At 29.9% G+C, this 72,089-nt stretch overlaps 1 protein-coding gene across 1 annotated transcript; it reads right to left on the bottom strand.

The window, feature by feature from the left end:
• Positions 1 to 35,067: 35,067 nt before the first annotated feature.
• On the bottom strand, positions 35,068 to 36,669 carry LOC139426550 (uncharacterized). Its single transcript, XM_071185815.2, has one exon. It carries the CDS (start codon positions 36,667 to 36,669, stop codon positions 35,068 to 35,070), a length of 1,602 nt encoding a protein of 533 aa, XP_071041916.2.
• Positions 36,670 to 72,089: the final 35,420 nt, after the last annotated feature.

The raw sequence follows: 72,089 nt of genomic DNA, 5'->3' as shown, positions 1-72,089 counted from the left end.
AACAAACTTTGAAACAAATTCGTGGCCCAGATGCGCAGTTCCAGAGCACTAACAAGACTATGATTTTGAATGTTAAAAGAAATATGGTAGAAATATTGCTAATTTTATTCTCTTATAATTTGTTCTTGTTTTTTATAGGCCACCAATTTTACATTTATCTACTCTGGCATCGCTGCTTTAACGCATACATTTTCCTACCACTGAAAGAAAATTTTCAACAAAGCGTTTAAATTTGATAGCCCTGCTTTCCCAGTAATAGGCGAGTCAGGAGTTAAGGCAGAGTAGTAGTACCAACGAATTAGCCTTCAAAATCTTCGCCATGAAGGAACTAGGACAAAGTGACGTTTTATAATAACTTATGATTAGTTATGGTGGTGGTGAAAAAAAAAGTCCAAAGCAAATTAATTGAACAAAGTATTAAACATTAAAACATTAAAATCTCAACTTTACTACCCCTAAAAGAAATTTTCCCACCAAACGTAGAAAGTTTCCAGCTCTACCACTGTCTTAGTTGAGCTTGCATAACTACATGTACGGCGCACAGGGCTCCCAAAGGTTCACCAAAGTTTTTAAAGTGGTAGCAAAACTTCTACTATAAAATGTAGCCCTTGTTTTTAAAAATTAATCTTCAAAGTTTTCTTGATCATTAAACAAAGATTTGAAAACTTATTGATTATATACAAGTCTGATACATGATAGATGAATATTATCGAAATTGAAGTGGTTGTTAAATTACGAAAATTTCAAATTGCTTTGACGTGCAGTTAGCTAGCAGTTCAATATTTTTGGCGAACCTTTGAGAGCCCTGAGGTTATATAATATTTAACCCCTTGGGGACGGGTGATTCAGAAAAGCATTCGTACAAAATCAGAATCAAGTTGCAATTAAATAAAAAACGGTAACTTAAATGTAGTCGTTACTAATTTGACAGATTTACTTTGCTTTTATTTTAATTATTATTAGTTTAATCATATATATAATCAATGTTAATTCAAAGTATAACTAAATAGTTTTATTTTGAACAAAGTAATGGTGAATTAAATAAATCAAAAAATTATAACTCCGCCCGCAAATAAACTGCTAAAGAAATACTTTGATTACCAGTTTTATCTTCTTACCCTGATTGATACGGTTTTTTGCTGTCACGTATTTGTGACAGTCGGCGCGAAAGGGTTAATGAACACACGAAATTTTAAATTGCATTGCTTAGAAAAGTGTTGCTATTAAAAGATTGGTTATAAAATAATACTTTATTTGATATTTTCGTATAGTAGTCACTCAAGTTTTCAAAAAATCACAAATCCTTGATTCCAGAAACATGTTAGAAATTTCATGTTATTGATTTAAGAAGGCGAAAAGAATTTTTTTCTTTTGTTTTTCTAAATTAGAAACATTTATATTGAAATTATGGTACTACTTTTCAATATTTCTTTAGAAAATATTTCTTTGTTCTTTTATAAAAATAAAATATTTCTTTATTCTTTTTTAAAAATGAAATATTTCTTTACTCTTTTTTAAAAATAAAATATTTTTTTTAAAAAAATACTTTATTTTTGTAAAAGAATCTATAATTTTTTTTTAAAAAATAAATTTATTTTTCTTTAAATTGAAATATTTTTTGATATAATATTTTTTAAAGCAAAAATAAAATAATTTAATAAGAAATAAAGTATTTTTTTAAAATATAATATTCAATAAATATTCCTTTAAATATCTATAACCTCTTCTTTCATCCTATTATTATTTTTATCAAGTGGTAACTAATCTCCATTAGTCTGAAATCAAAAAACAGTTGATAAAACTAAGAAATAATTTCCAAAAAAAGTAGTTAGACAAGTTAAAAAATACATTGTTAAAACCTAAAAGTACAATATCAGAATAATTTAATCAAATTGATTCATCTATGGTAAATACATTTTTTTCCTTGATCAAAAATAAATCTCATCTCTTAAATTAAATAGTTTTTACTTTTATTTTTTTTGTGTCTACATAAATTGAAGATCAGTTACTGTCTTCTCAATCAAGATAATTGTTTTATCTGTCATTTAGTAAGCAAAAATACATTGTTAGACAAATACATATCAACCTTAACCTGAAACAATAAAAAAGTAACTTTCCAACACATTCAATTTAAATTCTCTAGCAATTCTTTCTTTAGATTAATGATAGAAAATTCTTTATTTTTAATTTTTCCAGGGACAACGGTTGTTTCGCTTTGATTAATGTTAAAAAATATAATAATGGAATAAAAATTAATAAACTTAAGAATTGATTTGAAGCATTTGGATAGAAAAATATGAATTACAATTTATCTCAATCATATTAAGTGAATGTCGAAAGTAAACAAAATAAAGCGATCAAAACACCATCATTCACAATTTTTCATTACTACTCTATCCCCCCTCCTATTTTCCTTTAATGGATCCAGCGACGCTTCTGATTTAGGGCATTAGGCGATAACAGAGAATATAAATTGTCAAAACAAAGGAATATCGCCAAGTTAACAAATTGAGTCAGCATAGCCTATTAAGGTGAGAATACTTCTTTAACATAGAGTAACATTCATCTTCGCCAAATGATTTATGAGTAAAACTGTTACCTTAGCAAGAGGCGAAGCCGTGTAAGGAATTTCTGCCGATATTTTAGGCTTTAAGTGTTGGACGATACGCATTATTAATGAATATAAATTGGCTATCACCATTTTCCATTCATCGTTGCGTCACGATTTTTTTAATAAATGATTTTAAGTTAGCTTGTTTTATCTTTTCTTATAATCCGTTGGAGGATAATATTTGTCACATTTGACAAGGTGTCTAAGAATTTTCACTCATAAATTACGCTTCTTTCTTTAAAATAAGATGCTTAAAATGTTAAGATATAGCTACCGTGCTTTAACAGGTGAATAAAAGGTTTTAACAAAAGGTTTTGGATGATAATTTGAGAACATTTCTTATTCTTGTCTTTTTTGTTTGAAAAATTATCTGCCTTTTTTTTCCTTTAAGAAGTTCCAAATCTTAAATGGATGTCCCCTTTTTATAGTAGGAAGCATATTAAAAAATAAATAGTTATTTCGATAAAAAAAAATCGAAATTTGTAATATAAATAAAACCATCTCGGATAAAAAAAAATCGAAATTCGTAATATAAATAAAACCATCTCGGATAAAAAAAAACCGATAGCAAAAAATTTAAAACTCAAGGTTGATTGTCATTTGGAAAAGAAAAAAATAGTAGTATTTTGTATATGTTACTATAAAGGACTGAAATCAAGAGAATGTCGACTTTGACCGATGAATGTCAACAATCATATAGTCGGTATGGTGAATGGCCTGAATATTTGTTATATCCAATTTGATATTAATTTATTCGTTAATATTATTATATTTATTCAATATTTTAACCCTTTGACGGTTATGAACGAGTTCAACTCGCAATCGAATCGTGCCTCATAATGCTCGCAAACGAGTTCCGCTCGGGAGCAAGATTTCGACCGTAATGGTTAGTAACGAGCACTACTCTCGTAGTGAAATTTTTCCCCAATGCGCGCTGACGAGCTGAGCTCGTTCGCCATTATTATTCTGCATTGACTATGTTAAAAACGAAAAGTACGTAAAAACTGTTATTTATGTACTACGAATGCTTTAAGAAATTTTTAAAACGCGTGAGGTGAGCTATCTACCGCATCCAGAGATGCCAACTTGCTCCGCTTTGTAAAATAGTATTTCTTAGTGATGGCGAACGTCAAGTTACTTTCAGTTTAGTATTTTTCCTTTTAAGTAATTTTTTCACCACTAAATATCCCAAATTACAAGTATCATATAAAATGCAACGTTAAAGCAACAGTCTACTGGTTACTCTATTAAAAAGTAGGCGTAACTGCTATTCTCCAGCGAAATTTACTACATAATTAACTACCACTTTATTATAACAATTCCAGAAAGCGGAGCAGTTGGCATCGCCAGAGAAGGGTGACATTTTCGGAAGAACGGCGGTGGGAAACAGCTGCCACTTTCGACTACTGTTTGCTCGTAATACTGCGTGAATTAAGGAAACGAAAACTGCTCATTTCCCTGACCGTCAAAGGTTTAATATCTGCTGAGGATAGATTATGAGAAATACCAGTGTTGGGAGTACCGATTAAATATATACTAGGCAGTGGCACTTGACCGTAAAAAAACATTGATGCAGGGCATACCAGGAAAATGTATACCGGTCAGGGGAACTAAACCTTAAAAAAATATTGATGTAGGGCATACCGGGAAAATGTATACCGGACAGTGGCATTTAACTGGACCTAGTATATATTTCGGACATTTACCAAAGCTAATACGTGATTGTCAACATTCACCTGGGGAAGTCAAAAAGCACCAATTTCGGTCATTCACAGTAGCATATATATTGGGTCCTCTGGGAAGTTCGTGCCGATTTTTGATAAGTGGAGCTCCCTGTCAAGTGGTAGCCAAACATATACTATAAAGTTCATTTCTTGCTTTTTTTTTCTTTTTAAATAGATTATTAAGTTTTCTTGATCACCACAAAGATTTGGAACCCTATAGCATTCATAGAAATCTGAAACATGAGAGATAACTATACTCGAAAATGAGGTGGTTGCAAAATTAGGAAAATCTCGGATTGCTTTGATGTTAGCTACCCTTCTTAGGCTGATCTACGAGAGCTCCACCTGTCAAAAATCGTCACAAACTTACAAGACGACCCAATATATAAAAATATAAAAGCAATCAACCACACTGCGAAGTTCGTCTGCACCAGTATAATACTATAGTACTGGTATAAAAAGGAGACGCTTCACCCTTATTGATATTTTTAAGTAGATCACAATATTAAATCAAAATATATGTGAAATTAATTGAAATGAATAAGGATTGTACGTTTCTCGTTAATATATGCCATTTTAAGAATAAAATACTGAAATAGTTGTAATTTACATAATAACTCTGGACAGTGTTTATATTCTTTTTTAACACGTTCACGCCGGGAAAAGTGAAAATACTGGTACGGGAAAAGAGAAAATACTGGTAGAAAAACTATTTCAATATTAGATAATATTAGGGAGGAGTTAATCTTTTCTCAACAATAACAATTCACTGTAAGGAAATTTATCACGGCCATACCTGCCAACTTTTACGCATTTGGCGTAAAATTTTATTTTTATATTTAAAGTGGCAGTAAATATATACTATTTTTTTCTTTCATAAACTAAATTTTTAAATGATTTTCATCACCACGATTCTTAAAAAATTTAAGCATATATATTAATATGTGTTACTATCATGGTAGGCAGCTTAAGCTTTTTCAAATACAACGTATTTTTTTGCTTAAAATTGAAATTTTTATTCCATTTTAATACCACTAGGAAAAATCATAATGGAAGAGATTAAAAGTTGGCAGGTATGATCACGGCGAAGAAGCAATTCATTTTAAAAATTTCATCCGTTAAAAACAATTGGTAGTTATGGATTTTTATTATTCCCGAAAAAAAACGAAAAAATGAAATTTATTGTTACGAGTTTTTACTCCGGTGCGCTGCCAAGATGAGACAATCTAGCGTGACCCACCGGTGGGTCACCCCGGCGTGAACGTGTTAATCAAAGAATCACGAATAAGTTTGTTCATAATTCTGTTTCTAAGAGTACTAACGTATTTGTCACCACCACCACAATATCAACAATCTACAGGGGCCGGGATAGCCTGGTCGGTAGGGCGCTGGGCCCATATCCAAGAGGTCGTGGGTTCGATCCCCGCCGGCCGAAGACTCCCCGTGTAGTAAATGGTGACTGATGCACGTTAAATCTGTCGAGTCTCAAAGTCCTCCATGTTCCCACAACAAATCAATACCTCTGGGGGTACTGATCCAGGAGTTTCCTTGTCTTCTGGATTGGTTCAAAATTACAAGGCTACGGAGTTGAACGTAAGTAGTCGTAAACCCATGAAATTGGGTCGGCTGTTCAACGACGGTTATAAAATAAAATAAAATATCAATCTACAAATCTACTCAATACCCTAGGGAGTGGTCTCGCCGCTTCGTCTAACGCTTTGTAGAGGTAGCGGGTTCAAATCCTTCCTCACAAGTGTTATTTTTTCCAATTTTGTGCAGTTTTTCAACTTAACACGGGCTTATAATCCATACTATGTACTGAGCTACAATTCTTCTAGTGTATTTGTAATAATAATCCATATTTAACTTTACAAATGAAATAAAAGCTAATTTAACCGCTTACCTGCCTGCCTCTTATTTGCAGTAATGGGAAAAGTGACTTTTGAAAAAATGTAATACCAGGTTTAAGTATAAATAACACAGATATTTCATTCAATTAACTATTTCCGAAAACTATTTTCGTTGCTGTCACCTTTTAATAAACAAGCAGCATCTGGAAATCTCAATGAATAATAAAGGAGTAACAGGACCATCTAATCTTAATCTAGGAGGTCCTGGAAGTAATCAAAATCACGAGTAAAAAAAATTGAGAAATATCGATTACTTACCGTTATTCGAGTATATATTGCGCCGTCATTTGGAGATCGGAGTTTGTTGAATAATTCTTTCAAAATTTCTTTTCAAAGGATTAATATATTCATTAATCTTATTTCTCTTGTTTGAAAATTATATATACTTTTTTGGAAAAGGGTTGCAAGAGGTGGTTTATTTTGGAATTAGAGTACGTGGTTTTATTCCCATTTCTTTTTTTGGATTTTAGTCTTGCTCAGATCTCCACGTATGTTATTTAGCAAAAAAAAACTACTTCTTACGTGTGTAATACTATATGCTTAGAGCGGAAATTAAAATATTTTAAGGAAGCGGATAGAAAAATAACATCAAGATAAAAAATTGCCAAATTTTTAAAAATACTGAAAAGCGCTTTGTTTACAAAAGCTAAAAATCGAGAATTCTAAAAGCTGAGGAACTAATTGTTTTAATTTTATGACAACATTCTCGAGAAGTAAAAATTCCAAGATCTATATTGAAAAAAGCTTTTTTAGACTAGCTAACGTTTAAACACAATATTAAAAGATATAATTAAAATAATTTAAATGTACTTTTAACCTTTAATATACTATATAAAACTATACTTGTACTTAATTGACAAAAAAAAAATTCCGTGTTTTTCAGTATCATATATCTATCTCAAATGTAGTGTGTTATTGAAAAAATAAAATCGTAATTTATTAATTGAAAGTAAATATTTGCGCTAATTTTATGTACAGTTTATCTAAAGTAATAACTCTCCTAGCCATTCGTCTGGACTCGAAGTGGTGACTATGGTAACAAGGTATAACCATTTCAAGTAGGGTCTCTGTTTAGGACAGGTTTTGACTCGGGTCGACGAGAGAATGGGAATCTTTTTCTCCGGTCTATTGTATCAGCCCTTGAGCGAAGAGAAGCTACCCTCCCTGAAATTTTACCCCCCCCCTATTTTTGGTTCTATAGCAGCAGACTGTCTCAGACTTTATGACGGGGGGAGTTCCTACCGTAGATAAAGTATAGTCACGATATAGTGACCTCACTTCCGCTTAATTGCTTGGACCAACGGGATCGTTAGATCGAGTGTCGAATTTACTCAGTTTTAAAATTAAGCGATTGAAGCATTTTAAATAAGGCGATATTAATAATAGAAATAATCAATTAAATTTTTTTATTTCATTCTTCTTCTCAAAAAGCTTATTTTTTCATCACTGTTAAGAGTAACGCAAACGCAACGTCTGCGAGGAATGTGTTTTTCAAACTTACATTAGCAAGAACAAATAATTATTGATTTCGAAAGTTAAGAGTTGATTAAGAATTTAAAAAAATAAATAAATGAAGCCTAAACGCTTATTTTATTTTGTATTTGTTTTTCAAAAATAAGACTTTCAATTATTGTTTAGACTTCGACTTAAGAAAGTAAAAATAATAAACATTGCTTTATGAACTTCTTTTAATCATATTAAGTTTTGTTTTGTTATTTAGTAAACTCCTTGCAAATCGAAGGAAAACTGTAACAAACGAAAATGCAGTTTCCTTTGAAAATTAGTTCTTTCTTTGATATAGAACATTTTCTTAATTAATGCAAATTGTTATTAAGATAGAAGCGAGCATCACGAAAGAAACCAGAGCCCTTAGTTGTAATTAAATTTTACTCTAAAAGTTCTAATATATCTTATTTTTCCTTCTGCGCAAATTAAAAGCCATAACAAAATTGAATCATAACTCTTTCTTTGATCAGTCGAGTGTAAATTTCTAGAGTTATAAAAAAACAATAAAATGAATGAGGATATTTCTTAAGAATCATCCGATAATAAACAAAAAAAAAGCGATTAAGACATTCTCGAATTGAACAGATTTATTCCTACTAAATAAACAAAAAATAACGATCCCATTATTTATATTACACGCTTTTCCACATTTATAGAAATATATTTTCTCTTTATACCATTTAATTACATAACTTAATTACAAAACGAACTTCTATGTTTGGAAGTAACATTAAATGGACGATCAAGTTACCTGATTTCTAAAGTATCTTATAAATGAAACGAAGTAATTTTTTCTTTGTATATATTATGCTAGTAGATCGTAAAATACTCCATTAATTCTCTTAAAATTCGATAAACTAAGCTAATAATTTTTAACATCCTTCTTGTATGGTTGAAGTAGTTTCTTGATCAAGTCCGGTAATTGAATCATCTCTAAAGATAAAATTAATTCGTTTTGCTTTTAATGTGCAAGCATAGTTTCAAGAAGATAAAATAGATTTTTTTCCCCTTTTTAATTTCATTTTCTTGAATTATATGAAATATACGAGGGTAATATCACTCTAGATTATATAAGTCGTATTTTTTTTATAAAACTGTAGCGAATGTTATTGACTTACAATCCCTGTAAAGAGTTCCAAGAGGAATAATTTGAAGAAAATTGAGAAAGCTCAAAGTTCTCGTTTAAGAATATTGAGAGCATTTGGGCCTTTTTTTAAATTACTGTCATGACTACTGTATTTTAAAAAAATTAGCTAGTAAATAATAAATATTATTATTGTTGAAAAATAATTAATTTATTTTATGCTTGAAATTTACAAGAATGGTTAAGAACTGAAGTTTATCGCTAAACATTAACCCGTTTTGTCCCGAATTTATAAATCGAAATGATACAAAAAGTGGTTGTATGGAAAAAGTGATTTAATATATTATCGACATTAATTGGTTTTTCCACTGTTATGGCATTCAAAAAGTCTTTGATAGATCAAAAAGTACTTGCATACCTGCCAACTCTTCCGGATTTTCCGGAAGATTTTATTTTCATATTTAAAGTGGTAGTAAATATATACTATTTTTTCTTTTATAAACTTAATTTTTAAATGATTTTGATCACCACTATTCTTACAAAAATGAAGCACATATATTAATATGCGTTACTATCATGGTTGTCAACTTAAGTTTTTTCAAATGCAACGTATTTGCTTGCTTAAAATTGAAGTTTTAATTCCATTTTAATACCACTGGGAAAAATGATAATGGAAGGGATTAAAAGTTGGCAGGTATGTACTTGTTCCTTACAATTCTAGATCTAATCAGAAATAACTAAATCATTGTGGTATTTGAGAATCTTTTAATTCACCCAGATAAATGAAAATGCTGAAAAAAGTTTCCCACCACAATGAATGTCTTTGAAAAAAGGAACTGTCCTAAATATATGACGCTGGGCGTTAACCAGTTAATTAGACACGCTTTGTGAGTCACTAAGTATGCGTACCGAACTTGCTACGCTAGCTGGGCACCTGGGCCGCAAAGCGGCCCCTATCCCATCCATAGTGAATTATTTAGAATTGTGTGAGTTCTTTGTGGTCAGCAGGCTGGCAGTGTGGTAGCTATGAGGAGTATGTGTACACTAAATTCACATTTTGAGCTATATCTGAGATAATAACGTCTTCTAGCGGTGGCAGTTGACGTTTGTTTCATCATCTCCTACATCAGAAAGCCCCCACATGGTATTCATAAGTAGTCTGCGCAGAGTATTTAAAAAGTGAACCAGTTGTGCGCATAATCCCAAATTCTATTTTAAAAGTGCTTGAGAGAAATTTATCATATATATTTGAGAATTGAATCTGTAGTGGTTGACAAGTAAATAAGACAAACCTATCATATTCATAAATTAAGCAAAGTTTTAGACATATATTTTTGCTACCACTTTCTAATTTTCGATAGATTTTCTATTAAATGGCTCTTTTGTAAATTGGTTTACCTTCATAGTGTTCTGATCTGACAACCTATACTAATCCGGGTGGAAGCTTTCAGTAATAGGAGGTATTGTTTGTGCACGCAGCATTATGTAAATTTTATTCATATTGACATTTTGTATAATTTTTATGTAAACACTTCATATTTTTCGTAGTGGTAGATAAAATAAGTTTCCATCAAAATTACTAAACTAAGCATTTTCTTCTAACCATTTTACTAACCATTTTGCTAACCATTTACCTATGGAATGTGTTGAAAATGCGTAAATTAACAACTGCGTAGTTAAAAAGATGAACACTTTTACAGTTTTAGTGGCTTATATTGTAGTAAAAAACTATTTTACCCAACTCTTTTGAAAGGACTAAAAGGTCGCTAGGCCCAGATAGGTTAAACCATTTTATTATTTTAACACACTGACTAACTTTTATTATTTTAACTCACTTAAGCCATTTTATTATTTTAACACTTCTCTAAAAATATATTTATTCATTTTTAAAGCTTATTCTCAAAAATATGCTAAGTACTTGATAAATAAATTATTTTAACCAAGTGCATACATTACATAAATAATTTGATAAGAAAAAAATTATACTATGATTGTTAACTTAACAAAATGGTGTAAAATACCATTTTAATTTCACAACATTTCCTAAACAATATTCTAGGCAAAGATAGGATTTATTTATTTTAACATACTAAAATAGGAATAAAGTTCTAAAAACCTAAATCCACAACTAAATATTTTTTTTATGAAATTTATTCTCTCAAATATTCTGAGTACTTGAAAAATAAATTATTTCAGCTAAGTGCATATATTACATAAATAATTTTATTAGAAAAAAATATTTTATACGATGATTGTTAACATAAAAAAATTGTGTAAAACACTATTTTATTTTTCAAACATTTCCCAAACAATATTTAAGCCCTTTATGAAATAAAAGTTGATTTAATGTTATCTATTTACTGCCTATAAAAGTCCACTTTCCCTGATTTAAGCTTGCAAAGTCCAATAAAGTGCTTACATCAAAATCCTAGATACATGGAGCATGACTTCTTTAACTGTTATAAGAGTTTCTTTTTATCTCTTAGTGTTTCTTTTCTTCTTCAAATACAACTAACAATAATCTTGGTATAGTCTAGTAAATATTGAGGCATATTTTTACCCATTCAATGTATTTATGTCGTGAAAAACGGTATAAGACATTTTCATTGCCGTATGGGAAACTAAAACATTCGCCATGGTAATTTACGTCACCATATTTGCAGAATAAAGTACACGATTTTTCTCTTAGATGTCACTTTAACTTTTTTTTTCTTTTAGGTTTAGCATCTATTACAGATAAATACGTTGCAAATAGAACAAACTATGCAACTAACAATACGATAAAATTATTGTACAATATCTTTCAGATAAATTAATTTGCTCCCTTAGATCGGACAATGTGTTTGGTCCCTTTTTTTGTTAGAAGCGAAAAAGTTATCTGCAATAATTATCATGTAAACTATGTAGCTAACTATATACTGAAAATATTGAAACTATTCATTCAGATGGAAGGTTTCCATGGGCGACTAAAATACAAAAAGTGATGAAGAATAAAATTCAATCTTTTTTATAAAAAGAGATCAAAATTAGAAACTTTTTAAAGCATTTTTTTCAGTATACTATTAGAGTGAATGCAAATATAGTTTTTGTTTTAAATATGAATAATTTGAAATGTCCTAGTGGTAGTTACGATTGACTAATTCTAGAGATATTAAATAAATAAAAATGGTTTGGGTTTCTAAATTTTTTTTACATTTTTAGTCGCCAATGACATCTCTGCAGATAATTAAATTTTCTCTTTTGAATTGTCCACCGTATTTGGTTTCTTTTTGTTGTACTTCTTTATGGTAAAAGTGAAAATGTTATCTGAAGCAAATATTATAAGAAAAATGAAAAAAATAGTTGATTAACGTAGATTTAATGCTATATATTTGTTATGACATATTTTGCATACCTGTCAACTTTTGTTGCCAAATCTGCCGCTTCAAATACTTTATTTCCCAGTGGTAGTGAAATAGTTATTGAAGTGATATAACAGGCGGCAAATACTTAATTCCTCTTCTGTCATCTCTTAAAATACAATAAGAAAACTAGTTAGTCCTCGCTACTTTTCTTTAAACTATTTAAATGTGGTGATATATTATAATATATTATATCAAATTTTTCATAACAGGAATCAAGCATAAATGCTAAGAAAGTTTGAAGCCGTATTATGTTTCGGAAAATCTGAGAGAGTTGACAGGTACGATTTTAATATATGATTTTAAAAAGTAGAAATTGCTTTAATATATAGTAAAGTTTTGTTTCAAAGCCATTTTTAAAAGACTCATCCGGGAATTAGAAATTAATCCGTATGGCCTTATTAGGGAGAAATTTAAAAAAAAAAGTTGTGCCAAATGTTTTATAAAGAGAGAGAGTTTTGTTTGGAATTTTAAAGGTATTAATTTAGCTTTAGGGATTTATTTGGACAGTTTTAAAATTTAGGTACATTTCATTTAATTTTTTAGTATATTTTGGTTGATAAAAATATAAAAAATGAAATTTTCTGGAATGTCTGGTAGAGTTGGCTGCCATGGTTTTGAAACAGGATTTTATAAAGCAGAAAATGCATCAATAAATAGAAGAGTATTTTCACAAAGCCATTTCTAAGAGACTCCTCAAGAAATTAGAAGTTAATCCTGCGTGGTAATAACAGGGAGAAATTTTATACGTGGTGACAAATGTTTGATGAAACTACTGGGAATTTTAAATGTTTTAATTTAGCTTTAGTTATAAGGATTAAGTTGAGCAGTTTTGAAAGCTAGATAGATTTATTATTTAATTTGTAAATATATTTTGGTAGGTGGAAATTAATCAAAACAGTTTGTTCCTGCAATTTTTCTTTACTTTTTTAAAAATAATTTCCTATTCTGGCCTTTCAGTTAACCCATTTTCTTCTAAGAAAGAGAAAGATTGATATGTTGTCAAGACAAGAAATCTACGTTTTTAACGCTTTCATTGCTACAAAAGTACGCATTTGTCTCACCTTGAAGTGAAAAAAAACTCACATTTCCTTAAAACTTTTCCTTTAACTTTAAAAAATAATAATCAATTGCAATCAGTTACAATTCTCAGTTTGTGTTTACAGACAAAAATAATAAAGTGAAAATAATAGTCTATACTAAGCATTGATAAATATATCGCTGGAAACGCATCTATAATATTGAAAATCTTTGTGAAAGGACGAGTTATTTCGTCTCTAGCCCCCAATAAATATTCCTGGAAGACGAGTTATTTCGCCTTTCGCGATGAAAGATTTTTTAAAAAAAGTTAGTGCATATTTTAGCTTTTTATCATAGCCATATTGGATCAGACATTAGACATTTTAGCTGACCGAGTTGCTTGTACAGAAGCAGTTGTTAAGTTTGTTACAGAAAATGGTATCATTTTCTAAAAAAAAAAAAAAAAAAAAAAAAAAAAAATGGATTAATAACTGGCAGGGGCTTCATTGGTCACTCTATGGTAAACTAATATATTTTATTTCTAAAAAAAAACAAAAGTTGCGAATGAAATTATTGAATTACCAGTCTTTATTAAGGGAGGTAGTGCTCCGAAAATGGGAACATTACTAGTTACTTCAAGACAGCTGGCTAAGAAGAATGCAAAATACTGAATAGGGTAGTAAATAATCAAAACAATTATCAAAATCCTTCTAATATTTGAAAATTTAGTTGGTAGTTATTTACCGTGGCCAGATGGGCAAGTCATGTAAAATTAGCGTGGCGCTCAACGCGTTAAAGTCCGAATAAATTTATTAATCTTTCTGCAAAAAGTGGAGCAGTTGGCAAAATTAGCGAGAATCTGCATAGCTGATTTTGCAGTTTTCTATCGCTTTCTAGAGTATTTCCTGGAGTCCTAGTCCTAGTGTTTTGATTTTATTGGGCACCTGGGCCGCGAAGCGGCCCCTATCCCATTCATCTGGAATTTTATAACAGTTTTGGTTGAGCAATGAGGTGAGCAGGCAATGGAGTTGCTTTTATGAATGTTTGAAGCTCTTTGCTTGAATAACTAAAAAGGAATCAAAAATAAATTGAGCAGCTTGCTCTAAACTGTGTTTGTTTGATTTTGGAGTTGTTCAGAATTGTATCAGCATGAGTAAACGTTATTTTCAGAAAAGTTGATATTTCCTGGAATCTGTAGCTCGGCTTTTAATATAAGCGTTTGAATAATTCAAACATAGTGGTATGAAAAATAATTTAAAATCAAATTTACTAAATAAAAAATCATATATTAAAACAGAAAGTATGCTATCACTAGAAGAAATTTTCCTAGAAAGCGTAGAAAGTTAGCAACGCTGCTAAGACTAAATTAAAATATTCAGTATACTAGTAAAATATATTACTATCGTAATATCTCTGTCTTGGGATAAAGATGATTTTCAGTTAATGTGTTTTTTAATGGCATCGTATAGTACAAATATATTGAAAAAAACCATGCTATTGTTCTCATTATTATTCTCTGCAATGCAATAAAATTTTCCCTTTGTCGTTCAGTGCATAATAATGCCTGATAATCAGTGCACTTACTACCTGAAAATAACAAAATAGATAAAAAATATATTCTAAATTCCCGAATTCCCGTTTTATCACGGATGCATTATATTCAAGTGCTGAAAACATCTCCGCAGACCGCTAATGCATATTCTATACACAAAAATATCAAGAAAACAAAATCCAATATTCATATGACCTATTGTTTTATTTCAGGAACGAAGTAAATAAAAAAATAAATATGAATAATATTTTTAAACTTTAGCATAAATCTCGAAAATTCTTTCTTTTCGTTATCATTCTGGAAAAAAGGGATGGTCTATATTTTGTTACGAGAACAAACTTTCGTCGTAGCTGAACGGATGAAATATGCAACGCTTGGAAAAGTATTACGGATTCGTTTGAGCAATTTTGTTTTTGAAAGATCTGCATATGTAATGCCGTTTAGCGACCAAAAAATCGATGCTTTTGCTTCTGTTTTGTTCCGCCTTGTGTCCTTTTTTTTGTTTTAGTACCCATATTTTTATAGAACCTTCCGTTCTCTTTTAGATTGAAGTAAAGAAAAGAATGTAGTATATTGAGTACATCGGTTGGCAGAAGTTTTAAGGCTTTAAAATGTCTTGGCTAGAGCTCCTCTACTAAGTAAAGGCATTACTTGTATTCAATAGGCATTTTTTCAGGTGACTGCTGGTTTCAAGTTGTATGAAAGGTTTTTTTACGTCGTTGTAGTCTCTATCGGTTTGGGAAATATATTTTATCAATAATACAGTTTTAATATTTCATAAATGTTATTCTCAGAAAAAAATAGCCATTTTTTTTCCAGTTCCACAGCTATGACTGTAAGGTTGAAAATGACGCGATCGACAATTTTGATTCTGTTTTGTTACGGGTAAATATTTTTTGTTTTAAATTGAAGTAAAGAAAATAATGTAACATATTGAGTACATGGATATTCTGATGCTTTGAGGTTTTAAAATGCGTCTTCGATGCTAGGTAACGTCATTGCTTGTGTCCAGTAGGCGCTTTTTCAGGTAAATGCTCATTCCAAATGGAATGTAAGGTTTTTTTTACGTCGTACAGTACGGAAAAAACAAATTGTGAAGCTTTTCTTTTTCGGCATTTCTTTTGCAAAACAGTTTATTTTTAATAAAAAAGGTGTAAAACAGAATATAATTTAATAATGGCAAATTGCAAAATGATGAAAAATAAGAAGAGCATAAAGAATCTGAAAATAAATTTGCTTCTTGTAATGTTCCTTCATTTGGTTTATATTTTCAAACAGATCTTACTTAACACGTTGAGCTCCGCGTTAACCGTCGGTGGCTGACACTGGACTTTCCATTTAGGCCGCATCAATCACCGGTGGCTGACACTGAAATTACATTTATGCTGCGTCTGCCACCGCTTGCTGACACTAACCTTTCACATAGGCTGCGAAAAACATCTGGCTGACAGCGTATAACATGATATAGAACTATAAAATTTACACTGTCTTATGGAATTGCAGAAAATTTATTCAAAATTTACTTAATTATAGTGATTCTTGGTTTAATAAATTCAAGTTAGTAGATTTTTATCCACCACTATTTTTAAACAATTGGTAGGCATATATAATTCACCACTTTTTTCAGATATGTCATGCTAAACCTTTTATAAACTAACAAAATCTGTCTATATTTGCAAATTTAGTTTGTAGTTATTTACCGTGTTGCCAGACGAGCAAGCCATGTAAAATTAGCGTGTTATACAACGTGTAAAAAAACACGTTTCGCATTAGCTGTATACAATTTTTCTTTCATGCAATATGTTTCATTGAAAGAGTTTTTTCTTCTTTTTTTACTTTACTTAATTATTTTACAATCAGTTTCATTTTTTTATTTCGTATATGGTTTCATAATATTTAATACATATGATTACCAAGAGAGAAAGAATGTATTTTTTAACTGTGCATTAAGCATAAATAGTGAATTGAAAGTGGTGCTTATGGTTAAATGCCGTACTTTATGAGGTGAAAAAAGGTTAAAGAAAAAATAGATTTTAGAAGACTATATTAGTAGGAAAGGTCATGAAAAAGTTGAAAATTTTGTTCATGAAAATAAGAATCGCCAGCTTGTTTTCTTCTCCAGTTTTAAGCCACTTTTTCTGCTGTGATTAGCTGAATTTAGTCTTTAATTATTCATGAGAAATGATTTCACTTTTATTATTATCTTAAACATAAAACTAAGCAAAAAAATTGATTTTAAGTGAAAAAATAGCAATATCAAATAAAACGCGTAGCAGTATCAAGAATTGATACCATTTAAGGAGTTGGTGAATAAATATATATTAAGATATATGTGAATTGATTATGAGTTAGTTACGCATGGTGCTCAAAAATTATATTTTAGATAATTTCTAAATTAGCTGTTAAAATCTTTCAACTTTGAATAAAAATCTATAAGCCTGATGCATAGCATCTTTCAGCTATTAAAATATCCATACACAGTGAAACATCTTTTTTCCTTTTAATTGTCTCACAGATTTTTTTTTTTTGAACATTGAATGAAAACAACTTTTGGTTGTTCAGTCCCTTTAGATTTAATTGCATCTAGTTTTTTATTATAGACTGAAAATTATTGTTTATTACTTAATGATAGATCGGCTATTAGTTAAATAAAAATTAATTCTACATTTTAAACTAAATTTATTGCAACAATTTAAAGTAAAGCTTAAAGTGCATTTGGAAAATATTCTTGAATATGTTTTTATTTTGTATTTTTCCAATGGCTTATATACTATTCTGGCGTTTTAAGGTACTCAACAAAATTGATTTAAAACGTAGAAGATATTTTATTGCAAACTATAAATTACTTGTAAGCCTATTTTCTCCACCATAAACATGCTATCAATCAAACTTTAAACCATTTGCGAAACTATTATAGTTAAATATTTCATCTAGCAATCTATAGGAAATTTTAAAGATATTATAGCTTGTTGACAATCGCGCGATGCAATTTATTGAGCAATAAAATTCACGAGTATTATCCTTACGCCAGATGATAACGATTACACTGGCATATTTCCTGCAGTATTACATCTAGATATTGGTTTGATATCTCGAAATAATTACTAAATCCTGTTTCGACAAGATTTTAGAACAATAGGCAGCCTGTGTAACGTGACATACATGTGAATGATGTCATTCATTAGATAATAGTAACATTCTGGATGCAACCACTATTCTAGCTTATTGATCAGTTTAAATTTAGATACCATCTAATTCTTATTCGAATTGTCGCTGTTACCACAAATTGGGATAATCGAGTCAATGATGTTTTTGTCCTCATTTGAAAGCAAAATAATTTTAGATTAGATTTTGTATGGGGTAATTTATAAAAAAATATTATTGTTTATGAGTTAAATTATTTGTTTTAGTTTGTAAGTCAAAGATGTAAGCTTTGTATCTAACTTCAAATAATTCAGTTTATTACTACATGGGATTTATTTTCCAAAACCAATTAGACTTACCAAATATTTTAATGACTTATTTGTATTTGGGGTTAATGAAGCTTTTGTCTTCGCCTGCAAGAAAAATAGTTTGAAATTAAAATACATGGGATTAGTTGAGTTAACGATGCAAGTTATCTATTTGAATTAAAATAATTTAGTTTATAATTGTGGTTGTTTTGCACTTGACTTCAATTAATTCAATTACTTACTGCACGGAATTTACTTTTTAAATCAATTAGGTTAATTAAAGACTGTATGGGCTTATTGATTGAAAAATAAAACTTTTTATAGCTTAAAAATATTTGTTCTACTTAGTTTTTGAGTCAACAATGTAAGCTTTGTTTTTTGACTTCAAATTATTTAGTAATTTACAATATCCGATTTATTTGCTAAAACTAATTAAGCTTAATAAATATTTTAGTCATTTATTTGTATTATGGTTCATTAATGTTTTTATCCTCATCCTGATGCAAAAGTTTCTTAACTAAATTTATAACTGAACTAAAATAAACTAAAATAACTAAATTTTGTAAAATTTTTTTTGTTTAAAAATTCAGTGCAGTTATAACTTAAATGATGTCTATGATTTTTGATGCGTGATCACTGATGCGTGTTTCGCACTTGACTTCGATGAATTAATTTAATTACTACGTAGAATTTGTTTTCCAAAGCCAACTAAGCCAATCATAAATTTTAACTATTTACTGGTATCTTGATGTTTTTATTCTCATTTGTTTGCAAAAAATTTATGAATTAAATTCTACTGAAAAACAATTATCAATCAAACTATTAAGAAAATACGTTTTTTTATACGTAAAATTATTGTTTTAACTCAAGGGTCAATTATATGTGTTTTGCATTTGACTTCTATTTATTACTATATGGAATTACAAATTTTTCTGTTTATTAATTGTAATTTGGGTCATTATATGTATATAAGTTTTTTATTTCATTGAGAATATTATTTAATTTAATTTTGGATAGTTTTTCTAAAGAGTCAGAGAAAGGTCAAATTGTATCTATGAGCTATGGTGCTAATGTCATCTGTGTACGTTTCACTTTATTGATATATATATATATATACACTGGTTATCATAAATTAAGGAAAAATCACAAAAATAGCGATAACTCTTTCAAAAGTAAGCCAAACCGTGCAAAATTTGCATATGTTGTCCACTAAGAGTAGCTGAGTAAAATTGCAATATGCAAATTAGTGGCGCTGCACTCGGCTTACGTCATCTGCCTGGAGCATAAAAGTCCAAGTTTGAGAGAAAGCACACAAATTTTACTGTGATTGCGACATTGAAAATCTGAGATAGCCAATTCGTAATAATGACCTCTAGGCATCATTTGCCTGAAGAACTACGATGGAGAGCCATCGGGAGACTAGAGGCAGGGCAGAGTCAATCAGAAGTGGCCAGATGGCTAAATGTGAGTCCATCTGTGGTTCATAGACTTTGGAGGCAATTTCAAACCACAGATTCGGCATCTAGGAGGTTCAGTCAAGGACGGCCAACTGTTACGACCAGTGCCGATGACCGATATTTGACATTAAGTGCACGCAGGAATAGAACCGCTACTCCGACACATCTTAGATCCTCTCTTGCTGCAGCCACCGGAAGGTTGGTGTCAACGTCAACTGTGCGCAGAAGGCTCCACGAAGGTGGTCTGTATGCGAGACGACCAGCCATTTGCGTGCCGCTCACATCACGCCATAGGAGAGACCGTTTGCAGTGGGCCCGACAACATGTCCACTGGACGTCAGATCAATGGAGGCCTGTTCTCTTTACGGATGAGTCCAGGTTTAGTCTAGAAAGTGACAGTAGACGTTATTTGATATGGAGAGAACCTGGGACCCGTTATCATCCATCAAACATCCGTGAAAGAGATGCATACGGAAGAGGCAGTGTCTGTGTTTGGGGAGGCATATCCTTAGGAGGGCGCACATACCTCCATGTCTTTCCAAGGGGAACCGTGAATGCTCAGGTTTATCGAGACAACATCCTTGATGCTTATGTGCGCCCATATGCCGGGGCAATTGGTGATTGCTTCCTGTTACAGGACGATAATGCAAGACCACACAGAGCTCGCATTGTTGATGATTATCTTCAACAGGAAACAATTACTCGCATGGAGTGGCCAGCTCGATCCCCGGACTTGAATCCTATCGAGCACGTTTGGGATGCTCTAGGGAGGCGTGTATCTGCCATCAATCCGCCCCCTCAGACCCTTGCCACGCTTGCAACTGCTTTACAAGAGCAATGGCTCTCACTTCCTATTGAACTGATAGACCGCATAATTGAAAGCATCACACATCGCTGTTTGTGCTGTATTGCTTCTAGAGGCAATCATATTCCATATTAAAGGTACTTTTTCTATTGCAAACCGATACTTCCAATTTGTTTATTTTATACATGTGCTAATTTCTATACTACTATTAATGTCTGATAATTTCTTTTTATGTTGTTTAATACCTTACTATGTGTTGTATATTGTGGGTAAGTTTCATAAAATTCCATGTGTAATTTCTTGAGTTATCACGATTTTTGTGAATTTTCCTTAATTTATGATAACCAGTGTATATATATATATATATATATATATATATATATATATATATATATATATATATATATATATATATATATATATATATATATATATATATATATATATATATATATATATATATATATATATATATATATATATATATATATATATATATATATATATATATATATATATATATATATATATATATATATATATATATATATATATATATATATGAAAGGGTAGCAGTCATGGTGAGTGTTGATGATGCAGTCGGACCGAGCAGAAAAACAGACACAGGATTTTAATTAAATCAGAGTAACTTTTATTAGCTCATTCTTAGTTGAGTGGGAGCAAAAAAGTGATGTTTACTCCATCAGCAAACAGTCTTTCTGGTAGGGAAAATCTTGCAAAAAATCCTAAAATGTCTCTATTTAGGGAAAAGAGGGAAATCTCAGAAATTACTATTGGTTAATTAAGTAGATCGAGCGTTTCCCACACAGAGCAAAGGGAAATATGTCCTGCTCTTAATTAAATGCATAATTGAGCCAAAAATAGATTTAAGAACAGGATGTGGCTTTTAAAAGTGTGAGAAAGAATTTCGAATAGAATAATTAATTAGTAATAAAGTAGGAGTTGTTTTATAGCAAAGAAACTAACATAAAAAGATTAATAGAAGCTTTTAATGTTACATCCCCCCTCGCCGAAAAATTTTAACTAGCATCAAAAATTTTTTTTAAAATTATCCCTTTGCAAAACTTTCCTTATGATGACACAATTAAAATAATAATAATATTCGTAATATCAACAAGATATAAAGTAACATGAATTATAAAAAAAAAAAACACATTTGCACACTATGTAAAAAAATTTTCATACAATGTTAGAGGAAGAAAAAAATTTTGAAGTAGCACTACTATCAAAATGAAGTGTTAGATCTCCATCTTCAATAATTTTTTGTGATTAAGTTTTTTCAGCCCTTCTTGATAATCACAGTAAATAAAGTTATTCCTCATACTAACACAATTAAAATAAACTTTTCACTTAAGACAAGAAAATCTATAAAATTTTTCTAAAAGATGTAAATATTCATATTCAACAACATGAAAGATAAAAAAAGTATGAATCTTTTCTTTAACTATTTCATTTTGTTTATTAATATTTGATTTAACATTTTTTCTTTTATTTCTACTTTCCTTCTTATCTTTATTCTCATTATTGGTATTTTCATTGCAATCATTAACCTGGTTTTCAGGAGAAATGTGTAAAAACAAGTTGCTATTATAATCCGAAAAAGTGATCAGTTTTCTCTGATTTTGCATTACAACTCGTTCAACACAATCTATCACAAATTTAAACCCGTTACATTCCTTTAAACCCAATATGGCATAAGGTAGATCAGTATTTAAAATATAAAATTCCACTGACCTAGCTATTCTTCCAATTTTTAAATTTAAAGTACAAGTGTGGTTAAGTTGCAAAATACCTTTTGTTTGTTTTACATTAACAAAGTTTTTCCTTTCTTTCTGGACATTAAGTTTTTCAAAAAGTTTAGTTGGGATAATATTTAAAGTACTACCTGTATCAATATTTAACAGGATAGTTTTATTTGTCAAAATATCGGGTATTTGTCACTTTTATAGTTGTCATAATTATTTTGTATGTATCCGGATACTGTTAATTGTCAATTTCGTGGTTGGTCACTTTCTTGTTTATGCTGAGTTTGATTCTCAGTCATAAAAGAATTAGGTTTGTTTATACAGTTTTGGCCCCAATGATAAGCATTGGTTATATCAAGCTTATCACAGTATTTACATGGCTTAGGAGGCAACTCCTGGGAAGCCTGGGCGAAATGACTAGTTTTTTGTTTATTTTTATGAAACTTTTCATTTTCAATTATAGGTCTAAATTGGGATTGTTGGTTATAACTTTGACTTGGCCGGGAAAAATTTTGATTTTGTCGAGGATTATAATTTGGATTACCCGAGTTGTTAAAGAATGGCCGCTTTGGTATCCAGCCTTGATATTGTGGCCTATACCCATTAAATTTGGATTCTGGTAATTTTTTAGTTTCAGTTTGGGGTAAGACCGTGGGTACATCATGTATTATTTTTGAAACAATTGTGAGCCATTCAATTGGGGTTTTGGGTTCTTTTAAAACCAAAAGTGTTTTAATTTTGGGAGGCAAACCTATTGATAGACCCTCAATTATATGATCATTACTTAAATTTATTTTTCGACCTAACTCTATCTTTTCAGTAAAATATGAATTTAGGTCTTTAACTTGCCCAGAAAATTTTAAATTTTGAAAATCGTTGAAGCCAAAGGGAGGTGAAAAATAATGTTCTTGAAAAATTTCAACTATTCCTTGATATGTCTTACAATTAAGGCAGTTATTAATATACAATTTCAAAGCTGAACCTTTAATGAATTTTTGAAAATTTTTAAATTTCCAATCGTCATTTAATTTAGCATCGATAGTTAGTTTTTCGAAATGTTTGAGCCAGGCTGTGAATTGAATACCAATGTCAGGCTCAAAGATTAGTATGTCTGGTTTATCCTGTACATTTTGATCTTTACTTAATTTTTGTAAATTATCATTTACTTCATTTACAGAATTTTCTGCATTGCTTTTAGCGTTTTCATCCATGTTAAATTTGTAGTTTTTGCCACTCCGTAAGGGCATTCAAATAACCAAAATAAATTTCATTAACTAAATATAACATTTAGAAGGAAAAAAATTTATATTTATGAATAGCACATATTTTGCTTTTTTTAACACCATAGTAAAATAAAAATTTAAATTTTACTTCTACAATCAATATAATATACACTGTGATATATAATGCAATATAAAAAGTGATTCCTTAAATAATAATTAAAACTATAATCATACTGAATCATAAGTGGAAAAAAAATATGTGATAGCACTAAATTTTAATATCATTATTTAATTTAAACAAATAATATTATAAACCATTGAAAAATAGCATCAATAAATGGAACTATTATTAAAATATAAATATCAATAGATAAATATAAAATTACTAGAATAAATATTTGGAACAATAAACATAAAATTATATGTTCCTATTTCGAGATATGAGCGTAAATGATTCAAAAGTATTCACGTTTAAAAACTTAAACTGGTATAGAAAATTTTGAGAGTAAATACCAATCACATCTGTATTTAATCACCAATAAATCACTTCATTTGATGAATCACGCGCACACGCAAGCGGAATCATATCCACCACTTGAGATCACATTTTTGGTCATCTTCCGTTCAAGGAAACACAGAACACTCGAGAAAATCGCCGAAAAACGAAATCAATTCATATGCTGAACCTTTATCAACCCTCAATGAGACCGACAAGCAGCAAGCAAGTAGGGCATCTAATATTTGATGAATCACGCGCACACGCAAGCGGAATCATATCCACCACTTGAGATCACATTTTTGGTCATCTTCCGTTCAAGAAAACACAGAACACTCGAGAAAATCGCCGAAAAACGAAATCAATTCATATGCTGAACCTTTATCAACCCTCAATGAGACCGACAAGCAGCAAGCAAGTAGGGCATCTAATATTTGATGAATCACGCGCACACGCAAGCGGAATCATATCCACCACTTGAGATCACATTTTTGGTCATCTTCCGCTCAAGGAAACACAGAACACTCGAGAAAATCGCCGAAAAACGAAATCAATTCATATGCTGAACCTTTATCAACCCTCAATGAGACCGACAAGCAGCAAGCAAGTAGGGCAATACAGCAAGCACCTGCTGTAAATCCGCAAGAGGCTATTTGTTGATGGTAACACACGGTAGGCGAAAACGAAACCAAAACAGCAAAGACATCAGTTCTTTAACGGCGATTCCGGTACAACGATTGAAGCAACGTCTGGATTATTATAAAGGAAAGTCCCAAAATTCTCTTCTTATAATTTTATGGCATCATATTCTTTTAGTCAGGATATCTGTTTCACGAGCAGCGCCAGCATCTCCCAAAACTTCATTCGATTGTTTTCTTCTTTCCTTTTGAATTTATATATTTTTTTCTACTTATTTGAAAAAAGCATTTTTAAAAAGGAACCAGTGAAAAAAAAAAGTGCCTTACCAACTGCAAAATTTATCCTGCAAGGCTCGAAAGGGTAGCAGTCATGGTGAGTGTTGTTAGGCCACGCAGATAGCAGTTGGAAGGCAAAAAATATTTTATTAGCTTCACATAGTATATTTAAGACATTATCTATCAAAGGCGGAGCTCAAATTCGCACTCAAAAACTGTGTGCTTAAGTTTTTATCTTAGGGAAAGAAGCAAAGGAATTTCCCTCTATTTTGTTATATTTGAGGGGAAAAGGGAAGTCCCAAGGATTACTATTGGTTTATGAAAGAGATCGAGCGTTTCCCACACAGAGCAAAGGGAAATATGTTCTGCTCTCAATTAAATGCATAGTTGAGCCAAAAATAGATTTAAGAACAGGATGTGACTTATAAAAGTGTGAGAAAGAATTTCGAATAGAATAATTAATTAGTAATAAAGTAGGAGTTGTTTTATAGCAAAGAAACTAATATATATATATATATGCGCGTGCGTGTGTGTAAAATAGAATGACTCATACGAGTCCTTCTATATTAAATCATAACCTTAATCTCTTATTAATAAGATTTCTCTTATTAATTTTAAGACGTAGAAAGTTATTCTTTCACATAGAGCCTTAAAAACTTAACATGCTTATAAAGAGATTGTTTCAGGAAGTTAATGGACAATAATTCGTAGGAATATACTCATTAATAAAGTCCCGAAAATTCCCCATAGTTTGAATGGTTTTTGAACAAATCAAGATCTCTAAATTTTACCGTTTGAATAACATTCGGTTACGTTAAGGATATATTTTATATATATATATATATATATATATATATATATATATATATATATATATATATATATATATATATATATATATATATATATATATATATATATATATAACAGTTTGACTGACAAAAAGCTGTTTCCCCTCGACCTTTGAGAGCTATGTAAAAAAATCTTTGATGTTAATTGAAGTTTTAGAGAAATTGAGAAAGATTTTTCCCCATTAGTGATATTTTATCACTAAATGGATTGTTTTTTATACCTTAGTTTTCAAAGACATTCTCTAAAAAAGTATTTGGCTGGCAAGAAGCAGTTAAAAATCGGCTTTTGAGAGACATGTAAGAAAATCAGGGCTATTGGATGAAGTGTAAGCTTTAGGTGTATAGTTCTATTTAATTAGTGAGAAATTAATTTATAAAATATTTGTTGAGCATGTTGATTCCCTTTAGCAACTTTTCTTCAAGAAGCCTATAGTAATATCTAGTGCGTTTTGCATATTATTTCTATTTGCGCTATATATAATAACAACTGGAGGGTTATGATTGTAGAATTTTTGAACTTTAACTTACATATAAAATTCTAAATTCGGCAATATTACTGCATGATCCATAGGAAATCAGTGTTATATTACTACCTTAGCAGATTATAACAAAAACTAGCATACGATGCAGAATTAAGCAGTGAGCAGTTTCTTCTCATGGTGCAACCATCTCTGGTAAAAAAGTGCAATGGAAATGAAAAAAAAAATTAAAAATGATGAGGGATCCCCAAATTTATTACAAAGGCAGTTTTCAATAAAAAAAAAAGAAGAAGAAATCAGAAGAAGAACAAAGTTATCCCGATCGTAGAGTAATCTTTGGTTACCATTGTTGCGAATTTTATTCTAACAAAAAGATATGAAAATGCTTTTAAACACCAGGGATGAAAGCGAGACGGAAAAGAGGTAAGGTTGGTAGTAATACCTTTTCAGTTATAGCTAGTATTTGGGAGGAGTTTACTTATTCTTTCATTAAACTATTAAACAATATCTACTTTATATTGGCACTGATAGTTACAGATATTTTATTTTTTTCGAAAAAAATACTGGAATGAAATGTCTTACGTCTTTTTTCCGTCTTGCCATATAAGGGCGTTCAGCCATGTTAAGCGCTCACAGCCCGGCTACCGGGGGGAGGCGAGGGAGTGCACAGGGAGTCTTTCCCGTTTTGTAAATATTTTTTCTTTATCTTCAATTGTTCCCTTTATTATGTATCAACTTGCGATTTATTTTTATGTATGACCCAGATTTGATTTTATCAATTATTATTCATTCTGAGATTTAACTTAATGTTAACGCAGCACCTCCCTTCCCTTCCATCACATATTTTTCGATTTAGATGAAAGAGCAGATATCCATTCATGGATAGGTACTCTGAAAAACTTGATTAGTTAGTTAGTTAGTTAAACACTCACAATATATCAATTAAGTCAAAATCAACAAAAAAAATTTGCGATATAAATATATAATATATATTAAGTAAAACTTTAAAACCTTACTAGAAGTGTAAAATTGATTAAAATAGCCAACAAGTGATTCTCTTTTCGAAATAATTATTACAATTTTTCATAGTCAGCCCATACGTATTCATAACACAATTTAAAAATATTAGTTACTAGCAAATAAATAAAGTACTGTTATTCAAAAATGCAATTATAGCTTAAGATTAGTTGACTAGCTGAATATATAGTCATTTATTTCATTTGAATACGACATTGAACTGTCAACTATTTAATTTAACGTGAGAGGGTAAACAAGTAAATTAAATTAATCAAGCTTCGATTCCCGGATTGATAAATATTTTGAGTCATTGCACTGTTTAGGTCAAATCATTAACTTTCCATGACCATTTCACTGGAATTAGAATTGTCGGTCAGTTTAAATAAGTGACTATAATTCAAATTGAGTTTCTGGAGTTGTTATAAGAGTTAAGAATAAATGTCTGTTGGAAATTATAAATTTATATCTATATTAAAATAAAACTTCAAATTACAATTTATTCTTAATTATATTTATTTTACATATTTTGTCAATAATAATAGCAGTAACAGTTTTTAAAGTAATATAATTAGGGATCTAATGGGCCTTGATGGATAGGTGTTTTTTAAACGGGATAATAATCAAACTAATGTCGATATTTAAATAGACTTGTGGCATGAACAACAAATTATTTCTTTAAAACTATTTTCCTAAATTATTTAGAATTTTTTCTGCAAATAAATTTCTAAGTTCTTCTAAGTAATAAATTTAAAGTTCTAAGCATGAGAGTGGTATTCATTTTTCAAAAATGTAATATAAACCTACAAACTTCTCCGACTTTTGGTTGGGGATTTTTCAAAGAAATACTTAAAAAGTTTGCTACATTTCTGTTTTAATATTTAATTCAAAAAGATTTTGACCACAATATATTAATAATTAAATTAACCAAGAAATATTGTCTTTTAGTGATGCCGAAATTTCAACAACCTTTGCTTACTTGATTATGAAAGGATTGCCACAATCGACTAAATAGCAAAATATGGTGCCAAATAAAATTCAATATTTTATTAAAATAGATTAAAATTAATTACTTTTTCTAGCCTATTGTTTCAGTTTACTATTGAAAAGGAAAGCGAAAATTTTTTTTGTCTTAATTATGCATAATTGATCCACGAAGTAAAATAAATAGATTGAGTGCAAGTGGTAATTACGATTGAATAATTAACCCTTTTGAAGGCCGTGGTAAGTATACTTACTACCACGTTTTACCACTTTTAATTTAGGTTTCCCTTTTTCAATAACTGCAGCTTTCTTGAAGTGAGTTTGAATAAAATTGGTAACCACTTTTCACTTTTAAAAAACATATAAAAGTTATAAAATACATAATTCCTTTTGAAGTTTGCAGCATTTAAGGAATTTATTTTATAAATAAAAAAAATAAAAGTCAGTAAGTTCCTAATAGGTCATGTTAAATATATTTACCACCGAAAAAATGGCGTTTTTATAAACTAAATGAGTTTTTTTTTATAGCAATTACTGTTCTTAAGACAATTTCAATTCCAAAAATACTTTAACTTACCTTTACTAGAAATAAAGGGCCCATTAAAGGGTTGAAAAGTATCGACCACTTCTAACAATTATAGTTACCTGGGACATCCTTGTAATTATTTAACTTTCATTTTTAAATAAAGTCGACAGCTGAAACTTCCAATTCGGAAGCTTTTTTAAAATGTTTTCATCATTAGCATTTATCCGGAAGAAATAATGGGTACATTTTTCATCAGACCTAAGGATCACAAAATAAAGTGGTTGCTAAATATTAAGATACAAAAGTTTTAGCATTCAGAGTGGTAATTTTCTTATAGTTGTTAGTGGATGTCTCGACACATCAAATTTATAAACTATATCAAATTTCAGACGTTGATTGGATTTTTTATATTTCATTTTTTTCAAGCATAAATTTAAAAAATTTTGTTTCAAAATTTTGATCATTTAAAAATTTAATCATTCTTAATATCTTTAAAAAAGTATGTATCAAATTTGTGTCATTTTAGTGTCAATTTTCCTAGCAAGAATTTTATATTTAAGAATTTTTAACGATGGTATGACATAAGAAATTTTTAACTAGCTCAGTTTATACTAAATTATCCCTTTTCTTCTTATTAAGTCTCCCTCCTGTTTGGAGTTTTTTAATTATTTGTCAAAGCAAATATTATTTTGCAATTCTTTAAAGCTTTTTCCGAGCTCCAAAATTATCTAAAACCTTCTTCTTCTTTCACGAAAAAAAAATATTGATCATCTAAAACGATTCTTATTTTCTAATTTACGTCCCGTCTAATAGGAAAAAATCTTAAAAAAAACAGCTAGAAGACTGAATGGGCTCTTGAACAATTTGAGACATTCTTATGAAAGTAGATAGAAAAAATTCTAACGCACACAAACTCTAGGTGTGAACCTCTATGATAGGATCTCTCGACTTTTTACTTTCCAAAGAAGATTCAACTGTAAAGAAGTTGCTTTTGAGAATAGATTTGCATGTCGTTAAAGTGCTTCAAGAGTTTGAAAGAGAAAAAAAAAGCAGAGGTGCTCTAACTGCGAAGAAACGCTACCATTGTCTTCATACCTTTTTTATCTAAAGTTTTTCAATAGATGTGTGATTTGGAGCGTGTAAAATCTAAGCGAAGACTCGGATCCAAGTCATCGTAGGTCTTATATTTCACTATTATAGAGCATCAAACGACCACCAAAAACTAACACTTTTTTTTTCTTTGAAGTAAATAATATACACATAGCTAGATAAAATATATTGAAACGTAGAATCTTGAATGATTTTAGAAACATAAAGGCGTGTATGTTTACTTTCTTTAATACGGTTTTTCTTTACAATCTTCCTTAGATCCTGAAGGTTTTATTTAAATTTTATTTATCTAAAAATGAAAGTCTCATTTTACTTTGTAATGCTTGTTTATACAAGGTGCTTTACAATAACGGTAGTATAAATGTATGCCTTAAGTTAAAAATAGTATCACGATTCACTTCCTTATAATTTCGTTGCAATTATTTTACAACATAAGTGATATCTGCAATAGATGTGTGATTTGGAGTGTGTAAAATCTAAATGAAGAACTATGATCCAAATCAGTGCAGGTCTTATATTTAACTATCATGGAAAACCAAACTACCACCAAAAGCTCTATTTTTTCCTTAAAGTAAATAATATTCAGATATTTGGATGAAATACATTGAAATGCAAAGTTTTGAATGATTTTTAGAAATATAAAGGCGCGTATGTTTATTTTCTTTAATACGGTTTCATTTTGCATTCGTCTTCAAGTCGTTTTTATATCCTGAATTCCTTATTTAAATTTTATTTATCTTGAAATGAAAGACTCATTTTACTTTGTAATATTTGTTTATACAAGGTGCTTTACAATAACGGTTGTATAAATGTATGACTTAAGTTGGAAATAGTAGTACGATTTACTTCCTCATAATTTCGTTGCAATCATTTTATAACATGAGTGGTATCTTCATCTTCAGTCACACAGCACACTGCAATAAATGTGTGATTTGGTGCGTGTAAAATCTAAATGAAGACTATGATCCAAGTCAGCGTAGGTCTTATATTTAACTATTATAGAGAATCAAACGACTACCCAAAACTAACTCTGTTTTTTCTTTAAAGTAAATTTTATTCAAATAGTTGGATAAAATACATTGAAACGTAAAGTTTTGAATGAATCTGTAGTGAACATGTAATAAGATGTAATAAAAAATTATTTTTATAACTGTCATGACAAATAAATAAGGCTACATTAAAAACTTAAGAACATTAGAGAGTTGGCTTTGCTGGACAAACCTATTTACTCAGACACCGCGAATTAATCAGCAACGAAACGCTGATGTGATAGTTCTTTCATGTCGGCGAATAAAGTGTAAATCAGAGTTTTTCCACTAGGAAACGGAATTAATTTAGGCACCATCGAAGAGCCCGGTTTCACATCACTCTCCCCTGTGTACTATTTTTGGCAACAAAACCTTTAGTTTGTGATTTTAAATGATTTTATTGTAGCCCGAATCTAGGATGTCGCATTTCTTGTTATCTCTTCCTCGCCCTCTTCACAAACTGTCATAATTTCATAAGCCTCTAACTCCCTTTAAACTTTACATCAGTTATGAACGGTTCCAAGGATATTTTCTTGTTTGATTTGTGGGTTTACTACTTGCAGCGCCATCCGTTAACAATAATTATAACTAAAACAAGAAACTCTGGGAGTAAACTTTTATGCTTTGTCACACAAATTTGCTGCAAGAAATTTTAGCTTCAAGCTAATTTTTTGTGTCATTTCTTTCATAAACAGTCAGTCTAGTTTAGAACACTATGTTTTTATGTGGATAAAATTTTTATTGCGAGGGAATAAGCGACTAAATGTGACACATTTGTTTTAAAATGTGGTAAGTTTCGGCGTAATTGAATGGAGTAGTTTTTTGTTTTATCTATATTTTCAATCTTTAAAATAATTCAAGGATATTGGTTGACAGATAAATAAAAACATCAAACATTTTAGCGGGTTTTCTGTTTTTTCAGAAAGCATTTGTTTTTAAATACGGTAAATTTCGGCGTAAATGTCCAGAGTAGCTTCTTGTTTTAGTTATCTTTTCAATATTTAATTTAATTCAAGGATATTGGTTTACATATAAGAAAAAATCAAACATTTTAGCATTGCAAAATATTCAATAATCTAATACCTATCAGGGTATCCTATAATTAACGAAGACTTGATTGGAATATATAATTAAAAAAAATTAAAAACAAGCAATATCTTAATTCATTAGCGAATTAAGTTTCCAATAAAGCAATTTTTAAAAATGACGTAGCACGTTATAACTTTAACAATAAAAATTAACCTAAGAACCTTAAATAATTAACCCTATTACAAACAAGAAATTTTAAAAGGAATACTCTTTCATTAAAACATTAAATACAAGTTTTAAGCCCACATGTTTCAAAATTCCAAACAAAGAACAGCTATAACAATATATAATTACAAATTACATCTATTTAAATGTAATGATACACCTCTCTTTTTTAAACAAAAGGGAAAATAAATGAGAAATAACAAAAGTAATACTAAATAAAGTAAAGGACAAATTAATGTAATAATATTCGAAAGAAGTCATTTGTAAAAATTAAATTACTAAATTGAGTTTGAGAAAACACTAAGGGAATAAAAAATTAATTAATAAATAACTCAGCATGGAATCCTTATCTATTCTTGTAAGTTTAATTTTTGGAATGCATAATTGGTTTTCCAAAACCTTGTCTACAGCAATAATGATATTTATCTTTAATGAAAACCGAGTTAAAGGCATTCCCTAATGAGAAAGCTTTTAAAAGAAATGTCGTGGTTTTTCAGAAAGCATTAAAAATTTGCCTGTTCGATGACAGTGTTTATTTTTTCAGGAACAACCCCCCATTCTAATTACTCCTTTCTTGACATGAGACGATTATCTTTTCCCTTTCAAAGAATTTTATTAAAACTTTTCAAACCAACTAATCTTGAAGTTGTGACCATGTTTTCAATTTTTTTTAAAAAATGTCATAATTATTTTTCTTATTAAATACTTGCTTAAAATGTTGGTTGATGTTCTTTTCGTTTTTTTTTTTCAAAAAAAATAGTTATTCAATTTTTTATTATTAATTTTCTGTTTATTCTATTGTTCTTTGTTTTGTGTTTTCTATTATTACTGCGTTATTTCCAAATGTATTTACAATTTATGCTACTTTGTTTTAAAAGGATTTTGTTTTTTTTTAAACTTAAAAAATCTTTTAAAAAATTTATGATACATTTCCTTTTAATTACGATACAATTAAATAAATATTTTTTTTTAATTAAATTAATTAGTTTGCTTTTAATATTCGGGTAAAATCTTTAATTTTTGGCCTGATAAATTACTAATGCTTCGCTAAACTAATAAAAATGGTAGTGAAATTTATGTTAAAAATTTGTTAATAATTATCATATGAAATTTTTAAACATCACAATGACTTTTTTTACTCAACTACAAATGGAAAAAAACCTAGAATTAAATAGGTTAAATTTTTTTATTTTCAGTGGGACTATGTGCTCCTCCTATCTTCATTTATAAGTCACCCGGTCAATAACTTCGCAGCCTGAATGAGATTTTCCCATAAACAGGCTCTTAACGCCCCGCTTTCCTTTTCGGCATTTTCTTAAATGAATAAATAAAAAAACCTCATATTTGATTTTTTCTTCGATCAGGTTAATAATTTTAAAAGAAATAAAAGTTTGTGACCAATTACAGTCAGCAGCAAAAATTAAAAAAAAAAAAAACAAAAAACAGAATTAGTCGTTAAAGGCCGCTTATTTACAGCCGAAACCATCCGTGCTGTATATTATTAGCCCGGATGGTTGAAAGATTACATCATTTTGCCAAAATAGCCGTACATTCTAATTTGTTTATAATGCGGAATTCAAAATTTTGTCACTGTAACTATTCTAAAAAACTTGAACTGCCAGATTAGAAAGTCTTCTCTTTTTCCAGCATTTTAAAAATTATACAATATAGCGGTCAATTCTTCCGGATTTTCGGGAAGATATACTTTTGATGTAATATATATATATATATTATATATATATATATATATATATATATATATATATATATATATATATATATATATATATATATATATATATATATATATATATATATATATATATATATATATATATATATATATATATATATATATAGATATAGATATATATAGATAGATAGATAGATAGATAGATATACATACAGGATGAGCACAAAATAATGGAAACACTTATGTACTGATTTTGTGATTCTGTACATTTTTTCATACTTCATATTTCTCTTGTAAAGAATCATTTTTACCTTGAGAAGTGTTTAGATCATGCATTTTCTTATACTTATAAATAAAGTTTAAAGCTTTTAATGATTCGAGGGACCAACAATAAATTACAAACGGAAAATAGTGTTTTTGAGAAGCATTTGGCAAAAAGTAAAGTAATAAATTTGAAACTTGCAGCAAGTACTTTGATTGTTGTGTGCAAAAATTGCAGAAAGTTTCGTAAGATTATCTTAAATATTTATGAATACATTAATATTTTTATATAAAAACTATTTTTTTTTTGTTTTACGTTTTAAAACTTAAAAAATATTCAGTAAAATGAAACAAACTTTTTAGGGCATTTAAAAATTAGTTAGAAAATCATTGCTTTAAAATTTGAGAAAAGCTCGTTTAAAATAGCGTAAGATATGATCAGAAACGCTTAACCCCGTCCCGCCCTCTGTCGGGGGCATCCGGGGAGCAATTTTATTGATCAACTAAAAATACAAAAACAATTCCCAGTTGTAAAAACAAAGAGAAGATGAGTATTTACAATGAGGAATAGAAAGGGTGACTGGAATTCAAAATATAGATAGCAAAACAGATGAAAAGATGACTCCATCAACACAGTAACGAAGAATGTAAAAATGCAAGATATGTAAAAAGCAGATATTTGAACATATGAAAAGTTAACTCGGTGTACAAAGTTGTTAATTTTAACAAATGGAAAGCTGATCCAGTCCATGTATCAAACAAGTTTAAATATGAAAGTAGGTACAGGTGAAATGTTAATTCCATACACAAAGTGTCCTATATTTAAATTATAAAACTCAGGGTAGGTGGAAAGGGAACTTTCTACCTTTACAACAAATCGAACAGTTTGATGGGGTTTGGATAAGTCTGAATTTCAGTGCGTAATGTCAATGTTCTGAGTTCGTTATTATGACGTGTCTGGTGGCAAGCCAGCTATAAAGTGGCTTTCGATGATTCGTTCTATGCCCTTTTGCATAGCTGGTATCCTCCAGTGCTGTTTGAGGGAGCTATAGGTCAGTATTACCGGGAAATTTGCCTTTCTTATGTTATCAAATAGAGGGCAGTGAATCAGTATATGTTCCAGGTCATCTGTAACTTTGCAGTTATTGCATAGGGGAGATTTATAGTGAAACTTGGATTGGTATGTACCCTGGGTTCCGTGGTTTGTGATAAATTGGTTCAAGTAGAAATTTCCATAAATTTTACGGTAATTTACCCTCGGGATTAGATGGTGGGTATGCCTGCCCTGGTTTTGATCATCATCCCACATATTTTGCCAAAGATTTATATTTCGTTTGAACATCGATAACTTTACTGAACTTTTTGGCTTCTGGTCAAAGAGATCAATTTCGGGTCTTTGGCAGGCCAATTTCGCCTGACTGTCAGCCTCCTCGTTGCCGTGATGTCCGACGTGAGCCTTAATCCAATGGATTATCATGTTTGATTTATATTGGTCTTTTATCAGTTTAATTAAGCAATCGTTTTCCTCGGAGTTTGCCAGTGATTGTAATCCCGAAAGGGAATCGGAAAAAATATGAACATCTCTATTTAATTTGTTCTTAATTATCCAGTACATTGCCTGAAGAATCGCCCATAATTCTGCTTGAAAAACGGATGAGTAGTTATTAAGTCTATATCTATAACAATCTATTTGAATATCCCCATCGCACACCACGAAGGCGCATCCCACGCGGAATTCGTTATTATAAATTAATCTCGATCCATCTGTGTAGATCTCTATATCATTGCCTATTGGTGGATCAAAATTATAAGGAATAGAGATGAGCCCTGCAGGGTGTCTGGGCGTGATTTCCGGTTTTGTTATAACGTTATCGTTATGTAAATAAAGATTAGCCATATCAGAATTTGTCTGAATAATCAGCTCCAACGGAACCGTCCCAGTCAACACCTGAAGTGCCGATGTTGAGGTGGTTCTATAAGCCCTAGTGATGTTCAATAAGGGTATTCTTTCGATCTTTTTAAGTTTATTAATGATTCTGACCTGATTTTTGAACCATACTTCAGACCCGTAAGAAATTATTTTAATTATACTGTTTTGATATATAAACTTACGTATTTCTGATGTGATCCCCCAATCTACCCCGGACAATCTTTTAAATTTAGCATAGAATGATAAAATTTTATCGTATAAACCATTAAGGTGCGGCAACCAGGAGAGCTGACAGTTTATCCGAAACCCAAGGTACATTATGGTGTCACTAATAGGAATATTTTGATTTTGAAGTTTTACTGTTGGTTTCCTCGTTATTTTCTTGGATTTTGGAAATACAATTGCTTGGGTTTTATTGACACTAAAATGGAGATTCTGTGTCTCTGCCCATGATTGATATTTCTTTAGAATATCTGTGGCTCTTGGTCCCAGTCTATTTACTATAGTTCCCGTTACCAGCACAAGAAAATCGTCGGCGAATGCGATGACGTATTCGTCCACTTGTCTCTCCTCTCTGAGTGCAACATCAGCTATTGTTAACCACAGTAATAGTCCCATGCTCGAGCCTTGTGGTACCCCAGTGGTGACGATATGCTCTATGGTAACTTCATCACTTGTATATATGACCTTCCTGTCTGTAAGAAAACTTTTAACCAGATGAAAGGTAGTGTGAGTACAATTAAATTTCAGTAGCTGGTTTAGTATTTTATGCCACCTCACAGTATCGAAGGCCCCCTTGATGTAGCGTAAGATATGATTGCTTAAATTAGTTCTTTCATACTGCGCATGCGGGGGAAAAACTGGAATTGTTTTTTACTTAATTTTGTAGAGAATTGTATTTGGCAATTTATAAAAAAGTCCAATTTGAGTATCTCAAAAATTTAAGCATTTTTCTAAGTAGTTTTTGTACTTTTTAAAAGAAACTCAAAATGATAATGGGTATTCTACAAATAATATTTTGTATCAGAAGACAAAATTAAATAACAAATGTGATAATGCATTATAAACATTCATACACCGAAATATATTGTATAAGGAGAGAAAACAGGCGAAGAAAAATATACTTTTTATGGGGATAATATCTCACAATGCGGTGTCATTTTTAATAAATCCTATTTAATAGTACAAAATGAAATTTATGGAAAACCTTTTGTCATTTTGAGTTTCTTTTTATAAGTTCAAAGACTACTTAGAAAATTGCTTGAAACTTTTTTAAATATTTATGATATTCTCTTTCATGATATTTTAAACTTTTTTATTACTTGATAAATACGATTCTCTACAAAATTAAGAAATAAAATCATTCACAGTTTAAAAGAACTACTTTAATTACTCATATCTTGCACAATTTTAAATGAGTTTTTCTCAAATTTCAAACAATAATTTGGTGACTAATATTAAACTGCTCTAAAAGTTTCTTTAAATTTGTTGAATATTTTGAAAGTTATAGCAAAAAAAAAGTTTTATATAAATATCCGTTTCTCCAGAAATATTCAAATATTTTTGCTAGATTTACGAAATGTTTTGCAATTATTGCATTTAATAACTAGACTTATATCTACAAGTTGCAACTTTATTGTTACATTCTTTGGCATAGGGTCTTCAAAAACAATTTTTTCCGTTTGTAATTTATTGTTGGTCCCTCAAACCACTAAAAGATTTAAGCGGCATTGTTAAGTATAAGAAATAGCATGAACTAAACATTTCTGAAGTTATAGAATTATTCTTTAAGTACTTCTTGAGAAATATGAAAAAATGCATTAGCGTAAAAAATCTTCTAATATTTTGTCCACTTCCAGGATGTATATATATATATATATATATATATATATATATATATATATATATATATATATATATATATATATATATATATATATATATATATATATATATATATATATATATATATATATATATATATATAAACTCCTGTTTGTGAAAATTGCAACACCATGAAGGAATCGTCATAATTGAATGAAATTTAATACACAGTTGAGTGGTAGTGGTACAAATAAATGATTAAACTTTCAAAGCAAACAAACAATAACAAGAGATCGAAATCTGTATTTTGTGTAGCCACCACGGTCCGCAATAAGTGCTGCTGCACGACATGGCATGGAGTCAAGCAAACTTTGAATGTCTGTCTGAGGAAGAGAATTCAATACTGTTTGTATGCGTACCCAAAGTTCGCCTGTAGAAGCAACAGGACGACGATTACGAGCGAGACGCCGACCAACGAAATCCCACACATGTTCAATCGGTGACATATCCGGGGAATACGCCGGCCAAGGAAGAAGTTGTACCTGTAGCGATGCAAGGAAGGATTGAACAGTCCTAGCAATATGAGGGTAAGCATTGTACTGTTGAAATACAGCACCTGGCAAGGCTTGAAGGAAGGGAACATCTTGGGGCTGTAGAACTTCACTGATGTACCGGTTGCTGTTCAGATTACCCACAATTCGTAGCAATTGAGATTGTCCATGATATGCTATGTCACCGCAGACCATAACCCCGGGTGTTCGTCCACTGTGGCGTTCGATAACGCACTCCGGAAGATGGCGTTCATCGGTATAGCGTCTGACACCAATGCGGCCACCATGGTACCACAAATTAAAGCGGGATTCGTCAGAAAACACGACACGCTGCCAATCAGCACGCCAGTCCCTATGCTGATTGGCCCATTGTAGCCGCAGGCGGCGATGGTTCAGCGTGAGGGGGATACTGTATAAAGGAGTACTTGCTCGCAGTGTACGCTACAGCAGACGTCCACGAATTGATGAAGCACACAAGGAAACACCTGTAGCTATTGACCACCGTGCTGCCAGTTGTCTAGAGGGAGCCGTACGGTCCATTAGCGCAACGCCGAACAGGTGTCTATCATCGCGAGCTGACGAGACATTTCAGGGTCCACTCCCGGATTTCCGAGTTGTCCGACACTCGTCCATCCACTGCTTTCAAACACGCAACACTGTGCTACTGTTACGCTGCACACGAGCGGCTACTGCACGATAAGATAATCCAGCTTCACGAAGGCCGATGATTCTCCCCCGTTTAAACTCCGTAAGTTGTTGAAATCTCGCTCTCTTTCGTCGAATAGGCATAAGTAATGACTAAGCTAACATTTACCACTAGCAGATAACCACCGATAACCATACTCGCTTGGCTACAGCCGTCTATTTATTCGGATCCATCCGCCGTTCAGAGGGCGCTGCTCAGCATACGCATGCGCTACGGGTCTGAAATTCTAATCATTTGCATATCATGCTCTACTTTGCATTTCCTGAAAATTTCAGCTCACTCGCGTAAGTCCTTCATGGTGTTGCAATTCTCACAAACATGAGTTTATATATATATATATATATATATATATGCATATATATATATATATATATATATATATATATATATATATATATATATATATATATATATATATATATATATATATATATATATATATATATATATATATATATATATATATATATATATATATATATATATATATATGCATATATATATATATATATATATATGCATATATATATATATATATATATATATATATATATATATATATATATATATACATATATATATATATATATATACACACAAAATTCTTTAGTACATGTATTTAGTCATAAACATTTGGTTCGGGTTGCATTTTCAAATTAATTGTTATTCGTCCAAAAAATTTTGAAGATTTTTTTTTTTTAATATCGTACTTATAATGAAAACAAAAATAATAAATTAGAAAATTCTAATATCATGAAACCATATTTGTATCCTTTTACAAAATGACTAATCTACTTTTTTTTTTTATTAAATGTCTTATTTAACATAAAAATGCATTTCTTTTTAACTAAAATCAAGCCATATTGCTGCTTAATAAAATAATCTTACAGAACCAAATACTTCTTCCATAAAAAGTTAAGTTACATTTTTTAAAGCTTTTTGATACTAAGTATGCAGCTCTTAAATTGCGCGGAAGTAGGAAAAAAGTCATTTTCATGAAACATTTTCTTTCTTTAACTTGGTTATATAAACAAAAATTTATATTAATTAAAGAAAAAATAATGTTTTCTTTTCTTTTTTTCAATCTATTTATTTATTTTTTGAAAATAAAAATAAACAAACACGAAATTTTTTCAGTCTCTTAAAATAATAAATAATTTATTATAATTTGTTATTTTTTATAACATCTTAAAAGCCGCAAATATTAAAGGAAAATATATTTTGAGAGAGAATTACTATTTACCAAACAAATTTTTTTATAATGATGAAATAAAATATTTTTATGAAGGAAAAGCAGAAAATAATAATATTTTAAATTAAATTCTACTTTTTGCTTTTAACTTAATCATTTTTCATTAATTTTTTTTAATTAATTAATTGAGTGTTCGAAAGGCTGCCTGTGATTTGATTATACATAGCAAGGACTCTAATTAATCTCAAATGTACGAGTGGACGAATTGGCTCTGTTAAAGTTTAAAAAATTTTCATTTAGTATTCTTCATTATTGTTTAATTTTTGTTCTCTTAAATCTTTAATACAGACATGTTACATGTGCAGCCAGCGGGTTAAGTTAATTCCAACATCTCCTCATTCTGCTCTGAGATGACTTCGAAAAATGCTATTTTCAAGTTTCTTTAGTATATATTTACAATGCAATTATCGATATTTAAAGAACAGACTATAATTAAGATATATCTCAAAACTTTAAATCAATGTTAAAGTTTTGAAAATACACATTTAAAATCAATCTAGAATTTTTAGAATAGTGTTAGAACTGATCGCCCAGATAGAGAGTAACATTTCAAAGATTCATTAAGGTTCTGGCGGGATTTAATCTCGCTGTCTCCCAGCTACAATGCGTTTGCCGGATCAGCGAGATCTCTCGGCTAGGGAATCCCATTTCTCAATTACAAATTACAAGCAGGATTACCAATTACTCTTTGGAAAATATTTTTTTAAGGAATCGTGGTGGCTCAGGGGATAGCGCGCTCACCTCCCAATGAGTTCCTAGAAGAGAGAAGACCTCAACACGGGTTCCCATAAACAAAAAATTTGATCATTTAGCAGTGCAAATGTAGTGACATATCGCATTTCGTCCTCCAATGCACAGCTTAGAAAGCCGAACGTAGTGACATCTTTCTTATTTCTCATCTACTGCGCAGTTTATATTCGTTTATGTCGGACTACTAAATTGAAACGAGTTGAGGCCTTCACTCTTCTTGGAGGCGTCGGTTAGTTCCACAGAAAAGTTCCACGAACGCACATTTCTCCCACTATTTGATCCATAAGTTCCCTTGTCTTCTGCATCGGGTTCAAAATTACAAGGCTACGGAGTTGAATGTTGGTACTTATAAACTTAAAAATGGGATCGGGCAGGCTGTTCAATGATGGTCATAAAATAAAATATTTTATTGGGTGGAGAACAATCAAAAACTAAATCTAATTTGGCATGAATGAATGCCAGAAAATATCAAGACTGAGACGTGAAAGAACTGGTAACAAAGGCATTTCGTTCATCCTTGTTTTCGGGAAGACAACCACGAATTTTAACATGTATAACCCTCACCTTCTACATCAGAAAGCCTCCACACGATTTTTTACAAGTAGTCTGCGCAGACTATTTGAAAAGTGAACCAGCTGTGCGCATGAACCCAAATTCTATTTTAAAAGTAATTGAGAGAAATTTATCATATATATTTGAGAATTGAATCTGTAGTGGTTGATAAGTAAATAAGACAAACCAATAGTACTCATAAATTAAACAAATTTTTAGACGTATATTTGCTACCACTTTCTTATTTTGACTAGATTTTTTATTAAATTGCTCTTTCATAAACTGGTTTCATAGTGGTCGGATCGGACTACCTGTAAAAAACCACGTGGAGGCTTTCAGCTATAGGAGGCGTTGGTATAGCACACATACATGAGTACTTCTTATCTGAGAGAAAATAAATAGTAATGAGCAGTTCACTGTTAATAGATTTACACCTCGGAAAACAAGCTGTAAATGAAATAGTTCGACTACTAGTTTTTTTTCTCTTTTTCATCTTACTCTCAAGCCTGGAGAATAGATTTACGCCTTGAGAAAATTAATTGTTAATGAAATAGTGTGACTACCAGTTTTTTTTTTTTCATTCTCCATTATTTCCTTCATGCCTGGAAAATTAAATTTTCTCCTTGGCAAAACAAGTTATGAATGAAATAGTTTTAAGGGGACGCGGTACCTTTTCTTTCAAATCTTTTATTATTAACCTTGGTGACAATTTATTGATTGAAATATATTCTTAAGGATTATGAAGAACTTATCCTAAATTCAGAAATTTGAAAAAAAAATTTTTTTCATTTTTTTAAAAAAATTTCAAAAATTTCAGCTATTTTTTAAAACACTACTCCTCTCTCAATTTTCCTTATTTTTCTATGAAACTTTTACAATATCATCATTGAAAGGTGCTTAACAGAAAATGGTATTCATTTTATAGAGAGATGTTTAGAAATTTTGAAAAAGATTATTTTCTGAGGCAATGTAGCGTAATAGCATAAAAATTCAAAAATTTCAAGTTCGACAATTTTTTAAAAAAAAACTTTCAAACTGATTAAGAAATCCATACCATTTTTAAATCATCATAATATCACAAACTTGTGTATCAAATATCTAAGTATTTCAAGCAATAGTAAAAAAGCCTTAGGCTTTTATAGAAGGCGAAAATTTAGAAAAATTGGTTTTGAGAAAAATGGGTTTAAAGTTTCTATTAGCCACAAAACAATGCCAAAACACAATTAAATTATTTGAAATATTTCTTTATAAGAACTTCATACACTCATAAATAACTTCTAAAAGGTATTTAGCATAATAGTAAAATATGATATTACAAATATTTCATATTGTGTTAGCTACTCATGTAAAAAATAAATTTAAAAAAAGCGGTAAAAAACTGAATTTGATAGCTCCATGACCACCACTTATCTCAAGAAAAGCTTGTACTGCACGTACGTTTACATCGAAATGTTACGATTTGCCATTGGTAGACGAAATTCTTTTGCTAGTATATATGTTAGTGTCAGATAATGCACAACTTTTACAAATAACTTTTAATTGGTGAGAAAAACCATACTTCTCTCCCAACTCAATATCTAGATTGGATTTTTTACAACAGCTCCAAAGAACAGTATTAAAAAGATTTTTAAAGGTATCTACACTAATAAATATGTATTTTGTTGAATCAGGAATTTCAGAACAAACAGTTTTGGTGTAGCCAACATCTGAAATTCTTGAAAGCTTAGAAATATTTGAAGATTCAGCAGCTTTGTCAACAAATGCATTAGTTTCACTTTCACATTCTGCAAGATCCCATCGTTTCTGAATGATAGATTTGTTAGACTTTGAACTTCGTTTCAAACGTGGCATGGTAGAAACAATTAAGTTTCTCAGAAATAGAATTATAAAACACAATTACTTTGATATAAAAATGTATAAAGCAAAAATATAATAAGTAATCTTGATAAAGCAAGCTTTTTTCGAAAACGAAATTAGATTTTGATTAAAATCTAACAATAATATAAAATTCGCGACCATAGATAAAATGCTGAGAAAAATATAAACAAACAATGCTAGATGAAAATGATCCACTTTACTTCAATTCATTTTTATATTTCAGCTGCAGATTTGCTAAAAATAGCTAAGGACAAAATGCCTCTGCTCGCCTCAGAAAAACTTATTTTGATTACAACTTGTGAAAAATTCGATATCTAAATAATTATTGGTCGTAGAGGTCTAAAATTTTGTGAGTAGGTGCAAAACAGTACAAAGAACAATTCTAGCTAAAAAAATTGATTTTGATATTTTGATCGATTTTAGCCAAATTTTAGGTACCATGTCCCCTTAAATTACTTAAGTATCACAGTTGTCAAAAGAAAAATTAATAGAATGATGAAGCATAAATTGCTTTAGCACTTTAAATATTTGGAAAACAATCCCCAGTTTTCAACCGGTTTAATTTTCATGTTTGTAATGTTCAGCGCACAAATAAATAAATAATTAAATTTAAGGAAATTAACACACCTATATATCTTTTGATATAATGATCATATTTTCATGTTCTAGAGCTCAAAGGTCACTAGGATTTAAGTACATAAATTTCTCCAAGTTCTGTTGATCTGAGCAATTTGCTTAAGTGAAAAAAAAGGGCAATGTGGAAAAAAAAACACTTTGAATAACTGTAGATCTAAATGATCAGATTGTCACAAATTACGCATACTTGAACTTTTTCTTAATTTCACGTGGGGGGGACCACAAAGAGGCTATTTAATTAGTGTAGACTCCCGGATTGCGGCTACCCCCTATATTTCGGCGGCCAAAAATCTGAATACGTCTAAAAAAGGGTGTATTTATTCAAATAAAGTACGCTTTTGTGTGTTATTTTGTAACTAAAAATATTGTCTGAACTAATTAATTAGCATATTTGAGGTCACCCCCTTGAACTATTAACATTGAGTCCCAGAACTTGAATACCCGATCTTAAGATCAGAAGTTCCGATCTTAAGATCAAAAGTTTCGATCTTAAGATCAAAAGCTCCGATTTTAAGATCAAAAGTTCCTATCTTAAGATCAAAAGTTCCGATCTGAGGATCAAAAGTTCCGATCTGAGGATCAAAAGTTCCGATCTGAAGATCAAAAGTTCCGATCTGAAGATCAAAAGTTCCGATCTGAAGATCAAAAGTTCCGATCTTAAGATCAAAAGTTATTTATTCAGGGTGGTCTGTTTTTTTCATTGTGAGCCTTATACGTAACTGTTTAAAATTGATCATCATTGTAACAAGGTTCCTTGAGGTCAGAAAAATTAATGATAACTCGATCAAAATTTATATCAGAAAATGTTTTTACTTTATTTATTTGTTTATTAATTTCTTTTGTGGATAAATGCTCCAAATTACAATATTAATTTAGTAACACAATACAAGTTTAAAACCTGAAATAAACTACGAAACAATTACTTAAATTTAATTTATGATTAGTTCGGAGAAATTCCACTTACTTTAATAATGATTAGTTAAATGAACTTAAATATTTTAGTGCGTCACTTGTAACCCTGGCATAAATAGTAAATTTTATTCTAACTCATATTTAATGCATTTCATATGCAAATGGTAAGCAATTAAGGGGAATCAAATATTTATCTTAAAATCAACCTAATAAAGCTAAAATTGCTACTGCACATCTCCCGGTAACTGAATTTATTAATATTTTATTTTCATAAGTAGTGAAACATGAAAAAATCTTTCACGAGTTTTTGCAATTGTACAAATTTTACAATTCTTTTGAGCAAGCTGATTCACTTTTTTGCAGTCTAAGTAGATTGATTTTTAATTAATATTATAATTTGAATAAAATGTCGCAGTTTAGAAACTCATGCTTTAAAAGTGTAAATTTGTAGAAATAAGTCCGTTACTCCACATTTTTAATTTAACAATCGTACTTAAAGATGATCAAAATCATTCACTTTTTAGTAGTCTCTGCAGATTGATTTTTTCAAAAAATTATTATAATTTGAATTAAATTTAGCAGCAGCGTAGAAACTCATGATTTAAGAATGTAATTATGTAGAAATGAGCACGTTGCCGCACACTTTAAATCTAACAATCGTACTCAAAAATACTTTTATTATGATCGAATTGATTCACTTTTTAGTAGTATCAGCAGATTAATTTTTCAAAAATTATTATAAATTGAATTAAATTTAGAAACTCCTGCTTTAAAAATGTGAGTATGTAGAAATGAGCACGTTGCCCCATACTTTTAATTTAACAATCGAACACAAAAACAAGTTTTAGATCACACCGACCTTTACACATGCACGACCATAGTTCTGATGTGAAATATCCTCAGTGGTAGACGGATCATGGGTTAGAGTCTCCTTGCCATCAGGTTAACCATGAGAGTTTTTCATGGTTTTCCTCTTAATGTTTAGTAATAGACTTGTCTTCTGAATTAGGTTCAAAATTACAAGGCTAAGGAAGTTGAACAATGGTAGTCATAAACTCAAAATTGGATCGGCTGTTCAACGACGGTTGCAAGTGCTAATCTGAATTGTTGAAATGAGTAACCTTAAATATGCTAATTAATCAGAACAAGAAACAGAAGCAAAAATGTACTTTCTCTGAGTAAACGTAACTTTTTTAAATGGATTTATTTTTTCAGCTATCAAAATATGGAAGATGGCTGAAAGGTGGACCAACAGTTTTGGTAGGAGAGCTGGCGAAGGATTGAAACCAAAAATGTAAGTTTCATTTTCTGTGTATCTAGTTGTATCTCGGAAAATTTTAGAGTGGATCGAAAATCGTCTTGCATCCAATTATGACTTTCGTTTCATCTAAATAATAAAGATAAAGTTTTTCTCTCTTTAATTAACATGAGTAAAAAAAATATTGAATTGTAACACACGCACACTTTTACACCACTATGAAAAAGGCAATTTTAAGTGGCAAAATCTAAAATTTGTATGAAATTGGTCGAATAGTTAAAGAGTTATCTAATTTAGAAAGAGTCACATATTTAAAATTTGATTTCTTGAAACTATGAAATTAAAGAAATGGTTTACGCATTATAGAATTTAATTATAAGGGACGTGAAAAAATAATGTTTAAGCATTGCTACTTATTTTTTCCTATGAAAGACTTGTGGTAAGAGAGTGATAAGATTCTATTTCTATCAGATGTGACATTTTTGCATTAAACTGTTTCTTAGTATTATCTCCAAATAACTACCTTATGAGTTTCGAAAGTTTTTTAAAAATAATAGTACAATATAGAAGAAGATCATTGTTTATATGAGAATCATCCTTTCAAAACAGTTTGAAAATGTGTATTATCATTATATTGCCCCAAGCCTTTTGCATGATTTAATTTATGTGTTGTGAATTATCAGCTCATTCTATGCTTTGTAGAAAAAGAAATGTTATAAATAGCTAGTTTCATACAAAGATAGGCTATTTATTCCAATTACTTCAGAAATTTTGTGCGCTTTCCGCTTTTGGAAAAAAGTCAAACTTACTAATTGTCTCTTACTTTTAGAAGTTTTAACGAATACCGTGAACACATTTAATTGACAATTGCGAAAGTTTCGAGAAGAAAAATAAATACTATAACACGCTTCTTCAATTCTCAAACTTTTGTTCGAGTAACTTATCCGACGAGCAGACAAGTTAAATAAATCTTGACTATATTCTTAGAAATTCTATATAATTGAACCAAAACTATTTAGTTTCGTAATTTGGAGTTTGATTGGAGTAGTTAATAAAATAATTTATTTGTTTGTAAAACTTGTAAAGACCATCTTCCCCTGATGAATTAAAAGAAAGATATGCTACTGTGCTTATTGACTTATTATTTTTATAATTGTGATAATAAAGATTTATGTTTAACAAACAGCTGGGTTAACCTGTTCACGGAATTAAATCTTAGAATCTCCCACAGGGTTGCGGAGTTAAAATTAAGCAATGACGTATATACTCGTCGAATGCAGGGCTTTTGATCTTATTATAACGTCTACGAAAAACTTGCAATCAATATTTTTTGATAGTTCTAAAATAGATATCAATTTTTTTTACCCAAGTTATTATAGATGAGTAGTTTATTATTGAAACTAGAAGAAAGCTTCTATTATTTCACAAAAAACCAGCAATAAATGAAATGGTTTTGTTTTGTTACCAGTTTTTCTCCTTATAAGTCTAAGATTCAGTCGTGATTCAGATTACAGATTTAGTCGTGATTCAGATACGCTATTTTCTAAGTTTGATTCGAGTTTGAGTCTGATTCGAGTGGTTAATAAAATACTCTATTTGTTTGTAAAAATTGTAAAGACCATCTTCCCCTGATGAATTAAAAGAAAGATATGCTATTGTGCTTATTGACTTATTATTTTTATAATTGTACTGATAAAGATAACATTACGTTTAACAAACAGCAGGGTTAACCGGTTAGCGAAATTTAATCTTAAAATCTCCCACAGGGTTGCGGAGTTAAAATTAAGCAATGACGTAAATACTCGTCGAATGCAGGGCAAATGATCTTATCTTTAATAAAGTTTATGAAAAACTTACAACCAAGACTTTTTGATAGCTATAAAGCAGATATCGGATTTTTTTAACCCAAGTTATATCCAATGTAGATGAATAGTTTATAATTGAAATTAAAAAAAAAGCTTCTATTATTTCAGAAAAAAACCAGCTATCAATGAAATGGTTTTGTTTTGTTACCAGTTCCTCTCCTTATACTTTTAGTCGTGATTCAGAATCGTCACTAGCGAGGGAGAGAGAGCTTTTGGATCGAATACATCGGATTCCGGTATTCAATCCAAGCATATCTACCATCATTGCCTCGTTAAGCAAAAGGCCAATATTGGTCCTACTAATTATAAACGTGAATCAACGTTCGCCGTTTAAGTCATGGCTTACATATGCAATTGGTTTCGGGTTGCGATCTCCACTCCGTGACATAATATTAAATACTCAGTATAATATTTGTAATAAAAAGAAACATCAACATCTAACTTATTATATTTTATTGAATTTTCAAGTTTTGAAAAACATTGGTAACTTTTCATTTTACTTCATGGGTATACACGTCATAAGCCTTTTACCTCCTGCATCAGAGAGCCTCCACGCGGTTTCTTATAAAATGTCTGCGCAAACTATTTAAAATATACTATTTAAACTACATAAAAAGAGTATTAATTAAAATACTATTAATATAAAAAAAGTGAAATTCGATGTCCAGTCAATGGGGATATCGGACTACAAAACTTGTCTGTTGACATTTCATTACCCCAAGGGAAAGTCTTGTTCGGAAGTATTAAAATTGTCCGGTGTGCCTCACAACTTTTTTTAATTTTTCTTATAGTAAAGTAAATAAACGAAAATTGCGAGGATAATTATTAGTTTTTATATGTTATAACCTAAGCAAAAAATCTTTGCTTTTCTTCCATATCTTTCTTTTAAAAAAACACCTGATAACATGTTTTATTTACATTCCTAACAGCACTGTTTTTATAATAAGCACACCCGTTTATGACTTAATAGCTAATTATCCTGAAGAATTTTCTTTTCTTTAGCACGTTAAAGATTTTGAAGTGATTTTTTTTAACAAATTTTTACATAATCTCTTAAATTAAATATTTATTAATATCGTTGTAGATAAAATAAAGATTTTCTTCTTGGTATGAAAATAGTTCGCAGAAGAGGAAGAGTTTAATCATATTTGTTTCTTTCATCACCTTTGTTCTAAAGTTTTACTTTTCTTTGTTGTTAAGAGGATTACGAATTCTATCATGAACATTTTAAGTAATCATCAAAAATAATTAATAGATAAAATGATTTCCTTTATTGCGTATTTATACAAAACTATAGTTTTATCCCGCAAGAAAAATTGCATAGCACATATTACTTTTATTCAAAGCTTTAATTCTGTGGAAAATAATGCCAATGGAAAATCAAAAAAATTATGTCGAGAACGTATGCTACTAGTGTCCATTGGTAGTTCTCTTCAAGCATTAACCCCTTGGGGACGGGTGATTCAGAAAAGCATTCGTACAAAATCAGAATCAAGTTGTAATTAAATAAAAAACGGTAACTTAAATGTAGACGTTGCTAATTTGACAGACTTACTTTGCTTTTACTTTAATTATTGTTAGTTTGAATTAACATTGATTATATATATGATTAAAGTGTAACTAAATACTTTTATTTTGAACAAAGTATTAGTGAATTAAATAAATCAAATAATTATAACTCCTCCCACAAATGAACTGCTAAAAAAATACTTTGATTACCAGTTTTATCTTTTTACTCTGATTGATACGGTTTTATACTGGCACGTATTTGTGACAGTCGGTGCGAAAGGGTTAATGCACTTCTAAGAATTAAAGGTTTACTAAAGCACTCTTATTAATGTTTGAGAAACTAAGAATTAAAGAACCAAGGACTTTTTAAAGGATCAAATATCTCGCCGGAGTGGGATCGTTTTTAACAAGACATACAATTCCATACTTTAGAACCATACTTTACTTTCCTGAATGTTACTTTTTTCATGGTGCATTGTCTTTCCACTATCGCCGGAGTGGGATCATTTTTAACAAGACATACAATTCCATACTTTAGAACCATACTTTACTTTCCTGAATGTTACTTTTTTCATGGTGCATTGTCTTTCCACGATCGCCGGAGTGGGATCATTTTTAACAAAACATACAATTCCATACTTTAGAACCATACTTTACTTTCCTGAATGTTACTTTTTTCATGGTGCATTGTCTTTCCACTATCGCCGGAGTGGGATCATTTTTAACAAGACATACAATTTCATACTTTAGTACCATACTTTACTTTCCTGAACGTTACTTTTTTCATGGTGCATAGTCTTTCCACTATCGCCGGAGTGGGATCATTTTTAACAAAACATACAATTCCATACTTTAGAACCATACTTCACTTTCCTGAATGTTACTTTTTTCATGGTGCATTGTCTTTCCACGATCGCCGGAGTGGGATCATTTTTAACAAAACATACAATTCCATACTTTAGAACCATACTTGACTTTCCTGAATGTTACTTTTTTCATGGTGCATAGTCTTTCCACTATCGCCGGAGTGGGATCATTTTTAACAAAACATACAATTCCATACTTTAGAACCATACTTTGCTTTCCTGAATGTTACTTTTTTCATGGTGCATAGTCTTTCCACTATCGCCGGAGTGGGATCATTTTTAACAAAACATACAATTCCATACTTTAGAACCATACTTGACTTTCCTGAATGTTACTTTTTTCATGGTGCATTGTCTTTCCACGATCGCCGGAGTGGGATCATTTTTAACAAAACATACAATTCCATACTTTAGAACCATACTTCACTTTCCTGAATGTTACTTTTTTCATGGTGCATAGTCTTTCCACTATCGCCGGAGTGGGATCATTTTTAACAAAACATACAATTCCATACTTTAGAACCATACTTGACTTTCCTGAATGTTACTTTTTTCATGGTGCATAGTCCTTCCACTATCGCCGGAGTGGGATCATTTTTAACAAAACATACAATTCCATACTTTAGAACCATACTTGACTTTCTTGAATGTTACTTTTTTCATGGTACATCATCTTTCCACTATCACCGGAGTGGGATCATTTTTAAAGAGCCATACAGTTCCATACTTCAGAACCATAATTTACTTTCCTGAACGCCAACAAAATGGAACATACACAGAAACAATATTGTTAGAACTTAAGAATTTAAGCATTCGTCCATCTAACCTTATATATATTTGTTTAAATTATTTCTGTTTAAGAAGGGCGAAAATCTTTCAAATCTAATTTATTAAAATAATAATACATTACCCATTCAGCAACTAAGAATTATTTTTTCTTCTGAAACTAGAAATTCCATGGGAATTGAAGCGTCTGCAAATAGTGGGTAAATAAATTTAACTATAATAGTGTGGAATATGCTTATTTTTACGCAAAAACGCACTTATAGTTTCGTTGCACTGAAGAAAATTGTCTACATTTTTTTGCATTATTTGATTAAGTGTGCAAAAATAACAACAAAAACTGAATTTCAGAATTTTTTGAGAATTATAGGGTCAAGAGAAAAAAGTGAACATTCTGTATACAGGAAATGCATTATTACCAATTTTTGCCATTCGTAGAAGCAAATTTACACAATGCATTGTGTTCCTTTTAAGTTATTTATCGTGTATACCTATTGATTGTTACCATGAAGTTAATGTAACCACTGAATAATATGATAAATAAAAAGAGATAATAAACTTGTTTTTTCTAGTTATTGGATATTGGTTTGGGAATATACCATACTGTAAAAGATTTGAAAAATGTATGTACTTAAAATCATATTATTGTGTTTTTATATTGTATTATACTAGTTATATTGTATTTAGCTTCAAAATTTTGTTTAATTTGTTCTAATTGAAAAAAATTTGTGTGTAATCCATTACTTTTTTATGCATATGTAAAAATTATAAATACAGTAGTTATTGCATTTAAAATTTTATTTTTTTAATAAAAACCATTTTCTAACCTTTATAAAAATATGAAGAACAAAATTAAGCAATTAAAAAATATTTCCATTTTTGTGCATTTTTTTAAAAAAAAAATGTCGCTGTTAAAGAGTTAAAAATTATGCATAATTTATATCACAATTTTTTTTATTACTTTAGATGAAAAACTATTATATTTGTTATTTCTTTTTAGCTATGCAAAATATATATTTTTATCTTGCCCATGCTTTCTTTTAAAAATTGCCTATATTTTATAACACAATCTTAAAAGTAATGTTAGGTAAAAGAAAAAAAACTATTTAAGGCTATTTCTTTCAGAAAAAAAGAACTCACCTTTTAATAAAGATTTCTGAGTAAAGCTAGAATACAAGTACCGTTTTCTGAAACTGCAGGAAACCTAAAGTGAGGGAGTATGTAGTATCGAAAACATATGCGAGAATGATAAATTACTCCTGTTTCAAACAAAACGAAACTTTTTTCTTTCACTCAATTCTTTAAGTTAGATTATTATTTCGGTTAATACAGAAAATAAGTTATATCCCATTTTCAGCGCCGATGGACTTAATAAAGCCAATATTTCACCGTTAGATTCTTATGCTTTTAGATCACGTTAAAGTTTGCGATCTGTGTGAATTTTATTTTAAGTTTTTGATAGACATTTTTAGTAGTTATGCATATATTATGTAGCAACAATAGTCTCTTTTGAATCGGAATGCTTTCAAAAGTGTAACAATAAAACAGTACTGTTCGCAGGAACCGCATATTTAGGATTTTGGAGGATTTTTCGATGGAACTAACCCGCATTTACGTTACATGGAGAGGAAAACCACAAAATTTTCCCACTGTTAGTCTGACAGCAAGGGGACTCTAACCCATGAACTGTCTGCCACTTATTGTATTTTGCATCAGCACTGTGGTCAATGCGAGATGGAACCGTTGCTGAGATTTGAAACCGGGTCACCTCATTAGGATTCGAACGATCTATCCTTTGAGCCACCATGGCCAACTGAATATTTAAGTATATCTGCATAAAATTTACTTTTATTTTGTAAGATAATTAGTTGGTCAGCTCTGTGGTGACTTATGGAATAGAGCATTCGCCTTCAACTAAGGTGAGCCGGGTTCGAATACCAGCGATGGCTGGTCGATACGAATTCCGCACCCGGCTTGCACCGACCACAGTACTAATGTTAAATATCCTTAGTTGTAGACAGATCATGGGTTAGAGCCCCCTTACCGCCAGGCTAACTGTGGGAGGTTTTTGTGGATTCCCTCTCCATGGAGGCAAAATTTCTCCCAATGCTTGATCCATGAGTTCCCTATTTTTCGAGATTGGGTTCAAAATTATAAGGTTACGGAGTTGAACATTAGTAGTAGTAAACCTACAAGATTGGGTCGGCTGTTCAACGACGGTTATAAAATAAAAATTATTTGGCCAATAAAATGATTTTTGCCAACAATGATTTATATAGAAGCTAAATTATACGACATTGAATTATACAGCTGCATTAGACTACTTTAAAAAATGCACAAACAAACAGTTATGCTTCTAGGAACTATAGATTTACTAACGCAATTACATATTTTGTTTTTAAAAGAAATGAGACTGAATATTTATGAATATCTGCATAAAAATTTAATTTTAGTTTTTATGACAATTGTTACAGGAATGCCAACTAGCTCCGTTTTGCAAAATTATATTTTCTAGTAGTAGTGACTTTAAGGTTATTTTTAGTTCAGTATTTTTCCTTTTTAATAATTTTTCTACCATTAGATATCAAAAACAATGCATCATCTGAAATGCAACTTTATTGCAGTTATCTCGGAGAACACTTTTAAAGAATGGGCCTAATTATGATTGTTCTATAATTTTTACTATTTAATTACCTACCAATTTATTAAAGCTTTTGCGAAAAGCGGGACAATTGGCATCCCTGTTGTTAAATCTTTAAAATGTTTATTACCTTTGGTGCCAAATCATGTGAGATATTGTTTTAAATTTTTAAAAAGGTAACAAAATGCTTTCATTATGATTTTTAAACCTAAGAATGATCACCTTTTTTAACAGATTTGAATCCAATCAATTTTTCTTAATTGAACTCAATTTTTCCTCATAAGACTTTGGCATTCATTAAAAATTGCTTAAGGAATTTGACTTTGTTTAAATAATTAATAGACAAGTTGTAAATTACTACAGGAAATTTTGCGAAGCATAATCTCTGCTTTAAGAAAAAAGATGGTAACTCTGAATATACGTCACATACTCACTTGAAAGTTTGGTTATAACGTTGTAATGAATTATATTAAGTTGTTCCTATTATATTTTAAAAAGGAAAAACTTGGGTGAAATTAGTTTTTTTTCCGATAGTGATACTCTGAAAAGTTTAAGCTATAACGAACTTACTAATATAACTTTATCAGAATATGCATTTTTAATGCAATATATTCCGTTTAAAAATGAGTCGATTGGTGCGGAGCAGATAATCAGTTTTAATCAGTTTTTCGTTTTAAGCAAACGTATTTTAAAGCGTTTGAAGATTAAGTTTTCAACACATTATGTACAGGATGAAAACATTTTATGCAGTTTTTCGTTTGAAACAAATGCATTTTTAAAAAGTACAAAGATTAAGATTTCCACCCATTATGTACAGGAGGAAAACGTTATAGACAGTTTTTCATTTCAAGCAAACACATTTTTAAAAAGTACAAAGAATAAGACTGTATAACATTAAGTGCAGGATAAAAACGTTTTAGACAATTTTTCGTTTCAAGCAAACGTATTCTTAAAAAGTACAAAGAATAAGATTGTATCACATTAAGTACATCACAAAAACGTTATAGACAGTTTTTCGTTTCAAGCAAACGCGCTCTTAAAGAGTACAAAGATCGAGATTCCATCACATTAAGTACAGGATAAAAACGTTTTCAACAGTTTTTTGTGTTACGCAAACACATATCCAAAGAGATAAAAATTCTATCATAAATACAAGAAGACAAAAAACAACTTGGGTTCATACAGAATGCTTCAAAATTTAATGTAAACATTTAGAGGTATGATAAAGGGTTTCAAGTAGATAAAAGCGTATCATAAAACATGGGGTTGAAAATCACGTTGAGAGGATAAAAACGTAAAAAAAAGTTGTAGCTAGGACGTGTGGTACCCATTTCATGAACTCCACGTTCACTGGATCTCTATCTGTGTGACGTTTTCTTATGGGGTTACCTGAAACTACTAATTTATGTGACATCTGTGGACACTTAGGAGGTTCGTTGCATTGGAGTATCGTTGTTTCAAAGGAAATCAATAGCATCTTTGACTACAACCAGGAAACGTTTGTACTCTGTTGCAGACTTTTCAATAACATCTGCCGGTACCAGAGTAAGCTACCCTGGTTACAATTAATCAAATTTATATTTTTGTAGGCAGCTAGTTGGCAATAACTTTTGTATTTTTTTTTCAACCATTGCATCAGAACTTGCACGGATTAATCGTGATTTTTACACTCCAGAGTTGGTATGTGACTGAATAGACACGGACGATGTGCATCACTTTACGACGGTGCTGAGATAGTGCTTTATAGTTTGTCTAAAGTAAGAACTCCTCTAGCCATTCGTCTGGACCATTTGCCGTGACTATGGTAACCAGATATAACTATTTCAAGTAGGGCTGTGGGGACATTGTTTGGGACAGGTTTTGGCTTGGATCGGCAAGAGAAAGGGACTCTTTTTCTTCGATTTATTGTGTCAACTCTAGAGTGAAGACAAGCTATCCTCCCTGAAATGTGCAATTCTGGTTTCCATAGCAGCAGAGAACCTCTGACTTTCTGGAGAGGGGAATTCTTACCGTAGACAAACTATACTTGCTGGCAAAAGAACTTATAAAGAAGGGACTGTGCGGCTTTGTGAACTTCTCCAGAGTGAAAGTCTGGGGCTGTCTGCTGCTGTGGTAACAAGTGAGAGTACATTTCAAATGAGGGTGCAATGATGGAATGAAGGTGTCGATTGGCTGACATATGGCAAGATAACGACAAAGATATTCACCATACGCCGTTATTTGAAGTGACCGTTTCTCATAACCATAGTGCCAGACATGGTGAGAGACTGACGGCTGGAGGATTTCTCCTGAAGGCTGTACAATATTTTCATTCGTATTATTGTTTATGTACTCCCTTTTTATATTTGTTCTTGCCTTAAAAGTGAAAATAAAAAAATAAAAAACTGGTTTGAGATCCCATTCTTAAACCAGTAATTTTTCCTCTTCTTGATGCCTTTGCAGATCAAATTTTGAAGCACTCTGTATAAACCCCAATTGTAAAATTTTTGTCTCTTTAATATATGTTTGCATGCGGCAGAAAAATGTCGAAAACGTTTTAACCCTATATTTAATGTGATTAAATCTTAATCTTTGTGCGTTTCAAATATGCTTTAGCTTAAGACGGGAAACTGTTTAAAACTGATTATCTGTTCTGCAAACAATCGACTCAATTTTAAGCATAATGCATTAGAAATGCATTCATTAGCAAGTATATAATAACTTAAACTATTCTGAATTTCATTATTGAAATAAACTAATTTAACCCCAAATTTTTCTTTGTCAAAATGTAATCACAATTCGATCCTATATTTTGATAACACCACCAATATTTTTACAGTCCTGTTCTTAAACTGAAACAATATGCAACATAGACATATCTTTAGGTCCTAAAACAGTTTTTTACGACGCATAAAATGTTTGCCACAAATAAATAAATGTTCCACTACGCAAAGTTCTTAGAAAAGAAAGAATTTAGAAACATCCCATCCTTTTATTTCTTTTTCATTCAGACATACTTTTCTTTATAATAAATAAGCAAATGGAGTTGTCTGGCAATATTTTAAAGTGGATTTTATTGTAGTTGAACCATGCAATAAAATTAGTTTGTTCGGAAATGTTTCTAATGCAAATGCTGATCTTTCTAGTATTTGCGAAAGAATCGTTAACCATGATATACAAATTCTTTAGATTTGTTGTTTCATTTTATTTTTACTTTCCACTTTTAAAGTACCAGATGAAAAAAAAACCTTTTTAAAGAGTCAACTAAATTTAACCATTTTATTTTATGCAGGTATACAAGGTGTTTTAGGATTTTCTTGATTTATTTGAAGTAAGAGTCAATCAGTAATTTCTTTTTAATTGAAATGACATAATTTCTAGTTTTAATTTTCAGTTCAAGTGACACAATTTTTAATTTTTAGTTTAGTTAGTTTCAAGATTTTAGTTTTTATTTGTACGCAAAAAGTTTTTTTTTCAATGTCTGCATGTTGTGTAAACAACTACAGGTATGCCAACTTGTAAAACCACGTTGTAGAAAAAGTATTTTCTTATGGTAATGAAAATTAAGTTATTTTTAGTTTAGCATTTTTCAATTTAAGTAATTTTTTAAACCATTGCATATAAAAAACTTAAAGTATTATATGAAACTTTATTGCAGTTATTTTGTGGTGACACTTATGAAGTTTGGCGTTATAACCTTAATTCCACAAGTTTCACTATCTACTTTGCTACCAATTTATTATAACCTTTGCAGAAATCGGAGCAGTTGGTATCCCTGCAACAGTGAAATATTTGGTAAATGTAATTTTTTATTAACTATGAAAGTATTCAATCCATAAGTTTATTATTTTTTTAATTCTAAAATAAAGCATAAGTTATTTTGCTTTATTACCAGTTATATAAAATAAGGATCTGTGTAAAAATGATTTTAATCTTTTATATAGTTTTAATGCATACAAATTAATTTATTATCATGTTCGATTTAATCGACTAAAAAATTAATTCATTCATATTTTGAAAATCTTATTAGATGAAGACTGAGAGAAAGTCTTTGAGCCTATTTTGATGAAAAGATCACTAAGTAAATGTATTTGATGACAAATAGCCGGGTCATAGAAATTTCCTTAGAAACTAAAAACACCTTTTTCAAAAAGAAAGTAATTGAACATTTTTATTTATACCGAGAAGAAATTTCTTCTATAAATTACTATGACTTATATAATATTTCTTACTTAATTAGTAACGTTTTCTAACATAATACTTTTCAGTTCACTATCGAAAGTGCATGTGAAGAATGTTTCTGTTTTAACTATGAATAATTTGAAATGCAAGTCCGAGCTTTGGTTATGATAAAATAATTAAATAGACAATAAATAAACAAAAATGAATTGAGTTTCTACCACTTTTAACAATTATCAGGTCTCCTACGATCCAGAAAAAATAAATGATCGGTAGCTAAGATTTTTTAAGACTACTGAAAAATAGTTAATTTTATATTTCATTTGTAAATTACGAAATTATTCAAGAGTGATTGTTTTCCCTAATATATATTTTATTTAAATTATCTATCTATTGATAGCTAAAAGTATCTAGATCTATGTAACTTTCTCTATGGGGTAGTAGAGGCTCAGGGGATAGAGATCTCGCTTCCGAATGAGATGCCTGGGTTTGAATCCCTGCTATGGCTGGTTGATACGATTTCCGCACCCGGGTCACTCCGAATTCATTGTTGACGTAAAATATCCCAATTGTGGACGGATCCCCTCGGCGTTAGACTAACAGTGGGAAGTTTTCGTGGTTTTCCTCTCCTTGTTAAGCAAATGTGGGTTAGTTCCATCTAAGAGTCCTCCACGAAAGCAAAATTTCTCCTAATAGTTGATCTAGGAGTTTCCTTCTTCTTCTAGGAGTTCTTGTTTTCTGGATTAGGTTCAAAATTGCATGACTATGGAGTTGAACATTGGTAGTCTTAAACTCAAAATTGGGATGGCTGTTGAACGACAGCTGTAAAACAAAATAAATTTGCAATGACATGAACAGTTAAAATAACTCTTAAGAATTTATGAATTTCACTAATTGGAAGTACATTTTCGATAAGTAAAATCCTCCAAAAATGCAGCAAATGTTTTGGAAAATGTTTACAAAACACTTGTAAACATTGTCCAAAACATTGTTTCTTAAATCTTCAAGCCTGATCTTCGAAATTGAGCCAACATTTTCGCCGAGTAAAATATTCCAAAACATCTGTACCGCATTAGAAGAAAGATTGCTTGCATAGAGTTAGTGTAGAAATTATTCCACATTTTTGACCAACAATGCTCAAGCAGAAAGTAAATAAATGAATAAAATAAATAAACAAATAAAATATAAAAAAATAATAAATAAATAAATAAGTAAATAAATAAATAATTGAACAAAAAAACGCATAAACAGGTAGTCGGATTTTTATTACGTAATGTGCTTTGTTAATATTGTAAGGAAATCTCTATATAATGTATAACAGTTAACTGTAACCGAGACGGATTATGGTTATTTTGATCAAAAATCAATTTATCTGAAGAAGCATACCTTGTTTTCGTCGAATTGAGATTTATCAACCCTAAAATAGGAGGCGGAATTAAGTTTTGAAAAAGAGTCTTTTATAGTTTAACAGCTATAACGGCTCAAATATTTCTGAATATTTTGTCTTGTTTCTCTTCATGCTTTTGGAATGATAGAATTAAACTACAATAATTCTTTCAGAAGAACTTATAAGCCCTTGACCAAAGACAAAGATTAAATACAGTGGGGAATTTAGATAAATTAAATATTTTTTAATTATTAATTTGTTAGCGATGAAAAAAAAAATTTTATTGTTTGGTATATAAACTTTTATACTTTCTCAATTTTCAACTTTTTCTACCTAGATCTACATTTTCATGATATTTGATCAATAAGAAAAGTGCTCATAACTAACTTAAAAAACTAATTATAGAACGATATTAAAATGTCTCTCCATTTTGAGAGTACATTGCTAATTTGCAATACTTCTTATTACATGTCATACGATTTAATCTATAAAAGAAAGAGTAAACCATTTCTTTAATCATTTACATGTGTGAAATTAAGAAACACCCACATTTTTAGGAATATTGTAGACAGAAACTTAGGAAATTGACCGAAAGTATTCATAAAACGATGCTTCAAATATTAAAAGATTTTAAATCGAAAGATTTAAATGTTATTCTCGAAATCCCTGTATGTGTGTTTTCTTTTTCATTATTTTACATTAGCTTTTGTTAACAAAATTCCATTACTAAAGGACTACAGTAATGTTATCCTCCCTTTAAAGTTTTCTTTTCTTGTTGAATATATTCGTACAGCATACAATTTACTGGGAATAAAAAGCTGCGAAAACTGCTACTTTAGTTGATGGATAAGAAATTGATTTTCATACGCAAATGGCCGGCTTCCTTTAAAGGAAAGGTGGAAGATAAAGAAAATTCAAGTGCAAAAGCTGATAGGAAGGTTCAAATCTGTCTTCTTACTTGTCACGGGGGAAGGTATAATGGGAAATACTAGTGACGTCATTGTCAACGCTTCCGAAACATCTCTCACAAAAATGTGCATAGTTGGAAGAATGAATATTGTGAAAGAAAGAACGTGGTTCGTAAATAGGTTAAGAAAAGACTTGACAAGGCTTCGTTGGAAGTTTCACGAAGAAAATTTTTTGAACTGCAGAAACATTTTCTATGCATAATTTTGAATTAACTAAGAAAACCTATTGTCGCCTAGGCTCGCTTATTATGCCGGCATATTTAAGTTACTTCTAATGTTAAGGGAATTTTTAAGAAATGAAATAACTTTTCAGCACTGATTTATGTTGTGTCACTCAAGGAGGTTATATTTTTCTTAAACATAAATTAACTGAAGAAAGAAAAATTATTAACCCCTTCCTTCTCAAAATGCCGGGGTGTAGTTCCTGACTTAGAGTGCTCAAAAGTATAACGCCAAAACGATTAAAAAAAAAATCTTATGGCTGGATTCATGTTTATTTATCTCTCTTTACACCAGATGACAGCACCAGACTATTTGTAATAAACTATCTCTCTATATATAAATATTTATATATCGAGAGAGATAGTTTATTTATTATTATTTATTGCGTGCTTAGAAATAGTTTATTAGATGTCAACACTCATCAAACATTTATATTTGCTATTTATCCAAAATAGAAAATAAATACATGCATTGTTCATACACTTGTTTTATATAATGTCCTTGAAGAAAATAAGTGGGATTTTTATGACCACTTTCTTCTAAATTATGCGACCATTAAGGGGTTATATTAAAAATTTTCTGCATTTATTTTACATTGACCCACTGACTGTTCTGCAAGTAAAAAATCGTACTTTAACTTACAGTCTTCTCCACATAGCAAAACCTGTTTTTCTATGTTATTAGTAAGAGAAATAGTATATGGGGGTGAAAACTTCTCCCAGCTTTGCCCTTTTGCTAAACCGCCAATGGGTTAAATAAAACATTATTATCATTTAACAAAATTAAGCAAAATGTTACGACACTGTTTAATTTCCGTGGTTCATTATTTTGATTTTACAGTTCAGAATAAAACAAAAAAACCGTATTTTGTCACATCTGCCACAAAAATTAAGAAGATAAATTTTATTTAATCTCAACCAGATTTCAGATATATTTATAATTTCAATGACTTATGAAAAATTGGTATAATTTTAAGAATAAACCAATGACAGAAGTATGCAATCACAAACTATCATTGTTCGAGATGCAAACATTGAAACTTCTTTTTATTCATAAGAAATTCTATAGACTATAGTTGGTCTATGTAAAGAACTCCCAAAGAATAAGGAAGAGGTAGACAAAGTTATGAAAAGCTGGCTTTCACAGTTTAACAGATGTAACGATTCGAAAATTTATTTTAGCCTTTCTGTTTTGATTTTATCCAAGTTACATTAATTTTAACCTAGTTTTAGGTAGGCGTGGTATAGCCAAACCATGGCGTTGCGCCAAAAATTTACACCACTTACTCAAAGATATGGTACGCTACTCTAATGTTACTTTTATCTGTCAAGTTTTTCTTAATAGATTTTGAATGATTGATTAAAATATAATTCATATTTCACAAAAAGATATAAGGCATCTGAGAAAGACAAATATGTAATATAATCTGGAATTTCCATGAATTTAATTATTTTCATTAATTAACTTTGATTGATGTAAAAAATTGAATTGTAAGGTGTAACTTTTTTTTTACATTTTGAATTTTCAGATTTTTTTAAAAACTAAATTTGAACTTTCATGTTATTTGATCAATAAAAATGCGCTTAAAAATAAATATAAATAAATAATTATAGAATGATTTTGAAACGATGACACCCCCGTTTGAAATTACGTTGTCAAATTGCAATGCTTTCTATTATGCGTCATAGGAGTTTACCTATAAGCTATAAGTGATAGAGTTTATCCCTTCTTTAATACCTGTAAAGTTAGGAAACGCCTTGATTTTTAAGAATTTTATAGAAAGAAAACTGATAGATAACAACCGTTTTTAAATTTCTTTCCTTCCCTTAAAGTTAAGGTATTTAAGTTTTAGAATTTATTTTCTATCGTTTTCACAAGTAATCTAGTAACAGAGTACATGAAGCATTTTTTACTACAATAGTACTTCTGCTTTCGAATTTAAGAGCATTTTATTCTCAGAACCTGGATGAATTAAAACAGTTAAAAGGTGGAGGAATTGTATTTCTGATAATTCTTAATCAGCTATTTTATTTTAGTGTCCTAAATTAAATGCTAATGAAATATTGAAGAGAACCCTGAAACAAATCTAAGTTCCTTTTTTTGTACTTAGGTACCGGCTGTTACTCTTTTGTTAATGAATGTGATTTTAATGAACTTCAACTTTCAGAAAATATAAATCAATAAAACATATAAATTATCTGATAAGGATTGATTTATATTTAAAAAAGATGACAAAAATAAATCGATTTCTGCCGCATTGATATAATTTACTTAGGCAAAAACCGTAGGAAAATATTTTCTATAAGAGTGCAAAAGTTGACAGCAATATGCTTTTTTTGTATGAAAAAAATACTATTGTGATAAATACAATTTTCAATTGTTAATAAATATGTTTAATACTTTCATTTTCTATAAGAGTGCAAAAGTTGACAGCAATATGCTTTTTTTGTATGAAAAAAGTACTATTGTGATAAATACAATTTTCAATTGTTAATAAATATGTTTAATAATTTCATTTTCTATAAGAGTGCAAAAGTTGACAGCAATATGCTTTTTTTGTATGAAAAAAGTACTATTGTGATAAATACAATTTTCAATTGTTAATAAATATGTTTAATAATTTCATTTTCTATAAGAGTGCAAAAGTTGACAGCAATATGCTTTTTTTGTATGAAAAAAGTACTATTGTGATAAATACAATTTTCAATTGTTAATAAATATGTTTAATAATTTCATTTTCTATAAGAGTGCAAAAGTTGACAGCAATATGCTTTTTTTGTATGAAAAAAGTACTATTGTGATAAATACAATTTTCAGTTGTTAATAAATATGTTTAATAATTTCATTTTCTATAAGAGTGCAAAAGTTGACAGCAATATGCTTTTTTTGTATGAAAAAAGTACTATTGTGATAAATACAATTTTCAATTGTTAATAAATATGTTTAATAATTTCATTTTCTATAAGAGTGCAAAAGTTGACAGCAATATGCTTTTTTTGTATGAAAAAAGTACTATTGTGATAAATACAATTTTCAATTGTTAATAAATATGTTTAATAATTTCATTTTCTATAAGAGTGCAAAAGTTGACAGCAATATGCTTTTTTTGTATGAAAAAAGTACTATTGTGATAAATACAATTTTCAATTGTTAATAAATATGTTTAATAATTTCATTTTCTATAAGAGTGCAAAAGTTGACAGCAATATGCTTTTTTTGTATGAAAAAAGTACTATTGTGATAAATACAATTTTCAATTGTTAATAAATATGTTTAATAATTTCATTTTCTATAAGAGTGCAAAAGTTGACAGCAATATGCTTTTTTTGTATGAAAAAAGTACTATTGTGATAAATACAATTTTCAATTGTTAATAAATATGTTTAATAATTTCATTTTCTATAAGAGTGCAAAAGTTGACAGCAATATGCTTTTTTTGTATGAAAAAAGTACTATTGTGATAAATACAATTTTCAATTGTTAATAAATATGTTTAATAATTTCATTTTCTATAAGAGTGCAAAAGTTGACAGCAATATGCTTTTTTTGTATGAAAAAAGTACTATTGTGATAAATACAATTTTCAATTGTTAATAAATATGTTTAATAATTTCTATTTTCCACTTAGTGCACATCGAACAAAAAATTAAGGAAATAAAATCTTAACCAGCGTTTGGTACGTTAAAAATTTATCATATTAACCATAAAAATATGATTCTGAGTCTACCACTTTTACAAAAGAAATAATTTAGAAATCTAATATATTCATGGGAATAAACATAAGCATATCAGATACCATATTTTTTAATATGAATGTCTTAAATTTAAAATTGGCTCATTTCGAGAGGATTTTGTGATGTTTAAGCTTCCGGGGGGGGGGGAGAAAATTTATAATAATCTCAAAATAAATGAAATGAATACAGAAATAGGAAGGACTCCCATGAAAACTAAATCTAAATTTATTAACTATTTGAAGAAAATCATTTGTGAAAAATCACAGAAGTTAGCATTTACTATATTTTTTTTATTCGAATTATGTAATTGAACCTTTTGTAAGGCAACTGAATCCTTTTTAAGACTTAATTCATGATGAGTATAATTATCACTAATTTTAAAAGTCTATGATAAACTATTATACTTTTAATTTAAATTCCGTTATTAAATGCATAATTCCTTTTTCAATTTGTAGTATTCATAAAATTTATTTTGAAATTAAAAAAATAAAAGCAGTAAGTTCCTGAATTTTTCATTTGTTAGAATAATGAGTCGTGACAAACGTACTTACCATCAAAATATTTTCATTGAAATTTAAATCAATTTTATCTTATAAGTTAAATGAGATTTTTTCTTATATCAACTTCAATTCCAAAAATATTTTAATTTAAATTCACTGTAAATAAAGGGTCCTTTCAAGGGTTAAAATAATACTAAAATAAGCTTCGATAGTATATTTCATATTAGCATACATATAAATTTCAATACTGAAAAGACTGCGATTTTACAGAAAAAGCTCTCCCTTTTTAAAAGTGGTTATGTATTTACATTTAAACTATGTGAACTATAGTCTCAACTTAAAATTATAAAAAAGAGTGTGCACATAATTCTTTATGTGCATATAAGTTCTTATAGTAAATATTTTATGATTATGCAAATGATTTACTTAACAAAGATAAATGCGAATTTAAATCATGTTAAAGTCATGTTACCTTTTCAATAAAAATACAGCCTATCATAAAAAGATGACTATGCAATGCGAGTCAATTGAAATCTGAAAATAAAGCTATCCGTCCTTAACACGTTTAGCACCACGCCAATTTTTCATGACTTGCCCTTCTGGCCACGGTAAATAACTATAAACTAAATTTGCAAATATTAGACGGATTTTGTTATCTTTTTAGATGATTTATCATGACACATCTGACAAAAGTGGTGAATTATATAAGCCTACGAATTGTTTAAAAATAGTGGTGGATAAAAATCTACTAAATTGAATTTATTAAACCAAGAATCACAATAATTATGTAAATTTTGAATACATTTTCAGCAATGCCATAAAAGAGTGTAAATTTTATAGTTCTATATCATGTTATACGCTGTCAGCCAGCTGTTTTTCGCTGCCTATGTGAAAGGTCAGTGTCATCAAGCGGTGGCAGACTCAGCCTAAATATATTTTCAGTGTCAGCCACCGGTGGTTGACGCGGCCTAAATGCAATTTTAGTGTCAGCCACCGGTGGCTGACACTGGAATGGAAAGTCCAGTGTCAGTCATCGATGGCTGATGCGGCGGTCAACGTATTAACAAATATCTACTAAAGCCTTATTTTTTCATTGCTATAATACAAAACATGATAAATAATATATGACAGTACATTAATTTGTATATTGAGCATATCTTCCTTGGGTAAGCTGCAACTTAATCTTTAAAAATTAATAATGACATAATTACAGATCTGAATTCAAAGCTTTATATCAATTAACTATTACGATGACTACACAACAAGTAATTTTGCGCTCTTCATTTTATATGATAAAAGCCAATGAAGAAAAAATTATGCTACCAGTTTTTATCTTTTATATAATTCAATAACTGTGGTAAAACCGTGGGAAGTAACCGTTTAATGTTTTCTTCCATTTTCTGACTTTCAAGGCGAAAATCTGGTTTGACCTAGATTTAAATGAATATAAGAATAAACAATAATCTTAGAAATCGAATGCTGTGTTAATTGTAAGGCAACGAATAACCCAGAAAGCTTTTTCTGCCACTTTTTATTTATTTATTAATCTGGGTCAGATTTACTTTTCCTCTTGGGGTTATAAACTTTGCGCAAAGAATAACTTTGAAAATCCTGATACCATTTTTTATTTATTTATTAAATTTGGGGTCGCATTTGCTTAACTGCATGATATAGTAACTTTTTGCTTTGAATTACTTATAGGCTGCACGATTCCCAAGTGATGTTTCTCGTGAATCTGTTTATACCGATGATTAATATTGGTGACATTCTATTTTTTCATGCTAAATGTTCCTTGTGGGCCATTTGGTATAAAGGGTTATTTTTGAACGCTAAATTAAATGCAATAAAGGAATTATGTGTTTCTTCAAAAGAAGAGCGTTTTTTCCTCCAAAATAAGCACATTTTGCTACGGTTACAGGTAGCAGTTATAGATAATTTAAGAGATTTCTTTCAGACATTTTTTTACTGACTATGCATACATTTCAAACACTTTTTATGAAAGAATATTATTAGATTTATAATCCGCAGGTGCTAGAGGGCACCGAATGTGTGGTAAAAACGACTGAGCAAAATCATCAAGAAAAATAATTAAAATAATGCAGCAAAAAAAAAATATATTGAATGATAAAAAGTCTTTTGATATATTATTGCAATTGTTCAAATCAGTGGCCGCAGTTACATGTTAGGCAACGGTGAAAAACGTTTCTAACATTTTAAAAAGTACCGCACAAAACATTTAGCCCTTTTTTTGAGGAATTATTGAACTTATTTAACATATGAAATTAAAAAGGAAATATTACAATTTTCAAATCACGTAAAAGTTATTTTCTTTCTTTCTTTTTCTTTTCATTTACTTTCTGTCAATAACAAAATTTTAATGAAGAAAGAAGAAAAAAAAGAACTTTCAACCAATAATTTTTTTCCTTTTTAAATTTTATGTTTTAGAAAAAAAAATGGTGTTTTATTTTATTGTTTAAATAATGAAACGTCACCAATAACAAAAAAATTCTATCAGATACCTTACTAAGCTTACATTATAAGCAATAAAAGAAACCACAAGAACGATTCGTTAACTTATTAAGATTTTTATCAAGAAAAAAATTAAGAATTAATATTCATTTTAATTTACAAACAAAAATTTGAGAAAAAGCAAATATATAATCATCTGGGATATATTTTCATTCTCTCTGATAATCATTGTTTTTTTTCTTTCTCCAGAAGACGTGTTGAATAGTTCATGTTTAAAAGAAGCCGCTTGAGAAGAATATATAAGTGGAAAAAAATAATTTGCGAAATATAAAATAACAACTACCCATTAAAGGAACTGACAAAAACAGGGGGATAAAATGTCACTTTTGGCATAATTAATCTACGGTAGTTTTTGCAAGAGACAAAGAAGAAACTAGGCATTAAATAATAAAATAATTTTTTTCTTATTTCCATATTTTTCCCATCTGAAACAAATTTTATATTTTAGAAACTATTGAATAGACATTATTTTGAAATATGCATTTGTAAAAATAGAGGAGATTTTTCGTTTAAGGTCTATTTTTATTTTTCAATCCGAAATAGTGAAGCAGTACTAGCTAGCAGGGTTTTCCTGCTACTACTATGGGACATTTTTATACTTGGTTTAATGTAGGTATGTATGTAGGTTTAATGTATTTTTATAATTCTTACCGAAATGAAAGTCTAAATAATGTACTCTGTAAAACTCGGTAATTGGCTTTAAAACATCCAACTTTTTATGTTGGAGTGTTATGAAAAGTCTCTAAATGAAAAATGCTTTAGTTCATTTACTTATGACTTAGAGGAAACATTCTTTAAATAACTACCACATTAGTTAAAAAAATAAAACCTAATTTTGGTTTTAGGTCTAAATATACTTGCCTGTTTAATTAATATATTACGAGATTATTATTTTTTTAATTTTTGCCAAAATGAAATCCTAAAGAATATAAATACGATTCATACAAAATTAAGAAAACTTTCATAATTTTTCCCGCTTATGCGGTTTAACCCTTTCGCGCCGACTGTCACAAATACGTGACAGCATAAATCCGTATCAATCAGGGTAAAAAGATAAAACTGGTAACCAAAGTAGTTCTTTAACAGTTTATTTGTAGGCGGAGTTATAATTTTTTGATTTATTTAATGCACCATTGCTTTGTTCAAAATAAAACTATTTAGTTATATTTTAAATTAACATTGATTACATATATGATTAAACTAACAATAATTAAAGTAGAAGCAAAGTAAGTATGTAAAATTAGAAACGACTACATTTAAGTTACCGTTTTTTATTTAAATACAACTTGATTCTGATTTTGTGCGAATGCTTTTCTGAATCACCCGTCCCCAAGGGGTTAAAGGAACTAGTTTAATTACTCATATTTTGTGCAGTTTAAAACAAATTTTTCTAAAATTTTGAATCAAAATTTTTTTAATTAATTTTAAATTGCTCTAAAAATTCTGTTTAATTTTATTGTATATTTTTTAAGCAAACAAGTAAAACAAAAAAATTGCTTTTGTAATAAAAATGTCCATATCTCCATAAATATATATATATATATATATATTTAAACATATACTTAGAAATTGTGATATGTAGTGGTGGAAGTATTATTTGAAATAAAAATTAACAATCTAAAAATAACTTTAATTTTGTTTCCACTCAAAAATATTTTTTTTCCAAGCGGAACAAGTTGGTATCTATGCATTTTGCGCAAAATTACATTTTTATATTTAGAGTGGATGTACAAATTATGCTTTCTACTTATTTCTTGGATTCATAAACTTAATTTGTAATGATTTTGACCACCACTGCATGTAAATAAATTAAAAATGCATATGTAAGTATAATAGCCTAAGATTTGTGCTTCACAAAAGCAACCCCACTGCCTGCTTACATCAATTTTCAACCAAAATAGTGCTTAAGTACCACGATGAATGGGATAGGGAGCGCAACAGGTGCCCAGTAAAATTAAAACACTAGGACTAGGAAGCTTTGTGTTATGTGCTTAAGCTTTTACGGAATAACAAGTATACTCCAGAATTTGACAGTAATTCAGTTTCCATTTTGCCACTACATGGAGAGAGGCCAACTAGCTCCGCTTTGTATAAAGTGGTAATGGGATTAAAATTATTTGGAGTTTTGTATTTTTCTTTTAAAGTTATTTATCCACCACTACAATATCAATTCAAAGTATTTTTGATATCGTAGTGGTGGTTTGTAGTGGAGTTTTTTGTAATTAACTAGTGATGACGCTTTTAAAAAGTGGGTATAATTATTCTTATTCGGCAAGTTTTATTATTGATTTCGCAATCAATTTAATAAAAATTTTGAAAGAAAGTGGAACAGTTGGCCTCCCTGCACATGGGAAAATAATTAACAAAAAGACTAGAAAAGTTGGTTGGTATGAGAAAGCGACATTTTCTTGAGTTATTTATTAATCAAGGGAAATAATTTAAAGTGATCGCATCGATATGGGTATCCCTTGACACTAAAGAGATATCGATACTCTTCTTGAAAATATTTTTTTTCTGACTCTCTAACTATAAGCAAAATTATATTTTGATATTTTTAAAATACAGAAATAGTTACTAAAATAATCTGCTAGATTATTAGAATTATATTTGTGCGAAAATGTTATTTTATTTCCAATCGCTAATTAAAGCACAATTGATTACAAAAGAGATAACAATAAATCTATAAATGAGAGCGAGCAGTCCAATAGTGTTTCAAGATTGATGTCAGGGGGAGAGCAGGGCATCTTAGCAGGTCAGACAAGTCCATATCATCGTGGAGATCACGCTAGGTACAAAAAGGATCAGGAACTACGTAGATGTGATGTAGATGTTTTTTCAGGTAATCTTGCCAAATGTCGGACAAAATATGGCGACAGATTTCATCCTAGGCAACAAGATTTACTCAAAGATGTGATCTACATCATCCCTGTGCTGTGAAAAGTAGAAAAAAAGTAATTTGCAAAAAGAATCCTTCATATTCAAAAATTTATCAATAATTGATTTTTTAAATTAAAGAAATTTCAATGATGAATAACTATTTTTCTCAGATCTAAATAACTGCAATTAAGTACTTAATACGCCTAAATTGGGCACATAAGCCTGCAATTGTATTTAGTTTCAATAAGCAATACAGAAGTTACAAGATAAACATTTCAGGAAGTTAGTAAAATAAACGAAAAATAAGGAAGTTTTACCTTATAGTGATTTACCGTTTTTTAAAATATCTTGCAGAGACCGGAGCAGTTGGCATCTCAGGCTAAATTTATTGTTCTCATTTTTAGCTGAAACTTGATGAAAAGAATTTTTTATATCATGATAGTTCATAATTGTGATACAGGAGGGTCCTAACTAGGAAAAATTTGGCGACAAACATTTCATGATCTTGTTAGAAATTATAAATGTTTTAATTTCATTTTAATTTTTTGACTTAAGTTGGCTTGTTTTAACATCTAGATCATTTGAAATATATCTTTACTGATATGAATTAAGATTTATTTCTTTAATATAACCACATTTACATTTTTCCAGGATGTTGCTACCATCTTGGTAATATTTGCATGTTCATGTGCGCAGAAATTTCCATCCTTTAGTAAATATTTAAAATTTACAGTTTTTGTAGGGAGAGTTTTCGTACATATACAATTTCTTAGTAAAATGACACAGTGTAATGGTCCCATCTGTATTAAATTATCGAAATATGTACATTTTTTGTCAAATTTTCGCCGTATTTTCCATTACATATTTATTTTACTTTACTTTATATACAACGTTGAACAGCCATCCCAATTTTGGGTTTACGACTACTAATGTTCAACTCCGTAGCCTTGTAATTGTGAACCAATCCAGAAGACAAGGAAACTTCGGGACCAGTACCTCCAGAGGTATTGATTTGCTATAGGAGCATGAAGGACTTTGCGACTCATCAGATTTAACGTGCATCAGTCACCATTTACTACACGGGGAGTCTTCAGTCGGCGGGGATCGAACCCACGAACTCTTGGACATGAGCCCAGTGCCCTACCAACCAGGCTAAATGATCGACTTATGTAACGTTTTTGTCCAATTTTCGTCTTATTTTCTATTGCATATTTATAAGAACAATTGAAACCCTATAATACTTAACTTACAATACACTTACGATTACTTGAAACTAGTAATATCCGCTGTTAGTTTTGCGCCGTATGGCCGATGTCTGCTCTTCTGTCGATAAACCGTATATTTAGCACATATCAGCAGCTTTATAAATATACATTGTTTTTGTTACATTATAATCACAAATTGCTAAATTTTAACAAAGTTGTCATAGTTATATCTGTTTTTAAGATAAAATCAATTTTTTAAAATTTTCAGAGAACTTGAGATATAAAGGAATTTCTTCCTCATTTTTTGGCTATATTACAATGAAACGGATCACATGTAGTACAATTCATCTTATGTGAAATGCAATAAAATAGAGAGTCGCTGTGAGTTGGGATTTGCGGAAAGAATGCCTATGTGAGAAAAAAAGCATACACAGGCATAAAAAAAACCTGGTTATTTCTAAACTCGACATTGTCA

Source organism: Parasteatoda tepidariorum, chromosome 12 (genome assembly GCF_982258835.1).
Source record: "Parasteatoda tepidariorum strain Cologne lab strain chromosome 12, Ptep-v5.0, whole genome shotgun sequence".
Classification (NCBI taxonomy): domain Eukaryota; kingdom Metazoa; phylum Arthropoda; class Arachnida; order Araneae; family Theridiidae; genus Parasteatoda; species Parasteatoda tepidariorum.
This window is presented reverse-complemented; position numbering and strand designations above follow the sequence as displayed.

Excerpts from the sequence above, each read along its gene's own strand:
- LOC139426550 (XM_071185815.2), bottom strand. The coding sequence starts at position 36,669 with ATGGGACTATTACTGTGGTTAACAATAGCTGATGTTGCACTCAGAGAG.